This window comes from Cupressus sempervirens, chromosome 5 (genome assembly GCF_028749045.1).
Source record: "Cupressus sempervirens isolate cs-2001-9-10 chromosome 5, ASM2874904v1, whole genome shotgun sequence".
NCBI lineage: Eukaryota > Viridiplantae > Streptophyta > Pinopsida > Cupressales > Cupressaceae > Cupressus > Cupressus sempervirens.
In genome coordinates, this window is record NC_143122.1 from 286,790,788 (window position 1) to 286,862,876 (window position 72,089).

The 72,089-nt window shown below is 33.8% G+C and overlaps 3 pseudogenes; all 3 read right to left on the minus strand.

The window, feature by feature from the left end:
* Positions 1 to 3,193: 3,193 nt before the first annotated feature.
* Positions 3,194 to 22,247, minus strand: LOC149555691 (protein kinase G11A-like; annotated as a pseudogene).
* Positions 22,248 to 22,277: 30 nt separating this feature from the next.
* Positions 22,278 to 33,381, minus strand: LOC149555692 (pentatricopeptide repeat-containing protein At1g08070, chloroplastic-like; annotated as a pseudogene).
* A 38,678-nt stretch (positions 33,382 to 72,059) lies between these two features.
* LOC149555693 (pentatricopeptide repeat-containing protein At1g08070, chloroplastic-like) overlaps positions 72,060 to 72,089 on the minus strand; it is an 11,104-nt pseudogene continuing 11,074 nt past the window's right edge.

A 72,089-nucleotide genomic window follows, 5' to 3' on the forward strand; every position in this document is an offset into this window, starting at 1 on the left:
AAAAGCAATGGAAAAATATAATCAGAAAATACAACTTAACAATTTGTAAAAGTTTTAAAGTTTGATGCTTTACATGGTGCTTGAGTAGCTCTTGCTCTCTTTTCTAGCATAGAAGAGAACAAATTACCCCTCGATTCCACATAGACTTTTTGTTCGGTCACAAAAAGGTCTCTCTCCACTTCATTTGATATCATTCTCCCAATGCATTTAGAGAGACCTTCTATGACCTCTCCATTAGGATCTAAGTAGGAATCATCAGCCCTAAAACAAATAGAAAGTGATACCAAGTCTTACTACACAACCTTAAAAAGTAAAGTAAAATGAAGTCTTAGTAAAATCTCAAGAACAATTATAGTACCTAAATTTGGGGTCGAGGAAGTAGCCTATTGCATGAATGGGTTGGTAGAGCATATTGTTCCACCTCCTATTAATTATTTCCCAGATGGGGTCAAATTTGAGTTTGTCTACATGATAGTAGTTTCTAACAGCCTCTTTGGCCTTATCCATGACCTCCTAAAGACCTCCCATTAGGGATTTTTTCCTATCACATATGTGCTAGACTCTAACAGGGGCATAGACATCTACATTTGAAATTTGAAAAATACAAATTAGTTAATAACATAGGAAGTTATAAATTAAGAATGAAACTTGAAACAACTAAAAATATAATGTTGTGATTCTTGAAGATACCTCCATAATCTTCGTATCCTTTGTAAAAAAAACTATCATAGAAGACTATCCATGCCACAATCTCTCCTTAAGAATTCTTTGAGTAAGGTGAAACAACCCAATCAGCACACACAAATATTTATTTCAGAGCCAATGTGTGGTTGAGAATACTTTGCAATGTCAAGAACACCGTTACAAACCTTGTCATAGTGGGTCTCACCGAATCTTTTCCTTTAGTGGTCTTTCACATCAATTTGAGAATCGATGTGTAATTATAGATATATTTGGTGACTCGCCTAGCATCTTCCACAACTAGACTTGCCCAATCAAGTTTTCCTATGTTCTCCAAAAGAAGGTCATGGACATGTGTTGCACAGGGTGACAAAAAAAGTGTGGGATGCCTCTCTTGGAGGATTCTACCTAAAATATTAGTAAAAAATCAATAATTAGTTACAAACTTTCCATATTTACATTATATTTAAATTGAGTAATACCATAGCATTACATTCATGATTTGAATATTGAACATAAAAATTTAAATTTACTTGCTACCACATATGTTACTACATTATTTGATGATTTGAATAGCATTCTCTACTCCCACCTACATGACAACATTCTCCAACATTAAAGCCAATGTGTGTGCATTTTTCACTTTGTTGGAGGCATCAATAGATTCCCAAAACACCACACCATCTTTGCAAGCAACCAAGAAATTAATAATGGTTCTAGTTCTAGCATCTATCCACCCATCAGATAAAATGGTGTAGCCATATTTCTTCTGCTCTTTCTTTTGGTCTTCTATCAATAGTCTTGCCCTGTCAACCACATGGTCAACCAACCTACAAAATTTAGGTGTAATAAAGTGTTAATAAAAAATAGGAAATAACAATTAAGATTTAAAATATATCAATGAATTGAAGTTAATCATAATTATTTACAATTACTAAATAATAAAATACTAACCTTCCACTCAAATCCTTGTGAGAAGGTAGGTTGTACCCTTTGCCCGATATTGAAATTGCATTCACCAAATTCAACCAATAGGGACTATCAACCACATACATTGAGATATTATTGAAAAACTAAAAATCAGCTAGTACAATATCAGTTTTCTCATGCATCTCCTTGAACCATCCAGTGCCCTCTAATGATGGTTGTGATCTAGCTGTGTGCTTGGACAAAAACTAACTCCCTATCTTTGATGTGGATAGTGATGAAGAACTAGGAAATGTAGAAGAATTGGAACGTACAAAAGAGGCATTTTGTTTGCAAATATATGGACCACAAAGAGATCTTGGTATGTCCTCAAGTATATCTTCTTCTTCCTACATATCAAAAGGAGCTCCTTGAGATTTAGCTATGCCTTCCCTCAACTAATTTCTCCCTCTCCCTATTCAATTTTTTCTCTTTAGTAGAAGTAGGGCATTGATGAATCTTTCTTCTTCTTCAGTTACCTTGAGACAAGGATTTGAATCATGTTTCTTTATGCCTACAAGGTGGTATATGAAGTGGTTTATGCCTCCAGAAATATTTTTTTCACGTGGAATGCATATAACCTTCCCAACATCATTTGGAGCTTCATAGGCATAGTGTCATTATCTCTTGCATTTCAAGGCCGAGTACCTATTTATCTAGATGGGCATGGTGTTTGTGGCCACTCTTGTTGCTGATTTTTCATGCTTTTTTCATGCTTAACTATTGCCCTGGACATAAATTTATAGAAAAATGAATAAAAAAAGATAGAACGTAGAAGTTAGAAGTTAGAAACTTAGATATATGATTATAAACTAGTTACTAAACAAAGTAAATGGACAAATAGAATTTTTTATTTTTTAGAAAATCTTATATATTCTTCATAAAAAATTGTCAAACATATAGCTACATGGCTTTCAAATGATTCAAACATAGATTTAAAATGCTTTTAAATGATTTTAATTCATTTACAAGCAACAACAAAAACAATAGAACATTTTTTAAAACTATAAAAAAAATTCCAACTATGATAAAAAGAACATACTTGGAAAGAGATTTGTCTTCTAAAATTGCTTAGAATCCTCTACAAATCCACTCAAATCCACCTTGAATCACTTGTAATCACCTAAGAATACCTCTAATCCTTCTTCTCTTCACACCTCAAGCCTCTAGAATGTACAAATAAAATTGGCATTGTAAAAAAAGGGACTTTTTGCCCTATATCGCATAGGTTACTATCACCACAAGTTTTTAATTAAAACTTGCCAATTAATTGGTATTTCTTTTGGCCCAGCTGAGTATTTGAAAACCATGAGCTTTTTTAGGAAAAACTCACTGAGCTAAAAAAAACTTGACGAGTGTTTGAAACTTGTCGAGTATTCAGTGAGTTTTCCAATTATGGTCATTAGTATTTATGGTCTCAATACAACTAAAATGGTGGTTGTCAATAAAGCCTAACCTTTTGAATAGGGTTATCCAAAGTGTTCACTTTTCTACAATAAATCAATCACAATGGACATACCAAATTACAAGATCCATGTCCAACTTATTAGGAAAACTCAAATTCAAGGTAATATCTTGTAGAATTGACATCTAGATTTATAATTTTCTTCTAGGTATAATTAGTGCTAGGAATAGTTTTGTTTACAATGAACTTGAAGTTAATGGGTTTGCAGATCTTAGGTGGAGTTGTGATCCAAATAAGGGCCCAATTGGTGCCTTCAAAGAATGGATGTTGTTTCATTTCTGTAGCACTTCTATTATACAGTAACCTATGTTGTGGGTATTTGACAAGTAAGCCTTTGATCTAGTCCCTAGCTATAAAACTGACACTAGGCATGTTAGGAAATTTTAGTGGAATTCTGACTACATTATATGAAGTCATCTTATTTCTTGATCTCTTGAAAGGTGTCTTCCCATGTAGAAACTCATACAATAGTATACCAAATCTCCACAAGTCTACAACAATCCCATGATCCTCTACTTTAATAATCTCATAAACTAGATATTCATGAATACCAACAAATGACATTGACTAAGCACAAGTCAGCTCAACCATTAGTTCTAGTAGATGTTTTTCTGAAATTGTTATCTCATTCTTTTTCTTTCTATTTTTCTTGGACTTTCAGGGTAAGATACACGTGATAAAACATGAAGGTTGTATGGAAGTATGTGTCACACATTATGGTTCAATATAAGTTGTTTGGATATAGTAGGCAGGGAGCCTGCATGAAGGGTCGAAGTCTGTTGATGTTGACTTCACTAGAGTAGGACTCACATCACACCAGGGAGCCTGCATGAAGGGTCGAAGTCTGTTGATGTTGACTTCACTAGAGTAGGACTCACATCACACCTAAAGGATAGATCAAAGTCTATAAGCATAATACAGCCTTCCTATCTTACTAGAACATTTTCTATTTCAAATCTCTAAAAAGAACTCCTAACATATGCAAGTACTCAAGAGAAAGGAGTATTTTAGATGCATAGAACCTGCAAGGAATAAAGATAGTGAGGCTCTTCACATTTGAATAAGTTTTTTAAAAGAATATATCAAAAATTTATCATAGATGTTGCTACCAATACTTATTATGCCCTATAAATACAACATTAAAAAAAAGTTTATTTAGTGATGCATCCATAGCTCTTTACAACAAATTGCAAGAAAATACTTCAAAATTTATTTTTGAGACACTTATCATTGAGTACATTTTACAATTGGAATTACTAAGAGAGAGTATAACAAAATTAAAATCACTGAGTTAAATGTAAATTTTAGATATATGAATCGAAAAGAGAACTCCTTGGCTCATGGTTTTATGGCAATGTTATGCCCTACAAATATCATCAAATCTCTATTAAGATATGATGAGAAGGTCTTTGTCTCAGTCTTCATGACACTCAACAATTTTGAACCTTTCCTCACTAGCCCCTAAATATCCATGTCCATGTATGATTTTTTTAAAGGTAGTGAGGTTCTTTAGGTCACTATCAATAGAGACAATAATTTGATGTATGAGATTCTCCTTCCTCAAGGATTCTTCTTCTACAAGAGGATTCAATTTCTACCTTAAAATATTTTGAGATAATTATGCAATCTTTTAACTAGTATTGGTCAATGATGGCAAAAAGGTTTTCTATTGCACTACCATGTGATGCTAAAATGATAAAATTTCTATTGTAGTAATACAACTCATTATAATATTTGTGTGCTTGCTCTTTGAAACTTTATACAGGAATTGATTTGTCGATGTTGGCACAAGACAAAGGTGAAGAAACAAGTAACAAGCATGTTGAGGATACATTATGTGAACCACCTATTACTAGTTGGGATACATGAAATTGAGATTCATGGTAGTCTTGTTGGATCTAGGGCACATGAGGTTTTTGATTTTTGGCTTATAGAATTGATAATGAATGCTGGAACTTATGGCATGCCACCTAATTCAAATATCCAATAGTTGTGTTTACTATTTTTTCCATCATGTGAAATAGCCGAGGAGTTGTGTGTTTACTATTTTTGCCATCATGAGAAATACCTAAGGAAGTTTTATTTATTCATTGGATTATCAAATACTTTTTTTTTTCATTGTCCTTAATAATATTCTTGTTGCATGTTGTGAGGTTCATAACTCTCCTACATGTTTTAGATGGGAAAAACTGAGGAAACAACTCAACTACAGGCAATGAAGTTTCTTTTTGTTTGTCAACTAATTATTAGACAAGATAAACCTAAGAAACACTTTATATGTCTATCAACTAATTATTAGGTTGTATAAATTTTAAAGTGCAACCTGTATAACTTTTATATTATAGCAACAAGCATTATGTTTTGGGTTAGCAGAATTTGCGTCATCAAGTTCTATCGAGTGCCATATAGGTAACTTTAATTGATTATGAACACTTTCAAAGTAGCTAGATTTATTTTCCATTATTACTCATCTAAATAATGTTTGTTTAGTTTTCCAAATTTCATCATGTGCTTATAATGTTCAGCACTAAACCATCATTGTTTATAATTTTGTGTTTGTAACTTATATTTTATATTACAATGTATGTTAATATATAATTTTGTATTTCAAAAGCTTCTATTTACTTTTTGTGATGAATGTCGTGGAATTGTAAGTTAAATTTAACTTTTTAGCCTTATATGAATAATGTACTTCATGGATGGTGTTATTTTGAGTTTAATCTAAATGTATGTCTTATTTAAATACTATACTTCATGGATGGTGGTATTTTGAGATTAATTTGAATTATCTTATCTAAATGTTGTAATGTAGTTTTTGGGTGCAAGAAAATTGGCTTAATGATATGGATGAATAGACCCCCATTGCATGCATTGTGAATATGGAACACAAATAAAACAAAATAGATTTTGAATTATAGAGCAATCCTTCTTCTAAACAATTGCATAAGCTTTTTGTAATGGACTATAATTTAGCTAATAGGCTATATGTGGGAACTTTGTTCCTGTAAAATTACTTTTTTGGCTAGAAAATAGTCAACCTTTGAATAGAAAACTATCAACCTTTGACCGAAAAACTACCAGCCCTTGTTGTTAATTATTTTCTGACTAGTTTTATCTTACTCCAAATTTAACTCTCTCTTTTCTTCCTATTAATTTAATTTAATTAGCTATTATCTACTTAACTTTTTTTTTTTCTTACTTAATTATTTATCTCCATTTTTAACTCTTGTATTTAATTTATAAATTAATTTATCTATACTTTGAACTCTTATTTTTTTATTTATTTAGAAAATTAATTAGTTGTTATCTCCACTTTTAACTCATGTTTTTCTTTCTTTTTATTTAATTTTGATTTTTAAAATTGATTGAAGTTTTAGTTTTTAAATTATTTTAATTAGTTTATGTTTTTTTACTTCAAATATTAATCTTTAGTTTAGTCAATAGGATATTTTTGGGAGAAGTCCCTTTTTTTTACTATATTTTTAAATATTTCTCATATTAATTTTTTATATTATTTTTTGGAGATTTTCAAAAATAATTATTTAAGCCAATAGACTATAAATTAGTTTAGTTTTTAGTTTTTATAATTATTTTTTAAATTTTTATCTTTTTTTAAAAAAAAATTAGCTTAGTTTTTCACATTAAATATGATTTTGAGTTTAGCGATTAGGATATTTGTATGATTGAAGTTTTAGTTTTTAAATTGTCTTAATTTAATTTTTAAATTAGTATAGTTTTTCATTTAAATATTGATTTTTATTTTAGCAAATATGATATGATATTTGTGGGAGTTTTTATTTTTAAATATATTTTTAAAAATATTTCTCATATTAATTTTTCATAATAAAATATTATAGAGATTGTTTTTAAATTATTATTTTCATCTATTTAAGTTGGTAGATTACAAATTAGTTTATTTTTTATTTTTAAAATGATTTTATTCATATATTTAAGCTAATAGACTTTAAATTAATAAGTAGGGGATATTTTTCCACAAGTTAAATTGTGATATTGTTACAAAGGTTTAACTATGTAGCTTTTGAGTCAAACTCATTGACTCATGTTTAATGAGTAGTGATTTACAAGAATCCATATCTCATGATAATAAATAGAACACTTAGTGGTCATTGGATCTAGGTGATGCTCATAGAGGTAAGCACTGTGACTTCCCTGAGTTTATTTTTTATTTTTTATACTTATTTTAGTTTATATATTTTGCTCCACTTTATACATTTTTTTTTCATATTATTTTCTTATTAGGTTTTCATATTAGATTTTTATGGGAATAGCTTTTAGATGATAACTTATTTGTGTATGATGAATTTAATATATAAATATTATTTATTTGATTTATTTAAAAAATTTATTTTATTTTACTTAAAAGTAAACACCTATCGACTCATCATTGCAAGCACAAAAGCTTGCGACTACTAGTTATATTCCTATTTGAGACTGTTTCACTTACCCCATTGTACCCCAAGGTGTGATTGCTAATTAGGGGTCCTTGACAAACATATCTTTACATGCTTCCTCTTTTATTGTCTTGTCGTAGGAAAATGTACTATTGTATTCACTTTCTCCAAAACACAATTAATTTTAGCGAATTATATATAACTATTTTTAAAAATAAAATAAATAGTTTTATATTCATTCTAATTGATTACCCTTAAATAACATTGATCTATAAAATGGATTTTAAATGTGAATTATTTAAAATAAGTGAATAAATTACACTCTATTTTATTTTTAAATAAATTATGAAACAATACATATTGTAATAAAATAAAGTTTTCCATTCATTCAAATTTATTACCCATAAAATAACATTGATATATAAAATAGATTTTAAATGTAACTTGTTTAAAATAAGTCAATAAATTACACTCCATTTTATCTTTGATTAAATTATTCAATATTCCATATATGAAATATCAATATTGGAGCTTCACATCTTAATTCTTGTGTGTGTGTGTGTGTGTGTGTGTGTGTGTGTGTGTGTGTGTGTGTGTGTGTGTGTGCGTGCGTGCGTGCGTGCGTGCGTGCGTGTGCGCGTGCGTGTGCGCGTGCGCGTGCGTGTGCGTGTGCGTGTGCGTGTGCGTGTGCGTGTGCATGTGCGTGTGCGTGTGTGTGTGTGTGTGTTCATTGTATTTTATTGTTTTAAATATTACATTCTATTCAAGAAAATAATTTACCCATCTATAACATATAAATCAAATTTAAAATATTAAAATATTGACCATTGAAGTAGTCAAGCCCACCTTGAATCCACCAAAGGTGTTTAAGGAAATTGAGGATGGCTATATTTTTGAAGTCATTCCTACTTCTAGATATGTTCTCTTTGATCTCAATATGGATATGGAGTCATCAGTCCTTGATGAGTATCCTAAATTAGACACCATTTCCACCAATAGGCATGGAAGGCCACCAAGGTCGAAAAATAATTATGCTAATAAGAAACCTGGGGATGTTCCTAGTTTTCACAACATGACTGTTGAAGATGCGTTCCTTACCCCTTGTAATGTGTCTAAATGAATTGCTTATCCTGGAATGTTAGAGGGCTTGAGTCTTTGGATAGAAAATATGTTGTTAAGCGTGTTTTAAAATCTTTTAACTCTGTTGATTTGTTTATGATGCAAGAAGTCAAAGCTACTGGTTTCATGCTCGATATCAACCTTAATTTTATTTGGAAGGATGCCATTAAGTTTTACTCTAGCCATATCAGGAGTAAAGGTGGAATTTTTGTCCTTGTTAATCCCAAGTGGGGGAAGCTCATAACTAATAATGGTGTTTCCCCCCATCAAAGGGTTGTCTAGTTTACTTTGAATATTAATAATAAATTTATTAGGTTTTTCTCTATTTACACTCCTAATGATACTAAGGATAGAATCTCCCTCTGGAATTAGTTGTCTTCTCTCCCTGATATTCCTTAGTTTTTTGGAGGAGACTTCAATATGGTTGAGTCCCAGAAGGATAAAATTGGTGGCAACCCATTCAGATGGAAGGATTATGAGTATCTGTATTGGTCTAAGTTTATTAACTCAAAAAAATTGTTTGACCCCCTAGCTAACATTAAAGACTCTCATCCTAGAATCTATCACACTTGGTGCAATTTCCAGCAAGGTCGATCTAGGATCTATTCCAGATTAGATTGCTTTTATGGCAATAAAGACTATTTTTCTTTTCTTCTTGATAGTAATGGTAACATTGTTTTGGTTTATTTCACCACCCTATCTGATCATCATCCTATTTTCTCTCATATCAACGTTAATTCTAACCATGTTCATCATAAACCTACCTCTTCCAAATTCTTGTTGAATACTAAGTTGTTGCACGATGATGATGTTCTATGTGCCTTGCATCTTATCAGGAACGTCAACTTCTTTAACATGAAGGACTCTCTCATGATTGATAAGTGGAAGGAAAATCTCCTGGCTTGGAAAGCTTTCCTACAAACCATTGGCCAAAAGTGTGCCAAAGACTATAGATTCATTGAAAAGTTGCTCTGCTTTAACCTTCAAACTGCTGAGTTTAATGTTCAGGTTGACCCTTCTAATGTGGATCTTTTGAACCAAGCTATTTCTGCTAAGAATGCCCTTAGTAAGCATCAATAGATTGAAATTCATGGAGCTAGAATCCATTCTAGGATTAATTGGATCCAGCATGGTGATCAAGGGTCTAAATTTTTCTTTAATTTTCTTAAGTAGAAAAAGATTAAAGAATCTATTGACAAGCTTGTTATTAATAATCAGGAAGTCTCTAATTCTATTTGTATTTATTTGGCTTTCACTGATTACTATAGTAAGCTTTTCTCTTTTGAAGATTCCTTGCAAGCAGAGGAAATTAGATCCAAATGTAGACCCCTTATTCCTTCTAAATTAGATATTGAATATGTTTTGCTTCTTTCGACCCCTATATCTATTGAAGAGATAAAGGGGGATATTAAATCTCTCAAGGATGACAAGGCTCCTGGGCCGGATGGGCTTTCTGTTGAATTTTATAAGGCTAACCTTAGTTGGATCAGCAAGGACTTGTTTGATCTTTATAATGAGGCCATTAGTGTGGGTTCTCTTAGCCCTGAGATCAATAGAGGTATCATTAAACTCCTTCCCAAGGAAGGGGACAAAACTCTTATCAAAAATTGGAGGCCTATTTCACTCCTTAATGTTTCTTATAAAATTTTAGTGAAAACTTTAGCCCTTAGATTGGTTCACATTCTCCCTAAGTTTGTTAGTAGTTCCCAAACTGGTTTCATTAAAGGTGGATATATCTTGAAAAATCTTATTACTGCTTAGGAAGCTATGAATTGGGCTAAATGTTCTCATCAGAACTTTGCTTTGCTCCTCCTTGACTTTGAGAAAGCTTATGATAGAGTTGATTGGAAGTTCATTATCACAATGTTGCAGTCTTTTGGTTTTCCCCTGTTCTTTTGTATGGTTGTTCAAACTCTGCTCTCTAATGCTTGTGCCCAAATTGAGATTAATGGTTCTATTTCTGACCCCTTCCCTCTTAGTCGATCTATTAGGCAAGGTTTCCCCTTAGCTCCTACTCTTTTTCATGTGTGTGTGTGTGTGTGTGTGTGTGTGTGTCGATCTTGAATTACATATATGAAATCTCAATATTGGAGCTTCACATCTTAATTCTATTTCGTGTGTGTGTGTGTGTGTGTGTGTGTGTCTGTGTGTGTGTGTGTCTGTGTGTGTGTGTCTGTGTGTGTGTGTGTGTGTGTGTGTGTGTGTGTCTTCATTGTATTTTATTGTTTTAAATATTACATTCTATTCAAGAAAATAGTTTACCTGTCTATAACATATAAATCAAATTTAAAATATTAAAATATTGACTAATCTCAAAGGCTTTAAAGAACCTTTAAAAAATTAAATAACGCATTTATAAAATTCATATATATTCTATTAATTATAATTACGTATACTACAACTATTAACTATAACCACATATATTAACTATATATATTCTATTAATTACATATTTATTCTATTAATTATTAAGTATAACTACATATATTAACTATGACTACAATATTATCGATTTATTTTATTAACTATAATGACAAATACATGCCAATATATGACCCTTTTTTATATTTAAATATTTCAATTTTCAGTCCTTATGAAAGTTCTGAAGCCATAGTGGGATGTATTGATGTAGAGATAAAGGTCATGAACAACTGGATAATGTTTTCAAATATAAACCCACAAAATATAGTCAATAAAATAATTGTAATCACACCAAGTTAATAGAATTATCTTCTTAAAAGTATAAAGCCATAATATCTTCAAATCCAACAAGAAGAATAAAAATAATTTTGACGTCTACCAACCGGAAGGAAGCCATACTGACCACCTCGAATCTCCACATTAATTTCAAGAAGTCAATTAAGCCACATGGAAAGATACATGATTCCTACCCATCCACGTGATATATAGTAGACAGTTTGCTATTAGAAATATTAGCTATAAAATACTAGCAATTGTACCTTAGTGTGCAATAGGTACGTCGTATTGTGGTGTAATTTTTTTTTACATGACTATGACAAAGGAGACATTTTAATTGTTTTTCACATGTAATATAATATGTTTGGTAATGAACAAGCACATAGATAATTAGGTAGGAGATGGAAAGTAGCAAATATTAATGTGCAACAAAATTTGATGAGCTTGGATTTTCCAGTCCATACTGTGTCTGGGCCTTTATTTGTGTGTATATGGAATGTCATTTGCACCTGCGTAGAGTAAAGTATTTTTATCAGCTTTGAATTTGTAGACTCTAATTTTTAATGTATGTATCGGAAAAGGAATTCAAGCTTACATATAGTATTTGTTTCAAATTTTAGATTGTTGGAGGACTTTTATTCATGCAACAAATGGGTTTGTTAGCATTCGTGCATATCTTTCAAATGTGAATGTGGGTTGAATGTGAAGATCAGTAACCTCACGTACTCTTGATATTGCTGTGAATGTTAGCCCCTGCCGATTTGTTTTCCCAATGTCGATTATCGCTCTTTGTAGTGTCAGTCCTTACAACTTGTGGATTGTTAGGGCCCATGCCATTTTTAAAGGTATTTGTCTGTGAATGCCACGACTTATTGGTAGAACTGGAATATTGTGTGGGTTGTTATGGTCCCAGGGTGGCCCAATGTAGTTTGGAAAGTCAACAACTACAAATAAAGGGAGTTGAGGTGGCTTTTCACCAACATTATAGACAATTTTTTTTACTTGTCCAAGTGTGCCATTGACATGTCCAGTTTCTACCCACAAGTTTGCATAGAGCATGACCTTTTGGTTAGTGCATAAGAGGATTCTTGACTGAAGTTGTTCTTCATCAGGATTTGAACATGGTAAACCTTTAAGTTTCTCTGCATCGGAAAGGGCAACTCATTTTTCCAATGAGTGTAGCATGCATTTGTTATGTACTAGTACCTGTTGATTTGTGGAGAAAAGATGTATTGATGATGAAAAGAGGGTGTTCTCTTCTAAGCTGATTGTGGAGTCTGATCTTGACATTAGAAGCCTCCAATCTGCAATTTTTGGTGTTGCATTCCGTAAATTTGATAGGAGTTCACGAAACTGCAATTGTACAATACTGCCTCCACTATGTCGAAATATTCTATCTAATGTAACAATAGTTTGGAAGCTATGCCATAGTGTGCCACCATAGGAGCTAGAGGCATACATAGGTATGTCTTTGACTGGTGGTAGTTGTCCCAGGTCACCAAATAGAATGAGAGAGCATCCCCTGAAGGGACTGTGATTCTATGTAGGGAATGCTTGTCACAATCTCATGTCTAATTTTTCTAGCAGCTTTGGACCAATAAAGCTCATTTCGTCTATTAGAATATAGCGAATGAAGTACATGCACTCTTGGAAGCTACCAAGTGCCTGTCCCTATAGAGGTGCCATTTCATTGATTGGTCTTCGGATAGAAGCATGAATTGTCGATGCTTGAATGTTGAATGCTACTATGCCTATAGGTGCTAGTAATAGCATTGGTGACTACCCATGTGGCATTGAGTTTACCATTTTGTTTCTGACACTTTTTATGAGATGTGACTTTCCTGTGCCTATTGTTCCCTAAACAATAAGCTTTAGAGGTAATTTTTGAGTGTTGGAATGTAGATGTGCTACAATTATAGCATGTGCCTTCTTTTGTGCTACTGATAGTACATGTTGTTCTAGGGGAATAGGTATTTGAGGGGCATGAAATGTAAACTTTTCGTTGGAGAGTGCTAAATTCATGATCTTCCCAAATATTGTTCAAATCAAAATCACGGCTTCCTAGCATGTCTAGGTCATTTAAGTGGATAAGCAAGCCTGGGTATAGTCCTGCCAAGACTTACCATTCATTAGGGATACTATCTGGAATGATATTTTCATGATCTTCTGTGCTAGCAACATCATTTATTAGTTCTTGTACATTTCTGCATACATGCCAGGGTTTGTATTGTATTGCATAAGTTTCCCAATTGTGTTAAATTTGTTCAATTGATGCACCTATATCTGTCGAAATGTTGTGGAATGGTTTGTATAGAATTAATTCAGTCCAACAAAAGGATACATAATTTTTTTCTTCCTTTGTAGGGATGGCTATGTAGCATGGGCTAACACGGACTATTGCATTACTGGCACGTCATTTCCATTGCATTTGTTTTCGACTATTCTTGAAGGTCCATTTTTGAGTTACTTTGATAAGTGAAGTATTCTCTAAATGTATAGGTTGTGAGATGTAGGCCTCAATTTTGTTTGGGTATGTTGGCTCTCTGAGGGGTTCAATTAGTACACATTGGAGGTTTTGCTAATTGACACTTAAAGATACAAATGTCCTACTAGAAATGGAGAGCAGTAATTTTAGCAAGAGATGGCTTGTTTCTTGGGCACCAATATCTCGATCAATAAGGTTTTCTATAAGCATTTTTTGAAAAGCAATTGGGGCTAGCTTTATAGAGTTTAGTTTGGTTTAGATTCAGGTCAACATGGAGTGATACATTTCTGACTTTTTCTCAGCCTTTGCTACATGTTTTGCAATGTATTTGAGTACTGCATCTATTGAAAGGATGGGCTGGAAATCTATATTGGCCCTCCAAATGGATAGGATTTCTGGATTATGTAGGTTTAGATGGTCATCATTACGAGTCGGTGTGGGTTGGTTGACCATTTGTGGCCAAAGAAAGTGATGAATTTTCTTGTGTACTCCAAGGGGCTTTGTATCGACATGTAGGAGTAGAACCTTTCATCCGAAGACATGTTTGTAGGGTACATTTAGTGTGACGTTGCACACAGTTTACTAATTCTATGTAGTCCAGTATTGGGCTTGTGTTGTTGATCATTGTTGTATCCAACAAGCAAGGGTCATCAAGAAGCGAACTGTGTATTTTTTTGTTGCGCAAATGTAGACTTCGAGGGTTCCATGCAAATACATATCTATCAATGAAATCAAGTGCATTTTGTATGGATTGGCTCTCATCCCACTGTAAGTTGCTAATGTCTAGTGCCTGGCGTAACCAGATAAACCCATGGATATGCACAGATCCCCTGTGTTGCCATTCATACCTGATAGTATATAAAGTTGTTAGTAACTACAAGGCACTAAAAACTTTAACCAAATTGGAAGTGTAGTAGAGCTTTAACTGTACCAGTGATCTGTTGCATGGAGAAGCTTGTCTAAGACTTCCTCACAAAATGCCATAAATCTATGGTGCATGTATAGTGCTGCAAGATGTGGATTTTGAATAATGTTTTGTATCCTCCATGTAGTTGCTGCACTCGGGTGTGTTGGTGCAGTGGATGGCATGGACATGTGCAAGTCTGGCCATTTCGTGTCTGCTACACTAAGAGTGAAAAAGAGAGTATAGTTGATTTCAAACTATCACATACTATACAAATGTATACATAAATAGATCAAATTTAGTTTATTTATCATTAGAATATCTTTGGCATACCCATTGAACACCAAGATGTGATTGCTAGTATTTATCATTTTTTAATAGAATTGGCCAACTATATGCAATAGTCAAATCTAAAGTATAAATTATCATCTATGACTATTGAAACTTGATCATCGTTTAAACCTCTCTTCCGAGTACTATTTTTCTCTAGCATTTTATTGGGTGTTAACTTTGTCATACAAGTCTTGTCGTATAAAATGATCATAGATTTGAACTTTTGTTTGGAGAAATCCAATGTGCTCTTTTTATCAGTGAGAGGCCAAAGCCAAGATTAATTATTATTATCCTTGGCAAAAGTGTTACGATTTTAGAAATATCTTGAGGAAAACATATAGTATGACCACTGTATTTTAGTTGCCCACCTCTTGCATAAGTAACTTGAAGGATAGGGCTCATTCTTGCTATCAACATCTCCTCAACTTGACTGAGTATTTGTAAACAATGTGGTTGTTTGCCAGGGTTCATATTATTCCATTCTAAGAATCAATTGCCATTCCTTTCTGATGTGCATCTATAGCAAGTGGTTGATCCATTTGATTTCTTTATTCGTATTCCTGGGTATCTTTCCATGCAGACCAAGCATGTAGAAATTTTGGAAAGGTTATCCAATTTCTTATGAAAATTATCTCTAGCTTTGTAATAATTCTCAGAGAAATGCGGCAACTTTGTTTTTTCTAGTTGGTTTAGTTGAGTAGCATTTTATAACTCTATATTGCATTCTTGTACATGGTATGGCATGGGGCAAGTAGGTCTGGTAGAATTGTGTGCTCCATCTAGATTTTTGTAGCGACTTTCTCATCTTTTCTTGTTGATTGTGTCCTTTGTTGCTTGGTACCTTGCTCGTCTCTTTTGACTACTTTGAGCATGTTTCTCTTGAATTGTAGCATTGCATATGTCCATCTCTAATTGTATACCCAGAAAGAGAGACCAAGTATTCCTACAATTAGCGTTATTGGCATTAGGAAATTTGATAGTATAATGTACGAAAAATAAAATATAATGGCTACTGTGTTTCCATCCTATTTTCTATTTTAATAGGAAAACATGCACTCAGTTTGGAACAAAGATAAGTTTCAAATATTGAAGGTGTATCATTGAACAAGAGGGTATGGTAAGGGTATGATAACTTCTGTACTTGCAAGGGGATTTAAATAGTTATACCATGATATGAAATTTAAAAACTACTAGATCTTTTGTTCTCATCTATTTCAATATATTTTGCATGAGATGAAACATAAATATGAAACATTTTGTTGTCTTTTTCAAGGTTTAAATTGTGTAAGAACATCATCAATTACAATATGTAATGTACTATACTTTGAGCACAATAATAATGGTTGGATAGCGAAGTGTGTATATGGTATGCATAAGCTTTTTTGAGATATTGAAATAGTTAAATAGATATTTAGAAATGTATATAATATGTGGTGACAGCTGTCCAATAAACAACATATATAAAATATAAAGGAACTCGTAGGGTACACATGTATATTAATTGGGAAGTGAGAAGTAAATACATAGTTGTATGAAATGAGAGGGAATCTCAGTACATGTGTTTGTATACACTTGTGGAAAGCAACTAAATATAGAATTATAGTAGAAACAAAAAAATAAGAATGTTTTGCTATAATTAGAGATCTCTATTTGCAAACACTATGCATGCCTTAGTGTTGTTACAATAGTGCTCTTTCTTTCTTCTCCTCCAAAGTGATTCATGTTGATGCTAAGTTCGAAGAGAAAAAAAAATTTGACGATGTTCTCCAATATGTTCATTGCAGCATCAGGTTCAGCTAGAAGAAGTTGCAAGTCTTCTGCTGGTATCCCTACCAAATCATTTGCTGGTCCTTCAAATGCAATAGTATTTAGCAAATCACCTGTCTCATCTTGTAAGTCCATCTTGAGGATATAGGTATAATCAAAGGTAGATAACTCTATACAACATTTAGGGCACCGAAATTTGTTGGTTGAAGTATGAACAATTTTTTTCTTACACTTCTTCTTGTCCACTACTAGTGGACAAGAAAGGTAGTAAAAGTTATCCAAGTGCAATTTGGTAATAGTAGCTTCTACACAAATAGGTTGTGTGGTTGGACTCCCTAGTTTTTCAATAGAGCATATTTTTATTGGATTGTTAAAGGTGTGTTGGCGAATATGGCCTTTTGACAAGGGTATGGAAGGGCGGTCATTTCTTGCACTTGCATACCAAAGTTGTAATGCAGAGGCTTCAGGAAGGTTTGGATTGATTTTAATGGAAGTTGAGAAAGTAGTATCAAGTTTTTTTCCATTCCATGAAACCAAACATGCATATTTGATTAAAAATAGTTGGGGTTGACTGTAGGAACAAATCAAATATTTTCTCCCCTTCGGCCTCACAATGATGTCCCCATAGCATTACTTCTATGGTATGATCTAACATATCTTTGATTGTGGTTGTACATTTCTTGGTTGAAATATTATTTCTCTTTCGTATGGTTGATGCAGGCATGAAAGATACAAGTATGCCAATGACATCTACAAGACAGTTAATAGGAAATGTGTCTAGGGAATCTATGCTCCTAAAGTGGAAGCTATGGTTTGGTATTGTAGAGTCTAGACAAGTGGATGGAGATACTGTTGATGTGCGTCCGAGGTGTATTTCATATGGGTTTGGTGAGCTACTATATTTTGTATTACTTACTTTGATGCGACCACTTGAGATCTTGTATAGACAACTAGGTTGAATAACATTGTAGAACTCATCTACTACTTCATTAAAGCAAATAACGTGGATTCCAGAGCTTTATTTGTCAATGAATTCAAACCTAAAAACCTTTCCATCACTATTATCAGTTTTGTATTCATGGATTGAAGTTTTCTCTAAGACTCTACCCTCAATGGACCAATGTCTATGGTATGGAGTCAATGATTTAATAGGGAGTGGTAGTAATAGAGCCATGTTTTGCACAACATATTCTGCATTTTGGGAGGGAATTGATGCATCTTCTGGAGTTGGAGGCCGATGGTAGTTAGTTATTTCGTGGAGTAGAACTGGAGATCCAACTATGGCTGCATTTTTTGAGACTACCACAATGTTTTCAAGCAAGAGTCCCTGTGAAGAAAGGAGTTCATAATTTAGCATGGACATTAACATAACATAGCAAAAAAAATCAATGGTAGTGGGAAAAAAATTGGCATACATGAAGTTGTTGACTAGATTGCATGAATAATCTTGTAAACATATAATTGTGCCCATTGCTAAACCTTGTTTAGTGACTAAATATGTGTACTTCTCTGGAAGAAGAGCCAAATGAGTGTGTGTACCATCTGAGAGTTGAACTCGATATTTGGTAATTGTAGAATTAGGTTGATGAATAGAGAGATGTAACTTGTAAGTATGGATCAATAATAGATGAGCCTGCAAGAATCTTAGCTAGTCCACTGCTAGTTAAAGTCACCATCATGAGATTAAGTGGAAAAGGAATACAAGAGCCTGCAAATAAGTTGATATGATTTGATTAGACTATATAAGGATCAAAATTTTTGTTCTTAAAATACATGATTGAGGAGAAATAGATTTATCTTACTAAGGTAGATTTTTTTTATGAACATGGCATATTGTAGTACGTATTTTTTTATTTTTCCAACTCCTTTAATCACACGCAAGAAAGGGAAATAGGCTTGTATTATTTTGTTGTACAATTGCATATGTTAACATTATTTCCTTGTATCTAACTCATACTAATATTATCTAGCCTGCTACCAATTTCATTGCTAGAAGCAATTTTCTATATAAGTGTACTTTTTTAAAATTTCATGTACGAAACATGTACTTTCATGTCTCTTTTGAGGTTACATATGTTGAAAATTGAAACCTAGATAACTTCATTACAATTTCCTATATAATTGTATATATTTTTATTTTATGTATGAAACATGTACTTTCATGTCTATTCCGAGGTTACATATGTTGAAAATTGAAACCTGGATAACTACATTATAAAAGTTGATAAAGCCAATGATCTTCGGGTTACATAGTATGAAAGCAAGAGAAAAGATCACATTTTATTCAACTACCTCTCATATGCGTCATCTATTGAGACTGTATCACCATTTGCATAGTGTTGGTCATAGTAGATCTCCCTAATGAAAGTGCACAGCCCCTCCAACTCAGTACAACCATTCAAAAGTTGTATCACATCCATTTCTTCCACACGAGGCAAAGAGAGACAATTTGGTTTGAAGTTATTCAAAATGTCATAGTAGCTACTTGAAACAGTTGAAGATAAGCTATGTACGTTACTTGCTAAACATTTTGGTTGTTTTGCAGAGCTACTTGCTTCTCCTATGGAAGTAGTTACTGCAAGTCCATGCAAGGGGTTGTTGAATCCCCACTTGAAATTTCGATGATTTCTTTGCTATTTGCAATCATTGCCATTTCCTGAGAGGAGGTAGCATAAATTTTGTATGAGTACAAAGTGGACTATACATGGAATGTTCTTCTACTTTACATTGATTTTTCCTATCTTCAATTCATACATGAGGATTTTCTAATGACTAATTGTATTTGTGTTATTTATAAGCAAGGGATTCTAATCAATGTTTAAATGCTCTTATACTTGTGTAGACTTGTGTAAATATAGTTATAGAAAGAAGTACAGTGATAGAGACAAAAGTTATATATAACTCAAAATATTTATTAATTATATTAAACAAATAATGTCACCTATCTATAAAAAGAAATATTTTTAAAAACTACAGATGTACCAATATTTTAGTCTCTTTTCATTTTTTAAAGATAAAATTAATAAACTTGGTTCGTCAAGTGTGTGTATATTTAAAGCATCAAATAAAACACAAAATCAAAATAAAAGAAACCTCATATACTTTGGAAAAAAACATAGTAACGCAAAAGATAATTCTAAAAGACAAGCCATACATACTTATTAGGAAGAATGAATATTACCCATTATATAAATCCTATCCATTGGCTATTTACTTGTGAATATTTTTGGTTTCACTATGTATAATGAATAAATAACTAGAAAATTGTGAAATAGCAAAAAAAACAATAATATTTATATCATAAATTAAGTAAGAACATTAAACTAACAATAATATGATTATATGTAAACATGTATGAAAAATAAATATAAATTAAATAATAATTAAAAGTAACCCTAATATACATATTAATTATCCTAACTATCTTAATTTTATCCTAATTTTATTCTAATGACTAACTTGTTCCTCTTCCCTAATAGTTGGTAGGTCCATAAATTTAAGATAAATTGAATTCTGAAATTAGAATACGTCAAGACTAGAACCCTCACACATTATATACACTGGATGATACAATTCCTTGAGAGGAATCAAGGCAACGGATCCTCCAAAAGAGATTCAAAGTTCAAACTATGTACCAATCCACCAAAAGAGAATTAAACTATGTACCAATCCACCAAAAGAGAATTAAACTATGTTTTAGATTGACATGTTTGGAGAGACAAAGCGTGGTTTAAAAAAGAAATTTCACCAAAGGGGGGATTGAGGACAAATCGCACAAGATTAGAGCACCCAATCAGAGACAAGGATCCAGTAACGCAGAAGCATCAAAACATATACAAAAAAAAGGTAAGGTAAGGTGGTTTTATAGTCCACGACACTATGACATAGTTTTTGGGTTTACATATGGTGACAGTGATATGGGACTACCTCGTACTCTTTTTCGAGAGGCGCTTGGCGCTACAAACGAGGCGTACATACCCTACCCCCCAGTGGGATTTGAACTTGTGACCTCTCTTTCAAGAGTACAAGTTCTCCACCACTAGACCAACTAGTACATGAAATCAACAATTTCCTAAAACCAGATCATAATGATTAGACTGGGTTGATCAACAGCAGTGTCATTCACATATATTATACAAAAGATATTAGGAACGACAAATACTCTCATTTCTGTACCAAATACCGTTGCACGTACACTAACTAATCTAAGAAACAGCAGTTGATATATGTATTCTGTATATTCTTCCGATCATAATAGAGAAGCTTGCATTCATAATAATAGGCCATCAAAAAGAGCAATATTGTTGCTATTCACAAACATATTATAATTACATCAAGAAGCTTCATTATCAGTCAGGTTTTGGATAAGAGAGGGCATTATATAGTCTCATATACATTCAAGGTCAATATACTTATAGTACAAGCCTCTATATGACAGAATCCAACTCTAAATAATACTTAATCTTAAACGGAAATACTGATTGCTTCTAACCCACAATAATGCTTCAATTTTACAAATGAATATGGTTGGTTGAAAATACCGTATGCTTATCACCCAAACTCCAACTGCTGCTGTTGTTGTGAGCTTCCTTTCACTAAATTGCTGCTGTTGCTGTTAGCTTCCTTCCACTAAATTGCTACTGTTGCCTCCTTCCACTATTTAGGTGTAAAAATTGTGTTCGTTTGCAAAATTCACAGAGAGTTCCACTATTTATAGAAAAGCAAGGCAGCTATCTACAGAGGGTTCCAATAAATGCAATAACTACACAACAACTGATTAAGTAGAGGTGGCAATGAGGCGGCCATGAATTGAGATGATATTTACAGGCATCTACAGGCTAATGTCGCTGGAAGCATAAATGTGATATGATCGGACACTGACAGTTACGAAGGATTGCATTAAATTACTGACGGTTCTGGAAAATTCTAGATTGCACCAAATCTGATCACCATTGTGTGTAATGCTGGCTGGTCAAGACAGAATGACTACCATTGAAGTATTGTTAAGCATTGATTCATTTGATTTGACATATGACTGTTAAAAAAACAAAGAAATAATCTACTCCGTTCATATCTGATCAGATATTTTTGGGCGTTTGCTTTCTATGGAGTCGGATTATTCCCCTTCTTTTTGGACAGAGAGAAGAGGACGGATGGAAGGAATCCTCTCCACAATTACTCTGCTTTTTATAATGCTTTTAATAATCTGATTTGATGTTTACTGGGAAACTTGCGGCATCTAAGTTTTTTCTTATCTTTCTTATCCAATGTAAATACAGTGGCCACCGAGATGCTCGCAGATTGCAATGAGCAGAAGAATTTTACTGTCGTTGGGACTTTAATATCCTTCCACGTCTCCTTTCCTATCACCATCTTTACTACACGATCAACGGTTGAGAGCGTCTCAATGGCAGTCATTTGCTCTCCATCATTTTCAACCGTTGGATTTCAAACTGAGCCTCTCAACTTCATAGAGGAAACGCCTACGGCGTAATTATATCTGAGCAAGATAAGACACGCGTCGGGAATAGATAACAAGCCGTATCGAGACGTTGAATGGGTAGAAGTAGAACGTGCATCTTCCATGCCGCATAAACGAGCATATCTTAAGTGTTAAGCTTTCGTGCTTGGCGCATGAAATATATTCCAATATTTCTCTTACCTTGATCTTACTTTTAAGAAGTGATGACTCAGTAAATTATGTGGACATAACATCCAGATTCGATTGCCACCACGTTCCACTTGTCGCCATGAAGATTAGCACGTAGCGAATTGGTCTATAAAATTCTTTTTATACCTAGGGAACAGTCCGTGAACATTAGGGTCCAACATGATGTGACCAGCAACATAAGCGCCACCAACATGATGTGACCACCTCATGATAATCTAATCGTCATTTGTCTTTTGGCCAGTAGGAGTCCATAACTTTTGGAGGGCTGGAAATAGTAAGACTAGCACTTCATCTTTGAGAGAGTATGTTCATCGAAAGTAATCATTTAGTATTAAGCTCGGAGATAGCTTTATTAATTAAAATTAATTATTTACTACTAAATTTGGAGATGGCTTTATCAATGATCTAGAGAAATAAGGTCAGGTAGGTAATCTATGGATTACTCCTTTTCCTTTTATTAGAACCAAAAAGAGATTTGGTGGCCCTACTAAGTTAGCCCTTCTTGAGGGAGTAAGGTCAGATAGGTAATCTACAGATTGCTCCTTCTCTTTTTATTAGAACCACAAAGAGATCTGTTGGCCCACCAAATTAGCCCTCATCACATGTAAAGTTTGTATTTAGTTAAACATGCCACATGAACAAATTGCACCCAATACCGAAACATTGAAATAGAAGTCAAAGGTTGACAACACATTTGTCAAATCAATGCAAAATAAATTCCTTCCTGATAATTAAATAAATAAATTTACACATGATTTTTGACCTACATGTGGAAAGCAATTGTCAACCAAACTGTTGAGTACAACATGTACGTCATTGACTACACTTAAAATCAAGATACATCAAAAAGATCGATTTTCACATGGAATCTTAAAACGTTATGAGAATACATCTTCATAAGAACAAACACATCAAGAATATGAATAGGATGTTGACTTATGATTTGTTCCCACTTGACCCTCTATTTCTCTTCAAGAGAGTACGTAATGAATTGAACAACGCAAAAAGTTTCTTCATAAAGAAGCCCTAATCTAAAATTAGGAAACGAAAATTATCTTAAAGAAACAAATGTTAGCTAAACTAAGTGAACTTAAGATAGAAAGACATGCCTCTTAAATATAGAATGCACTAACAACCATCATATTTCTAAAAGTTATTTATTGATGAATTGTTACCTACATCAAAATGAGCATACTTTGAATTTTTTTTTAAGGCTATTATCTTGTTATCTTGAACCTTTAATAAGGATTACAAAACAACATCTCTTGTAGCATACATCATCTTTTATTCTTAAATTATTTACTTCAACATATCTCCCATTTTCCTTCATCAAATTAAGTCTAAAATTATGATAATTAAATAATTGATCTTGTAAGCTTGGAGATTGTCTTTGTCAAATTAGACTTAAAATATGATAATTATAAAGCTATTCTTTTGACCTTAGAAACCATCTTACAGAATTCTATATAAATATAATCATTTACACAACCTTAGAATCCAATTTGAATAAAGTTCTTATTTCAGAGTTACTTTTTCAAAAAAAAAATTCAAATATTTTCAATATTAAAATTGACTTCTCAAATGTGCTACAGATCACCCCTCCAAACAAAGCTACATCAATGTGAAAAATGGGAAATAGAAAATAACTGACAATAATGAACTATTTTCAAAAGAAGAAGATTTCCAATATGATTTTTTAAACAATCCCATAATAAACAAACTACTGACCACCTCCTATTTTATAAGCTTCAAAGAGAATTAATCCCAATTAGACTGAGGCTGAGGTTGAGGCTGTCTTTTCAAATAATCAATGTACTCAGAATCCAATAAATATCTTGAATAAGAATTATGGTAATCATAAATTAAATATCTCTATACAATCAATGGACAAAGGTCAGGTTATAGTTTCGCATTGGAATTCAGTCTTAACAGTGTTGATTGGATGTGCAACTTATAACGATATCTAACTCTCCCTCTAAGGAAAACATCTTCCATCTACTTCTTAACCTAAGAATTTTTTGTACAAGTCCCTCCTCTTTCTGACATGTAGTCTTCTGATATCAGGTTGATCCTAAGCATAACACACTAAGGCTTGATTCCTAGTGTAAAAGTGTTAAATAGTCAAAGTTTGACTTACTTTTCCAGGCTTAATTTCTTCCTTAGTGTGTGATGTTTAAGACTGGCCCTATTCAACCTCTACGAAAGCTAGAAGCAATGACAAAATCTTTTTAAGTTTTAATCGGGCAACCTGCTACATACTTATCGTGGACAAATATAAAGCACATGTATTCTCACAATTTACTTCCAAGTGGAAAAACTGACAGATATGTATGCAATAAGATTAATCCAGAGAAAGCACCAGAAAAGTTGATAAAGATGGTGAGCAAGAGATGTTGGTCTCTCTTCACTGTATCTCAGCATTGGTTTGAAACTTCGATTATAAATTATAATTAATAACCCTCTCTCACATTCCTACTGTCTGGGCACCTTTCCATTAACTTAACCCACTCCACTTCACCACTTCTCGTTCTCACGCCTTCATTTCTAGCATTTTTGTCTAGAAATGTACAAGCTTTCTGGAAAACAGTTCAATGTTATGGAACCTCCATGGGTTTTTAACGAATACCCCATCAGTATAGGGTACAGCTAGACAAATGACATATCATACGATGCCATGTCAAACAAAAACATGGTTTCTTTTTTCAAACATTCAGAAATAACACTTCTACAGAAACTCAAACTAATACTTGATTCCTTCTTACCATTGCAGGTTGAACGATTTGCTTGGGATGGCAACAGCAATAATCTCCACAAGAGCACTGTCCATCTGTTTAAAGATGAAAATGATTTGCATCTCTTACAACAATTTCTCTTGAAACAATCTTGGATATAACCTTGGTTGCATTGTGGCAATCACCACATACTCTGAGGTTTCTGACAACTTCTATAGTTGTTCCAGGGGATGTGTTTAACAACCCAAATGCAATTGCCAATTTGTCACTATGGTGGAAGAGTAGTGGTTCCTTCTCCTCCTCCTCCACATCATTCAACGCAGGTATTGTATCTGGAACGAACCCTGTTACCCTCATCTCCAAAGTTAATTTTTCCAGTTGTTCATAGATTGCTTATGTTTCTGGGGTATGTGCAATTTTATCGATTTCAATGGACATCAATCTCCTTAACTTTTGAGCATCACTCCACCTGCCTACTTCTGCATAAATTTTCGACATAAGAACATAAGTTGCTTTATTTTTAGGATCCAAATAAAAAAGGACTGTTGCCACAAATTCTCCTAGTCCCATAGTTTTGTGTGATTTACCAGGACCAAGAAAACTCATCCACACAACTGCATTAGGCTTCATTGGCATTTTGATGGTAAAGTTTAGGGTTCCCTCAAGATAGCCAGCACGTCCAAGAGGATCAACCATACATACGTAGTGATCTATAGTCATGACGATGCAAGAATAGTCGCTCATACTACTGAAGTATTTACATACGACATCCACAAGGCCTGCAAATAAAACATAAATTAAGATCATATCGTCAAGAGTAGTTGCAGAATGCTTCATTATTTCAAAGAGTTCGAGGACATTCATGCTATAGCCATGCATTGCATACCCTGCTACCATTGCATTCCATGAGGCCACGTGTGAATGATGCATTTTATCAAACAGTTTACGTACCTTATGTATGCTGACACATTTTGCATACTTGTCTATCGGGGTAGTCATGACCTCATCAATCAAAAACCCACTTTCAATTAATTTTTGATGAATCTCCACACCCTGTTCCAAAGCTCCAAGTTTGGCACAAGCTTTAAGGATGCTAGCAGAGGTTGATGAGTCTGGTTTTAAATCTGCCAGCTGCATTTGCTTAAAAAGCTCCAATCCTTTATCAAATGCATATCCAACAAGGATTGCAGTCCATGACACCACATCCGGTTGATGCAACTTATGAAATAATTCTAGTGCCTTCTCTAAATTGCCACATTTTGCATACATGTCTATGCATAATTGTCACAACCATAAGAGAGGAAAATTCCCTCTCAATTATTTTTTGATGGAAATCCATACCCTGTTTTAAAACTCCAAGTTTTACGCAAGTTGGAAGAATGGTGGAAAAGGTTGATAAGTCTGGCCTTAAACCTACCAATTGCATGTGCTCAGATGTCTCGAGGGCTTTATCATTTAACCCATTTTTTACATATTCAGAAATGATTGCAGTCCACAAGACTACATTAAGTTCAGTCATTTTCTCGAAAATCCTCAGAGACTCGTCAAGAGCACCATTTTGTGCATATCCTGGTATCATAGCATTCCATGAAACATCATTTCTTTGAGGCGTCTTGTCAAACAATCTATGTGCTTTCTCTCTTGTCAAACAATTTATGTGCTTTCTCTATGCTCCCACATTCAGCTTACATGTCTATCAAAGCAGTCACAGCTATAATACTTGATAAAAATCCTCTTTCAATTACTTTATGATGGATTTCCTGTGATGAACCTCCTTATAGCAATATCGTGAGAATGCTCGAAATAACCGAATACAAAGTGATAGCAGAACTCAGAATGAATCTACTGATCGCAGGCCACTTCGAGGGGGTAACCTCCTTTGAGCAAGCTCAATACAATAAATTCGTCCGTGCCCATCAAGGGCCTCAACCTATTCTTATATACTGAGTACGATCTAGAAAAGTAATACTACCTATGCATGTGGGATAATAAAATATACTCACGGGACGACTTACAAAGCATATGCGTCCAACAACACTACTCTAACAAAATAAACAGAAGGAACACACAGGTTCCTAACATCCCCTCTCCCTTAGAAAAAAGCTTTGTCCTCAAAGCTTAAGGTGTGGAAATTGTTGTTGAATCTGAAGAAGGGGTTCCCAGGTAGCATCCTCTGGTTGCATGCCATGCCACTGAATCAAGACCTCAGAGATGGAGCGAGAGCGAAGCTGGCGAGTGCGCTGGTCAATGATTGCCACCGGCTCCAGGATAATGGATCCTTCCGTATCCATTTCAGGGAGAGTAGTTTGTGCTCTGACAGTGGTACCCAGAACTTTCTTTAGACAAGAAACATGAAAGACTGGATGAATGCGGGAAGAAGGAGGAAGTTCCAGTTTATAAGCAACTGAACCAATCTTCTGCAGAACCTTATAAGGCCCATAAAATTTTGGGGCCAGCTTATGACGCCCTTTCAGCTTTAGGGAGGATTGTTTGTATGGCTGTAGACGAAGAAAAACCATATCCCCAACTTGAAATGAGCGCTCAGAACGGTGTTGATCTGCTTGCTGTTTCATCCGATTACGGGCCATGTGAAGATTATCCTGTAAGGTACGAAGAATCTGATCCCTGCTGCGGAGAACTATGTCAACTGCCTGGACTGGTGAGCTGTTGGGAGTGTAGGGAAGGAGCACTGGAGGTGCCTGACCATAGACTGCTTCATATGGAGTCATTTTAGAGGCAGTGTGGTAAGAGGTATTGTACCACCATTCAGCTAAAGGGAGCCACTTGGCCCACTGATGTTGCTGTTCGGAAGTGAAGCAACGAAGATAAGTTTCCAAGCATTTATTGACAATTTCAGTTTGACCATCAGTTTGTGGGTGATAGCCCGAACTCATCTTCAGTTTGGTGCCAGTTTTCTGAAACAGTTCAGTCCAAAAATGACTGGTAAAAGTTGCATCACGATCAGAGACAATGGAAGAAGGGAGTCCATCAAGACGAAATATCTGGTCCATGAAGATTTGTGCAACAGAGGAGGCAGTATAGGGGTGGCTGAGGGCACAAAAATGACTATATTTCGAGAGACGATCAACCACAACCAAGATCACTGTCTTGCCACCGAATTTAGGAAGCCCTTCAATGAAATCCATAGAAATATCAGTCCAAATCCGTGTAGGGATGGGCAATGGTTCGAGCAAGCCAGGAAGGAGGGTCGTTTCACCCTTGTGGCGTTGGCAAGTATCACATTCAGCCACCATCTGTTGAATCGTCTGCTTCATCCCTTTCCAAAAGAAGTTTCTCCTTGCTTGCTCATAAGTTTTGAGGAAGCCTGAGTGCCCTGCTGAAGGAGAAGCATGGAGTTCATAAAAAATAGCCTGATGTAGAGCTGGGTTCTGAGGAAGCACTAGCCGACCCTTGTATCGAAGAGAAGCACCATCCCAAGAGTAATGTGGTATAGTAGAAGGATTATTGGCTAGCTGGTGAATGATTTGAGATAAAGAAGAGTCACTGTCATAGCCCTGCTGAACAGACGCTAACCAATTGGGAATGGGCATAGAAATAGCGGAAAGGGAAGCTTGATTATCAAATGTGCGAGAAAGAGCATCTGCCACAATATTCTCCTTACCCTTCTTGTAGGTGATCTCATAATCATACCCCATGAGTTTGCTGACCCATTTCTGTTGTGTAGGAGAGGATACCCGTTGTTCCAGAAAGTATTTCAGACTTTGGTGATCGGTTCTGATGCAAAAATGACTCCCTAAGAGGTATGGCCGCCACTTCTGTACAGCATGCAAAATAGCCATCATTTCTTTTTCATAAGTAGAGAGGGCTAGATTCTTACCAGAGAGGGCTTTGCTAGTGAACGCAATAGGATGGTCATCTTGCAGGAGAACAGCACCCAATCCATTGCCGCAAGCATCACTCTCAATAGTGAAGGGTTTGGAAAAATCTGGCATCGCGAGAACAGGTGTACTGCACATAGCCTGTTTCAGTTGTTCAAATGCAGTCTCAGCAACAGGGGTCCAGGAGAAGGCATCCTTTTTTAACAGAGCTGTCAATGGTGCTGCAATTTTCCCATAATTTTTGACAAACTTGCGGTAGTAGCCAGTCAACCCCAAAAAACCCCGAAGGCTCTTGAGAGTTTTAGGATGCGGCCAAGTTTTCATGGCATCTATTTTTGTAGGATCCACCCGCACTCCATGGTGTGCAACAATATGCCCGAGATACTCCACTTCCTCCTGGCCAAACACACATTTAGATAGTTTTGCACAGAGTTGATGATCAGAGAGAAGTTGCAAGACAAGCTCCAGATGATGGAGATGCTCAGCCCAAGTTTTGCTATATATGAGGATATCATCAAAGAAGACCAGAATGAATTTCCGGAGGTATGGTCGAAATATGTTATTCATCACTGCCTGAAATGTTGAAGGAGCATTCGTGAGGCCAAAGGGCATGACTAAAAATTCATAGTGACCATCATGTGTGCGGAAGGCAGTTTTAGGTATATCCTCCTCATTAACCCGAATTTGATGATACCCAGAACGAAGATCTAACTTGGAGAAAAAATGAGCCCCATGAAGTTCATCAAGAAGTTCATCAACAACTGGAATGGGAAACTTGTCCTTTATAGTGAGATGATTAAGTGCTCGGAAATCAATGCAGAGTCGCCATGACCCATCTTTTTTGCGAACAAGCAGAACTGGAGAAGAAAAGGAACTGGTACTAGGGCGAATAATACCTTGCTTCAGTAAGTCACGGACAAGTATCTCGATTTCGGTCTTCTGATGAAATGGGTAGCGGTAGGGCCTGATGTTGGGCGGAACACTGCCAGGAAGGAGCTGAATACGGTGGTCCTCTGGACGAGAAGGAGGTAATCCCACAGGTTCAGCAAATACACCAGAATACTTGTCCAAAATGTGTTGGAGATCGGCAGGAGTGCTAGAGACTGCTGATGGCTGCATCTGAATGGAACGGAGCTGAGCGATGACACCATGTGAATTCTTCTTAAGAAGTTTTTCCATACGGTGTGAACTGATGATGCTGAGAGACCCTGGTTGTAAGCCTTTCAAAGTGTGTTGGTGCCCCTCGGCTGAAAACTGCATCCAAAGTTCAGCAAAATCCCAGAGAATGGGGCCAAGAGTGCGTAACCATTGGGCACCCAAAACCACATCACAGCCACCTAAGGGTAAGGCAAACATGTCAGAGCGCATGTTATAATCTCCAATAGAGAGACGCACATTGCGACATTTCCCTTTACAAGGTAAAGTGCCCCCATTGGCAATCATGACTTCAAAGCTAGAGCAGGGATGGATAAAGCAATCAGCCTGTTTGGCTATTCGTGGATCAATGAAGTTATGAGTGCTACCAGAATCAATGAGTATAGTAAGAGGGATCTTCTTGAACAAACCCTGGACCCGCATGGTTTGTGGAGTAGTGACTCCTGCCAAAGCATGGACAGATATCTCTGGTGGAGCTTCTGGTGAAGGAGGTTCAGGCTGGTGAGGCTCAACCTCATCATCCACTGTTTCCTGAGCATCTACATATTCTTCCAGTTCCGGTGGAGAATCCACATCCAAGAGATAGAGCTTTTGCTGAACACATCTATGGCCCCGAGACCATTTCGCATCACAATTATAACAAAGCCCTTTGTCTCGCCTGACTCGCATCTCTGTTTCAGACAAGTGCTTGATCGGAGTAGTTCTGGGAGCTGGTATGACTCGAGGGTTGTGAGAACCTGTATTTCTGAATGGAACAAAATTAGATCTGGAGCGTTGTAGAGCACTAATCTTGTCTTCCGCTAACTTAGCCAACCCAAGGGCTTCCATCATTGTAGTAGGTCGAAACATTTTGACTTCTGAGCGAAGTGCATCCTTCAGACCACTGACAAAACAACTACGGAAGAATTCATCAGACAAGCCCTCTGTGTAATTAGCTAATTTTTCAAACTCTGTCTGGTATTCTCTTACAGTGCCTGTTTGACGCAGTTTAGTGAGTGCTCCTGTGAAATCATCAAAGGAACTAGGGCCAAAGCGCTCCAAAATGAGGGTGCACAATTCTCTCCACGTTGGGCCTACATTAGCCTTGATGTACCAACGGAACCATTGAAGAGCTTCATGTTCCAAATGAAAAGATGCAAGGGGGACTTTGTGGTTATCCAAAGTATTATGCAAGCTGAAATACTGCTCTGCCCTATAGATCCATCCAGTCGGATCAGAACCATCGAAGCGTGGAAAATCAAGCTTTGGTCCACGGAAATTGCCAGAAGAGGACCCAGTATCTCCTGAATGGTTTCGGCTCATGGCTGACTGCTGAAAGTTAAGACCCAGAATTTTGTCATCCACATCTTGAAGTTTGGTTTTGAGGGATGCCATTTCTTCTTCCATGATTTTTGCTCCTATACACGTAACAACCATAAAGCAAGGTTTTTTTTTTTTTTTTTTTTATTTTTTTTTTTTTTTATTTATTTGGAATGGGTAGAAGATGAGAAACAAAAACTTTTTTAGTTATGGCAAACTTGGATTTGGGTAAAACTCAGATAGGAAATGGGTGTTCGACGGGTGGTGGGAGACTATCTAGGGACAAGGGAAACAGAAAAATGAGGGTTTCAAGGGTAGGGAGGCGAAATGAGGCGAACAGTCTAAGAGGGATAAGGGAGCAAAATGAGGAATTGAATCTTGTGGCTCAGTTTGGTGGCGATTGGATGAGAGGTGAAAAAGATAGGGCAAACCCTAAAATTAGATAAATGAGGGATTTAGGGCTTTGATATGTAAAATTTGGGGTTGGGTCGCCAAGGAAGGAAGTATGCGAAATGATATTGCAGACGTTCTGCGGAAGTATGAGCAGAAACAGAAAGCAAACAAGGAAGCTACAACTAAAAAACAGAAAAATTTTTACTCTTTTTTTTTTTTTTGTGAACAGTCGACTTAGAAAAATTCACTCACAGACAGAACAACTGAAAAGAGTTATTGCAATAACAAGAGATATTAGAAGTGAGAGGAACCTGAAGGCAACGACAGAAAAAAATTTGATGTAATTTCCACCCAGCGAGCCCAAGAGAGTGCTCTGATACCAGATGTGATGAACCTCCTTATAGCAATATCGTGAGAATGCTCGAAATAACCGAATACAAAGTGATAGCAGAAATCAGAATGAATCTACTGATCGCAAGCCACTTCGAGGGGGTAACCTCCTTTGAGCAAGCTCAATACAATAAATTCGTCCGTGCCCATCAAGGGCCTCAACCTATTCTTATATACTGAGTACGATCTAGAAAAGTAATACTACCTATGCATGTGGGATAATAAAATATACTCACGGGACGACTTACAAAGCATATGCGTCCAACAACACTACTCTAACAAAATAAACAGAAGGAACACACAGGTTCCTAACATTTCCATGCCCTGTTCCAAAGCTTCCATTTTGGCACATGATGGGAGTAAGCTGGCAAAGGTTGCTGAGTTTGGTTCTATATCTGCCAACTACATCTGCTTAAAATAATCGAATGCTAATTCAACAAAACAATTATGTGCATAACCAAAATGACCACATCTCTTTGAGGCATTGTGTCAAACAGTTCGGTTGCCTCATGTATCCTCCTATATTTTGTATACATATCCTCTTACATTTTGCATATCTATCAAGGTATTGGTAACACTAACATTAGATTGAAACCTACACCTAATGATTTTTCCACGAATCTACAAACAATGTTGTACAGATGCTACATTGGCACAAATACTGGCTATAATTGTTAATGTAATGTGAGCAGGCAGCACGCCAGTTGGTTGCATTTTGTTAAGCTTGAGAAAACCTGTACGTTTTATGAGTTGTAATTCTTGTACTCCATGAGAAGACATCTGGTTGAGTCATATGATCAAATACTTTGCGACCACAAACCAAACTTCTACACTTCTCATACATGTTGATAAGTGTATTTTGTAAAAACGTTTGTGAGGCAAATTCCAAACCCCTTCCATTGATGTGATAGTGGATTTTCTTTACCTTCTAGTAATGACTTCTCCGCAATACAGACATGCAATAATTGAAGATATGAAGAAAAACCTACAGGCGTGGTAAGCAAAATGAGTTGTCTCTTTCAAGCAAACCTCTCCACAGAGTGCTCTTAGATTGAAAGGGTACTGAATGGCATGAGAAATCAATGATACTTATTCTACTATAACTCATTTTCTATGTTACCTGCACTAGAGGAGGGAACCCAACAGCACTTGAGCACGTTCCAATGGTTGTGATAGGAGTTTTTAACTTAACACCCACACTTGATTTAATATCCAACATTTTTGACAAGATTGTACCAATAGTTGTGAATTTAAAGTTGTTCTTGCTAAGGATGACTACCCATAATTGAATGAAAAGTGTTTGTTTTCCCAAAAATAACCAATAGTGTGATGTCACATCAGTTACACAAGTATGGGGGTCTCCAATTCACTATGATTGGTCTCACTTTTTTTTGGGTTGTTTTGGACAGCTTAACAAAAAGCATGTTGATGTGACATCATATTTGATGACGTGGCTCTGAAACCTTAATTATAAGCAGGGGACTTGCCAAATAAGCTACTATCAAAAAATGAGAGTGATTTCAAATTTCCACATAGGATTTTGAGAAGCACGAAGTTAGGGTGCTCAACTACTGGGTCCTCTCCCTAAATTTGTTAATCTCAGTATCGTGGCCTTTAAACGATTTGTGTCTATGCTTTATCAATGCCAATCGAAATGAGGAGAGTGAGCATGCAGGCAAACACCAACCAAATCTTTGAAAAGAAAAATTAAATCGAATTAGGACATTCCCAGCTCCTGTGAAACAAATTGAACTTTCTCTAGCGTAAGACTGTCAGATTGTTTGAATAATTTGACCAAAGTCTCTTGCGGATAAGAAGCCTATCAGCGTGAATATAAGGCTTTGGGAGTTATATTTGTAGTAAATAATTTCTAGCACATAATAGTTTAAGTTTTTACATGAACTTGATAGTGACAGTAACAATGGATAGCTACAAGAGAAGAGGTTGGGAGCATTCTTATAACAATTAGACATGAAGTCCAACTGTCATATCTTTTTATTGCATATTCACATCTTTGTCTCTTCGTCTTTTCTTGAAGACTATGTATAAATATCAGGGAAAAGTCCTATGTAACCAAGTTGCAAGTTGCAATTGCTAAATAAATGATTATTTCTTCTCTCAATGTGGAGGTAGCCACAAGTTGTGGTGAACTACGATAAATCATGTCTCTTGCCTCTATTTGTGTGTTCTCAATTTGTCTTTTAAATTAAAAAGTGGTATCAAAGCATGTAAGATCCTGAAGAGAAGAGTAGTCTATCATAGCAGGGTAAGAGTCTAGAGTAGGTAGAGAATGAGAGTTCAAACCTTCATTATAATGAGAATAAACATGAAAAAGTGAAACAGGGCATGAAAATAAACAACAACACATTTCAAATATGATTAATCATTAAATTAAAGTGTTTTGTTAATTTTTTTAATTCTACAATTGGTATTAGAGTTGTATGGAAAGATCTGGAGCTATTAGAGTCGATGAAGATCTCGGGGTGTGAAGAGTGTTCTTGAGATTATTTGGGTTGGAATGTTTTACAGGAGATGAGAGCATGAAAATATATTTTGAGCATGTGTGATTTGGGCTACGGTGTTTCAAAGAAAATTAAAAAATAAAATTGATGTCTTGCAAATTTGGTTGAAGAAAGAAAGAAAATTGTATTGAAAAAATTACAAAAGAAGATAGATTGTTTAAAGAAGTTGCTCACAAATGAAAGGAGATATTGAAGCCATAATTTCAAGTAGTTCATTTGTGTAATATTTTTTATTTGTTTCAATGGGGAAGACAAGAAAAAAAGAATAAAAGTTTCATGTGTGAGAAAGATATTTTGAATGATGAATTGAGAAAATTGGAGAAGTGTAATTCACAATTGGTCGAGAATTTCAAAAGTTTTTTTTTTCTTTCTATTGAGAATAAAGTATCAACATTACAAAATAACTACAACTTTAAAGAGTTTCCATGGGGATTTTATAGTCCTAATAGTCAACCAACATATTGGAGTAGAATTCCTCTTCTATCTCTAGCTTATGATTATACAATATGAACAAGTTACTTACAAAATATTACAACCCAAAAAATGTTCTACACTATGCTAATCTTGAACAACATCCCTAGAAGTGACAATGGTCCATCCTTGTGTTTCTAGGTATATCATAGTGACCATGGTTGGAGGAAGCATGGCTATTAGGGTACCAGCAATAGCATGCCCCCGACATTCTTGTATGATCTTCTTAGTTTTTTCCATAGCTCTATCAAATGAGGAAGACACTATCATTTTCTTCTCCATCATGTATCCATATTTGATCTCCTCTTTGAGCATTGTAGCTACTCGACTTCACAACAACTCTTTAAACTTTCCTTTTTCTACCTTCAAGATAAGAGTAATATGTAGAGATATGTTAAAATATACAAGTCTCCTGAGAGACTCAGTAAGATTCCTAGAAATACTAGAGAATATGCTATCATTTATTTTCTTCCATTAAAGCCACATTATGTCTATTAAAAGAACAAACCATAATCTATTGCATATATTCTTAGTGCTCAATATGTTCCCTAATATAACATTTTGGATTTTAAAGTTGTCATTCATGATGAAGCCAAAAAGAGCCCAAATCTCTTTAGCAAAGAAGCAATCAAAGAAGATGTGGTAAAGATTCTTAGGATTTCTACAACAAGAGCATAGATTGAAATCCCCATCAGGTTTGTTAATGGGTAACTTGTGCAAGAGGAACTGCCAGAAGAAGCAAAGCTTTGGAGGTTTAGAGGGTTTGTGCCATAGATCAAGCAAAATGTTCTCACATTCATTAGGATTCCAAGAGTAGTTCCAACAGGAATTGAGATGGTTATAAATATCATGGTTATCAATCAAGAACTAGTAGATGCGTTTAGCCTTGGTTTGGGTTAAGGAGGTACCATTCTTCCAACAATAGGTTGAAATTATACTATCTATGACAACAATAGGTCTAGGGAGTATAAGGGGAAGGGTGGCCTTCACAATTAATCCATGTGTTCTTCTTTGTGAATCTGGTAACCTGTATTTATCACTCAGCCAATCCCAACTAACAAGATTCCTGTCTATTATGATATCATTAAGGGTGTTGATTCCAATAGCATCCCATTTCTTTGGTGAACATCCTTGGGAAGTGCTAGAGGCTTTTCCCCATGATATAAATTCCACCAAATAGGTTTTTCACCATATTATATTGTTGTCCATGTTGATTGGCCCATTATCAGACAAGTGTGACCTCATTAGCTCCCAACACTTCTAGATGGACCTAAAAACATTAGATCCCTTGACTTTCACTGAGAATTTTTTTCACAAGAGCTCACTAATGCTCATTTTTTTCCATTAGGATGCTTTATTAGGGAAACATCTAGCAATATTATGTCTGATTAGAATTTTCTATAGTTAATTTCCCTTAGTGGCCTTAGCAATCTATTTAACTGAAAGGGAGATACCTTGGAGCCTTAAGTCTTTAAGTCCAAGACACCCTAGCTTTTTATTCATTATACACCATTGTCATTTAACCACTCGTGTCTTCCTATTCCCTTTACTATCAGACCAATGGAAGTTTTTAATTATCTATTAACAATAGTTTATCTAATTTTGATTGAAAATCTAGGCTAATGCATAGTAGACAGTATAAGAGGAGAGGATTTTCTGGCACACTTGGATTCTCCCTACTAAGGAAAGCAATATGATATTCCATTTATTAAATTTCTTATCCAATTTTTTTCTAACCCAATTCTACATTTCCCCCAAGTTAGGTGAGACCAAGAAGGAGATTCCAAGATATTTAACAATATGATTTGGGTCTCCCTAGGAAAATCCAAACTGGCTGTACCAATTTGGGGGATCTTCTTGCCATCCTAACATAATGGATTTTTGAATGAGGCAATGCAAAAGAGGTCTAACTTAATCATAAGATTCTGAATGTTATTTTCATCTGTAACAATGTTTATAGTTGTGTCATTCACAAATTGAATATTTGAAACTTCATCTCCATTTGAAAAGACTATACCTTTAACACATGGGGAAAGGCTGCAATCTTTGAGGATATGTCCCAATGCATCTATTGTCATCACAAATAGGACAGGTGCCAAAGGGCAGCCTTGCCTAATTGATATGGTAAGAGAAAAGGATTTAGATCTTTTTCCATTAATTTCTACACAAGCATTCGCATCTCTGAATAAGGTTTGTACCATTATGCAATAGGATTCAGGGAGGCCCAGTAGGTTTTGGAGACTTGACCCAAGAAACTTGATTGATTTGATTTTTTTTTTTTAATGGATTAAATGCTTGGATTAATGTGCTAATTCTGTGCATTCTTTTTTTGATCTTTGGCATTCATTTTACTAGGTTTCCAAAATTATTTAGTTTATTTCTTCCTACTAGTTGGTTTTGAGTAGACAACACAAAAATGGCTAAAGCTTGAGATCCCATGGTTGAAAACCTATGGCCTTTGGGAATAAAGTAATTTCCCTTATATAGTATGTAAATAACAATTTTGGATGTTGTGGGAGTCAGTTTTTTATTTTTGCAAGTGAGCCCTAAGCAAGCCATTGGAAGCTTGGCAAGGCAAAGAGATGCTTGCAAGTGAGTTCTAGCATGAATAGTGGATTGGAACATTCCAATATTGAATGGGAAATGGTGGAGTAGGATGCTTGGTGTACAAAAACTAGAAGAGAAGGTTTGATGCAAAGTCTAGACCATTTAATAAGTTGGTTTGATGTCATTGCCCTTGAAACCCTCAAAATAGGGGTTTTCTAAAAATGTACTGTACAGACACCATGGAGACCTAAGACAAAGAAAATATTTGAGCCTACATAAATTGGAAACAATGTCTAAAAGGCATCAATAGGCCTTGTTAAGATATTTTACAAGTTATAGAAGATTCCTTGATTCTAGGAGGGATAATAGGGGCTCTTAGGACTACAAGGACAAACACAACAATATGGAGTTGTGGGTCTGTGAGACTTAACAAGATGATGTAGAATGACATAGAATGTTTCAATAACCTCAAGAGGGAAGTTTAAAATTTATTTTGACCTTCTAGTAGCATTCGATGGATTTTTAGCTTGCTAAGCCAAAAGGTGCATAGTTAGGGTTTTGGGAGTTAGAGGAGTGAAATTTAAATTGACTGGAGAGTTTCTTGGTGAAAGGGGATTAGGAGAGAATCCTCTAGGTTAGGGTTAGAGAAGAGACCCTAAGGAGGCTAAGAAGTAGCCTTGGTAGAGAAAAAAGGCTCTAAGTGAAGAAGCTACCCATCAACCATGGAAAGAGAGAAGCTAACAAAGATTGGAATAAGTGATGGAATTATGTTTCCCATAGGTTAGTATAGTTGAATGCATTCATCTATTTTTATCATGAATTTAAATTTTTTGACTTGTTTGATTGATGTAAATGGATATGTCTACATATATTAAGTAAGTAATTAATCTATGATATTTTTATAATGTGTATGCAGGTTCTGATGTTGCACATGGAACATATTTGAAGAAAAGTAGAGTACTTAAAAATGAGATTCATTTCACTAATTATCAACCTAACAACAAGGTTTATAAGTATAGTAACCATGTAATTGTCACTAGTCTAACTATTCATCTAGTCAAAGGAATTGGAATATGCAAGTGGAAGGCTCAATATTGATGATCATGAGAAAATATTACATGTTATCCAACAACAAGATGACCCACTTGATATGAGATAGAAATAATTTATATTATATAGGAAAGCATGTTTTCTTGAACTATGCACAAAATTTGGTTGAACTATTTGAAATTTGAAATTTGGTTAAACAATTTGAAATTTGGTTGAATAATTTGAAATTTGGTTGAGCTAATTGGGACATGTGTCTTGAAGGGATGAAATTAGGACATGTCTTAAAGGGATGATGTACATTGCAATCAAACATTTACTCTTTAATTTAACTTTTCAAGTTCAAATTGTGATTTGTAACTAATTATTAAACATTTACTCCTTTATTAGAACTGATTTGAAATTTGGTTGAACTAATTAGGACATGTGTCTTGAGACGAAGATATTCGGACGTTTTCCCTTAAGGGGATGAAATTAGGACTTGTCTTAAGGGAACGACATACATTGCAATAAAAATTTTACTCTTTCATTTAACTTTTCAAGTTCAAATTGTGATTTTTAACTAATTATTGAACTTTTACTCCTTTATCAGAACCAATTTGATGAACTTTCACTCTTATATTTTTACTCTTCCATTTAACTAAACTCAAGTTCAAATTGTGTTTTCTATCTTTAAATTATTAAAATTAGCATATGAAACTAACTAGATTATGTGTTTAAAGGGAAAAAAAAAATTAGAACCTTGGGCTTAAGGGGATGAACTATGTATTTTCTCTTTAGGATTTATGTAACTAATTAGGGTACTTATTCATATTAGGACATAAATTATGTATGTTATATCTAGATATCTAAAGTACTTGTCCAAATTGGGACATGAATGAAATTATCAAACATGTATTTTACTTAAATTAAATCAAACACATGTAAAAGAAATTTCTAGAATGTATATATGTAGATCATTCATCAAATGTATATGAACAAGAACATAAACACATGTGTCAAACATCGTTCTCAATTCTACAATATGTCAATCATCAAACAAATGACAAAAACTTATCTATCCAAGTCTTAGAAGATAATAGAAAATATAAATAGCATGCATATACATTTATATCTATCAAATAAAATATAAATAATGTGCATATAAAGTGTCTATCAGAATCTATGAAAGTAGATCAAATAATCTATTAAAAAAACAATGAATCGCCAAGTGCAAGAGTCTCACAAATGGTGTCTCCTTAGAACATGGTCTAAAGACTAACTATTAGGATGCTCTAAAGGATGTGTTGACCCCTATATATTGAAGAGAAATTGATATAACAATTTAATGATAAATTAAATCTCTTATTTATGACTTGTGCATTTTATATGTATGTATGTGTATCTTTGATCAAATATTTAAAACTCACTTGTCCACTGTTGACATCATCCAATATGTCACGATCTGGCATCAAAGATGGAGTAACAAGAGGCATTTCCCCCTACAATACAAATGTGAAAAAAAATTAAATTAAAAAATTGATAATTACATACATGTGGTATGTATAGACAAATTATAAAAAATGATTGAAATTTTAATGAACTAAATATGTATATGTATTATGTATACACATGTACATATGTACACATAAATATATTTATGTGTATACATATTTTTGTAGACACACACACACACACACACACACACATATATATACACATACACATGTATATACTAATATGTATTGTTGGTACACATATGGACCCAGATTTTAAATTTTTAGTTTTAGGTCTTGAACCACTTTGAGCTACTTTGAACTTGGTTCCAAGTGGTTCAAAGCAATTCAAAGTGCAGGCTCAAATACATTTGATAGGTCAAAGCACTTCGAAGCAATTCGAAGTGATTCAATTTGCATGAAATGGTTCAAGTCCAAAGTTCAAGTTTGGAAGTTCCAGCTTGTCAAGTTTTGGAATGTAGATTCAAAAGATCATCAGCTTGAAGTTCAGAATTGAGTTTAGATTCAGTTTCAAAATACAGTTTCTTGATATCAAACTCATGGTCAAAATGAAAATTTGAAGGGTAAATCCACCTTTGTAAAGTCCAAAGTTGTAATTCAAGTGCATAATGGTTTGGAAAACTAAAAGTTGAGTAAAGATGCATATCTTCCCATGGATTTCACTATCATTATGTTGGTTGCCAAGTAATAAGAGACAATGAATGTGACACATAATCTCGTGCATAGAATTGTAAGACATCATTTTGGTAGTGTTATTTTGTCTTACTCATACCATGAAAAAGAAACCATGAACTCAAGTGGGAAGTGAATGATATCAGCTCCCTTGGGAGAATACATAGCATGAAATTTGTTAGCGCTCACTCAAACATGGTCTTGGGTGGAGGCATATAAGTGCACATGCAAAAATACAACCTACAAGCATGGATTCTTTGATGATAGAAAAATAGTCATATTTTGGGGGTCATATCTAACAATCCAACGTTTGGATTGGGCTAAAGTTTAGATATGTATAGAAAAATCTATTTCTCTAAATCCTCTCCAAAGCATTTTTTCATATTAATTATGGATCAAAAGTTACAGGTTTTTGAACGTACCACTATCAGATCAACAATGACATTCATTGAATGCAGATCACGAAAAGTTGGTCTCAATGTTGGGTGTATAAATCCCAACCTAACAATTGGATCAATCCCATTTTCAGATATTTTTGAAGAAAACTAATTATCTAAACTTTCCAAATGGTTTGAAAATATTCTTAATGAAAAGAAAGTTACACATGTTTTAATGCAGTACTATCGAAATCATTCATGACACCTAGAAAACGATGCTAGAAAAATAAGTCCTATTTCAAGGGGCCATAACTCCCAACTCCACTGTTGGATCTTTTCAAAATTTAAATATGTTAGACATAACCAAGATATCTAAATTATCACTAGAGAAATTTTCAAAATTCAGTTTGGTTTGTGAGATATGGATAAATGTGTGCAGATCTATCAAAATTACCCAGGACAGTCACCAAATGCACCACAGTAAAATAGTAAAATGAATATTGCAATGCTAGTTTTATAAATCCTCCCCAAATAGAATTGCAATATTCATTCTAGATCAAAAGTTATGTTTAGATGAGTGCAGTGCTGTCAAAATTGCATATGACTGTCATGAAACAATGACAGCATTTTACAACCAGCAAGTGACACCTATTTAAATGTGTCACTTGTCCAAGTCTCACTGAATATGTCAAATTATTCTTATAAAACATTTACATCAATTTTTTATAAGGTTATCAAAATATAAATGAGAGAACATAAGAAGAGTAAAGGGGGTAGTCAAATAAGAGTTACGTGAATCAAAGAATCAATTATGCAAACTGAAAATACACATCAGCTGGCTATTTATGAAGGTATTTTCAAACCACTGGGGGTTCCACTTTTTCCTTTCCTGACTACAGATTTTGTGCTACTATAGGAAGGGAGAGGTTTTTTTTCAGATTCTTCAGTTCTTTCGAGGGAGAAAGAGGAGAGCTTTTGTTTTTTTTTTCTGAACTGTGTGTTGAAAAAGAGGGAATATTTTGATTTTGAATGTAATGCAAGGGAGGGAATTTATGTTTCCTTTTTAGATAGTTATTTTTATGCAACATGTAATGAGATCTTTGTTGTCTTTTACATATTTAGAGGTGGGAGACTCAGGAGACAATTGCATATCAAAACTTTGAGTTTGGACAGTTTTCTTTCCACTGATTGTTATCTTTGTGTAACTTTCAGTTTTCTCTAAATGCATTCAATGTCATGGTTTTTTGAATATATTTGATTTCAAGATGTCTTTAAAGCTCTGATTCTTCACTTTCTCAGCTTTTCATTCTCTTTGTAATGCAACATGCAAATAAACTTTGTGTTATTTGATGTTCTTTTCTTTTCAGTCATTTAGTTTTTGCATCTATTTTGTGTTTACAAGTAGATGTTTGTAAATCTTTTGTTCTTTTTGGTTAAAAACATTCATATATAATTCATTGTAAATTATGTATAGGGAGTTGTACCTGATAAAATTTAGAGGAAGGTTATCAATCCAATGATAACCTATCCAACTGTTAGTGCTAATTTCATATTCTCTTCTGGGCATTTAGAGTTATTTTGTATGTATTTTCTTTGAAGACAATCTATTCACTAACATATACATATACACCAGTGATAACTTTAAGAAACCCCTAATGAAAAAAATGCCTAAAATGCTGGTGAATCCAACATTTTGTGGGAAAGGAAATTTTAATATCAAGGGTGATTTTTTTGTTTCATATAAGGAAATAAAATATTAAATGTTGGCGATTTTCGTCTTGCCCTAGCAAAAATCATTTTAAATGTGGTGAATTAATTTTTTTTGGCCAACAAATAAATAAATGATGACTATTTTTTTCCTTGCCAAAAATGAATTAATAATGTCAGAGGTGAATTACTTGTTTTGTAGGAAAATGAATAATAATGGTCTTGGCTAATCTTCAGTGGTAAACTGAAAAAAATGGTTAATCTAAAAGTGAAATTTGCACATGTATTGGCTAGTGACTGTACTGGCTGCTGAGTAGTCACTTTAAGTATCAACTTGTGTATTGTCTTAGGTGTGTTGTTAATAATTTCATAACATCATTACGTTAGTGTCACTATTACCAAGTCGATTACTATCGCTTTCATATTGTTAATAGTAAATACAATAGTTTTATTGACTATTGATTAGTTGAAGATCAACGATAGAAGATGCATCTTGGGGCCACTTGCTTGAGAAGACCCAGAGTTGCATGCAATTCTCTCGAATGGAGACATATGGAAAGGTTTGCATGCAAATCATTACTCAATGTCAAGGACTATCAACTATCCAACATAATGCTAGTACATTTTGATGTTTCACACACTTGAAAATTAATAGGAATACAAATAATTAAGATATGAAAGATCATGAATGCCAAAGAATTAAATGCAACTAACATTAAATAGCCTCTTCAATTCCTCTTTCATTATCATTTCTCATATTTTTAAATTTGAATTCAATTTGCAGTTGCAATTTGCAGAGTTTCTTGAATCTTAGTCATGGATACACCAATTTGCCTCAAATGTACTAAAATGGCTCTACAAAAGCCCTTTCTATTTACGATTCCTGACAATGTCCTTCCCATGGTTTGCAAGGTAGATGTCTGAAGTCCTTTTATCTACCATGCTATATTCATGGTACTCGGCTATGAATTTTTGAGAAACAATAAGAGGTACATTGTGTCCACAAATATTACCTCCTACTTCTTCGCATCTCTTCTCGACCTTGGAGGTAGTCAAATAGACATGCTGATGCTTTTGCGCAATGTTTTTAAGAAAATATTTTTAGAAGATGATGTCAAAATTCCTGTATTGGCTGAGCAAATACTGGGGCCAAGCATTGGCATCCCTTTTGCAAATGTAGCAGACAAGTGGTGGGAGGAAGGCATAGGGTGCATTATACATAAGAATCCTTTCTTGCTCGGCATGAATGAATGGCAATTGATTCACCATCGAAAGTGGGTGTGGCTTGGAAGGGATTTCCTGTGGAAATGGTTGTTGTTGGATGACATCAGCAAGACTGACTTCACATTGCTGGATGAGTTCAGCGACATCATCTTCTCCAACAGATTCCTTGTGAACAGACTTGAAGACCTTTCTGATTAGAGGCTTCAAAACCTTGGCCCCTTAGCCCGCTCATGCTTGTAGCCTCCCTGATTCCCTGGTTCCCTATTCCCTCAGCCCTGTTTTTGAATATTGTTTCCTTACCCATTTCCCTTAGGGCAAAAAAATATTTTAAAAATATCTATATTTTTCTTTGGATTGGGCCTTGCCCTTTTTTGTAAATTACAAAATAGTAAAACTAGACTAATTTAATTAGCTATTTTTAGTACTATGTACATTGTACAATCTAAAATATTATCAATGAAAACAATAGTTTTTGGCTTCTCAAATCATTGTTCTTGTTAGTTTATGACTTTGTAAGTTTGCTTTTGGCATCTTGATTCTCAATGCACTGTTGAAATGTTACTATTAGTCTGTGACTTTGTTAAAAATGGTTAACTATTAATAATTAACTATTTTTGTTTAATCTGATTCGTTAAAACAAATGGAGCTTCAAGAAAAACTAAAGATTAATAGATTATAACCTTAACAAAGTTAAATATAATTTTGATAATTTATGTGTCAAATTTTTATTTCATACCTATCTTGTCACCTATTCCTAACTTTTTTTTCATTATGAAATCTTTTAAATGATGAAGAATAATTTATAAAAAATTATCACAATTTTTCAATATATGTTAAATTTTAATAATTTATAGATATTTTAACTATATTATATTTTAATTTTGAAACTAAATAATAAATATGAATAAAAATATAGCATTTGCAATTATATTTTTAATTGTAATTATTTTATTTACATTAAACTATTTTTATTATTATTATTTCATGATATCTTGCACCAAGTTTATTTTATAAAATTTAATATATCTTCATTAAATTTTTCATATCATCTTTACAATAAAAAGCTTATGATAGAAAAGAAAATCAATTCTATAATAGAAAATAAAATCTTTTATTTATATATATTAAAACTATTATAATAATTTATTTATTTTTTGATCGGTAATAGGTTTGATTTTATTAATATTATAATAATAATTACATCATGATTATAAGGTCTTTAGTTCTTTCTAAGGGGTCATCCTTTACAAAATGATATATCACATATAACTATACATTCTAAAAATAAAAAGACTCTACTAAGCTAATTTTCTTGAAAGCCATCACTCTTTTCTAAAAAAGACCTCTCCTAGCCTCCTAGGTCATCGTCTGAATAATCCTTAAAGCTCCCAAAAAATACAATCATTGATTCGTTCTACTACGACATCCTTGCTGATCATTTTTCTTTAAGAAAATTTTGTGGAATAGTGGCCACCTTCTTCTATTCCTTGTGGGCCAAGATTGCACATTTGAGTGCATGCCATGCATGGCGACACTCATTTGTATAAGCTTCTTGATCTATCTACCCACGTGACTAGTTTGTAAAGGGAAAAATCTCTTTTTTAACACCTTCTTCCTCATTTTCATATCCTTCACTAAAATTAAACACCCATCCTAGATGCACTTATTCTAGTAATGCATCCAAATTTGAAATTAGAGCTTCCTCAAAAAGCTCCCTCATTACCCATGCCACAATTTGCTCATGCTCTCCAACATGCAAACCCCATGCCATTATCATTGTTGCTATATCTACTTGAACCTTCCAATGGTAGTTAGCTTCATGGAAAAATGATCCTAATGTATCCTACATAGCTTGACTCACTACCTCTGAAGGACATTTCACGATTTTCTTCAACTGATGATCTGCCACACTCTCAAATAGCACTTTCTGTTGCTTCAAAGTTTTAAAAGTGAAGGTTGGCTCCATTAGACCTGCATTAGAATGCCGTTGATATGTAAGCTTACGGATTGAAATAATGTTTCATTTAAATCCTTCCTTATTTTAAAGATTCTGTCTGAGATCTTGACTATTGCATAAAAGAAGGATCGACGGCTGAAGATGAATTTTGGGCTGATTTGGAGAATGCTTTCCCATGTGCCTAGATTCATCTAGAATCATGACACGTGTTCGATCATTGCCAATCGAAAGACTTGGTTAATATTAATAATAATTATGTTTATAAATAATTATCACAATTATCCATATATGTTAATAATTTATAAATAATTAAACTATATTACATTTTTAGTTTGAAACTAAATAATAAATATGAATAAAAATATAACATTTGTAATTTTTTTTTAAAGTTTATTTATTTTATTTAAATTAAACTATTGTCATTATAATTTATTAATAAAATTTTTAATGTAAGTGCATTGCTTTATATTTTATATTATAATAATGTATTTTTTAATAAATTATAATATTTTTTTGACATTCAATTAAAAATAATATTACTTATATTATATAATCATTTAAGATTTTTTTATTATTATTATTTATAAGTATTTATTATATAATAGAACATATAATATAATTATTTATAATATAATATAATTATAACTATATGATATATATGTAATAGAACATATATATCAATGATTATATAATATATTTATGAATAAAATTTAAATTTAAATTATCATTACAAAAAAAAATTATATTACATTTTTATTAATTAAAATATTTTATATATTATAATAAATTTATTAAATTTTAATTAGATTTATATAAAAACTAAAGGCAAGTACTAGTGGCACTTGTTTCATATCTTACACCAATTTTATTTTATAAAATTTAATATATCTTCATTGAATATCAATAATTAAATTAACCTGAAATCAGGACACGTGTACTATAAGATTCTACTCAAAAATTAAAATTCTGACTGTTGAGTAAAAGAAAGATCGTAGACCTGAGATGAATTTCAGGCCGATTTGAGGAATGCTTTCCCATTTGCCTAGATTCATCTGAAATTGTGACATGTGTCCTTGACAAGTGTCACGATTGACAGATGCATGTCACAATTTTGGATGACTCTTGACAACAGCAATATCACTCCACAAATTCAATTGAAAATCATATCGAATCATCGATTATTAATTAATTTATTTAAAATGAACAAATTTATTCAAATGTATATCAATGTAATATTTTTTTTCTTTTTTAAATTTTTTATTATTTTTATGTACATTACTAAATTATTGAGTCTTGTCTCTTTATGCCATTTACATGTACATTGTACATACTATTAATAAAGTACCTAAAACCATTAATTACTTAATACTTTCTTTTTAACTATTAACCCTACCCTGTATGTTCATTTTTTTTAGAGTTCGATATGATAAGGTTTTCAAATTTTAAATTTTCTTAGACTAGCAAAATTCTATTTTGTGTTCTGAAGACTAAAAGTGTGAAACTTGAGTATCAGATGACAACACCAATTAATAATTATCCAATCTCAATTCTGTGTATTTAATTTTTTGTAAACTTTTTTCATTGCAATTTGCAATAATAAAAATCTTGATTTTAACTGTCTTAGGTGTACACTTTACAATTATTATAAATAGGGCTTGAAGAAGAATTTTGTGTAATAATCAGTAGCAGGCATGGACAAAACAAAGTCAAAAACCTCTCGTACGAGTGCAAGCAGAAAGGAAAATAAACACATTATAGAACTCATGCAAGTGCTACAAACCTCAAGTTTTACCAATGAATGTTATGATACTTTTGATCCTGTTGTCCATGGAGATTTAAGAATCATGGGAATTAGACATTCATTATTTAATAAGTGGAAAGATCCACAGAAAGGGAGAATTTATTACAAATATAACAATAGTATTCATGCAAATATAAATAAACTAGTTGCTCTGGTTACTGGATTAGCAAAGCTTGTTGTACCCAAAGTATTCCCTTGCCCTGAAATTGTAATGCTATGCACTTAGAATTATGATAAAAATAGAAAGGCAATTGTAAACCAAAACACTCAGGAGGAAATTATATCCATAATTGAGATTGAATTTTTCACTCTATTAGACCTAGGGTAAGTGTTTAAACCAGAAAGCTTTAACGAGTGCATTGACTTGGATAAACTAGCACAGGCTTATGACAAACTAGAAAGATTTTTTCAAGATTCGTTTATTAGGGGTTTAATAAACTTAGAGTCCTCTACTAGTGTTAGACTGGATATAGACCATAAGCCTCCTTATCAGTATGATATTTTTGTGCCATGGGTTTAGAATACTATTTCTTTGTTATCATTTTGTCTAGGATTGGACAGTGACAAGGAAGTGGGGGCCAGTGTTCTTGAAATGATTTATAATATCCATTGTCAAGGTCAATCAGTTGAGAAGGTAGATGTAAGATATAATTTTGTTTAGCACATTGTTGAATCTATGCAATAACAATTACCGATGATTAAAAAAAGTACAAATACAAGCAAGATGAAGACATTTAGGTTCACAAGTTACTTGTGCTACCTTCTTTTAGCAAAGCATCGCCCAATATTTGAGATAGAGAACAACAAGCTTGATATTGAGGTCTATAATTTTGATGAGAAACCCTATAATAAATTAGAGACTCCAAGTCTAGTATACGAGTGGTTACATAAGATGAGGATGATTGCTACAAATAAAAACTACAACCATTTTGTAGACTTCTTTTTGGAACCTATTTACCAAAAAATCATAGGCACTTCGATGCCTAGATTGCCTATGTCTTGTAAAGATTTCATTCAACTAGGAAGTCAGATTCAATTGGCTGAATGGTTCTTCATGCAAGAGTACATTGTCTTAAGGTTTTACGGTTTAGTGGTTGAAGCTTGCAAACTTCCAATGCATGTTACCAAAAGGGTTTTTGCACTGGAATATGTACAGTAGATGGAGAGTGTAGATGAACTTTTTAGTGAACAACAAAAGAAAATAATATTTTCTTCCTTGCCTTTCACAATTGGAGGCCTCACATTTGAGAGAAAGGCTTTCAAAGTGGCAAATGAATTGGTAACTTTTTTTGGCTTTGATTTTGTTAGTCACTAGAATTATGATCCACTGGACATAATAAAAATGAGACTTATTGCCAATGAGAAATCTGCGAGAAAATATCAACATCAGGAGATGACATTGATAAAAAATTTTAAAAATAAGAATTCGTGGGATGAGGTTAAGAAAGAGATGGAGAAACATGCAACAGAGAATAATATTTCAATGCAAGAATTGTCATCCCAAATTATGAAATTGCACAAATCAGAGACTCTGACATACTTAAATTTCTACAAGAAAGCATCTAAACCTTCTAAGAGGTCTATGCTAAAAGAAATTAAAGAGGCATGTGCAACTGAAATGTGGTGTCAAAGCAAGATGATTAATTTTTGGAAAATGAGGCCAAATTTGGGTGAACCAATGACATCAACTGGTTTTGATGAAATTGAGGAGAATGAACTTTTCAAAAATTATTGGAATAAAGAGCATCCAACTATACTATATGATTTTGGTAGTGACAGTGATAATGAAAGGCAAAAAGACCTTGAGTCTGATGTCGACATTCAAGGTATTCAAGATTCTAGGTCAACCAGGGGCAAAAATATTGTTAAATTTCAAATGGATGATTCTGTTAAACAAATGTATAGTAAAGGGGAAACTATGATATAAAAAATGGGTTATGCAGGTATAGGACCGATTGGTGCAAGTGGTGAAGGGATTTGGAATCTAGTTCCAGTACCAGACCCACCCAAAAGAGGATGTAATCCAATCATTGGACTCTCTAAGAATGAAGATGATTCATCTAGAAAGGTCAAAAAGCATTATGCCTCTGCTTCTAAAGGTCATCCCAAAACATTATTTGTTAAATCTTCAAATCTAATTGTAGTTGATCCCACTAGCATTGACACTGGCACTGGCACTAGCATGGATGAACCTTGTGCAAAAAGTAAAGAGTTATGAAAATTTACACTGCCAGCAATGTTAGTGGTTACTTTACCAATGTATGCACTGGTAGCTTCTGTACAAAATTCAGAAAACAGTCTTAAAATGTCAAGATTTGGAATGGGCCATCTTCAATCTGTTGGCAATCCTCAAAATACAATTGTAGGTGGAGTAAGTTTAACTAGAGTTGGAGAAGCATAAAATGATACAATTGATATTTCACCTTTCAAGCACTCAATTCTATCAGCAAACCTAGATTTTAGTTTGAATGAGTTTGCATCAAAGTTTGAATAGACAAGCAAAAGAAATAGGCAAATTATGAAGACTTTGAAAAGTGATGTAGTCGCTGAATGTCAGGGATCTACTAACATATTATTTCCAACATATGATCCAAACAATGAAATGATGAACTTCATAGTTGTTATGCCCCTAGGTAGAGATAATAATCCACCAAAAAATGTAATAAATCTTAATGATATACAAGTTACCAATCTTCAAATGGATTTGTCAAAAGTGAAAAATATTGACAAAATCAATAAATCAAAAGAGAGTAACAAAATGGTCTACTCTACACTTCTGAAAGCAAAGAGGGAAAATAAAAGACTTACAAAGCAAATAGAAAAGTTATAGGTAGACCTTGATAATGTGAAGGAGAAGGAGAAAGCAATAGACAATAGTTTCAAAGAATTGCAAAAAAAAATAAAGAAATCTTCTCCTACAGAGGCAATTGTCCAGCAAGAAAAGATGAATGAATAAGTGCAAAAATTGACTAAAGAATTGGATGAGTGCCAAAAAAGACTTCAGCATGAACAAGCCTCTACTGCACAGTTTTTCAAGTCTATAGAGAGTAGTGCACAGGTCAACAATAAATTGAAAACTAACTTGGACTATGCTATCAAGGAAAATAATATTTTGAAGACTGGATTGGAGAATGAAAAGAAACATTCATAGTTTAGAGCAAGCATGGTTTTTAATTTGCAAAAGGAATTGGGGAATGAGAAGGAAAAAGAGGAGTCTAGTGCAAACACAATCCACAATTTGAATAAGCAATTGGAGAATATGAAACAAAAAAGGAGTCAACTACAAAAACTATCAGTGATTTGAAGAAGGAATTAGAGAATGCAAAGAAAAACAGAGTCTAGTGCTACTGCAAGCACTAACACAATCCACCACATCAAGAAGGAATTGGAGAATGCAAATAAAAAAAGGAGTTAGCTACAAATAAAATCCTCAATTTGAGAAAGGAATTGGAGAACGTGAAGAAAGAGGAGTCTACTCAAAACTCCATGATTTGAAGAAGGAATTGGACAATGCGAAGAAAAAAGAGGAGTCCATTGCAAAGACAATCCATGATTTGAAAAGGGAACTTGAGGATGAGAAGAAAAAAGAGGTAACTATTGCAAATACAATCCAAGATTTGAAAAAGAAATTGGAGGATGAGAGGAAGAGAGAAACTAATTGGCAAAGGCAACTAGAGGAAATATAAAAAAAGAGTGAAAAAGAGATGTTTGAAGTGAAGAAAAAGATAGAGAATGTAATGGCAGAAAATAAAATGACCCCTTTTGAAGACCATCATGTGAATGATACTGTAATAATCACAGTTGAGCTTATCAAACATAAAAATTGGGACAAAATAATGAATAATAGTGATAGTTTGTTTGAATGGCTTGATTTAAATAGCAATCTCAGACTTGTCTTTGAAAATATAAAAAGTGATATTATGTGTGAAAGACAAATCTTCACCAATTCCTTAAAAAAAAATTCTGACCAAATTTTGAATAAAGAGATCCAGTGAAATAGGTGAAGCTCTCAACTATGCTTCTGAAGAATTGATGAAGATGAATAACATCATACTAAACTTGCTGACTACTGGATTACCAAATCCAACTAACTCAAACAAAAAATTCATTGGAAAAGAGAATTACATGAAAAGGTTGCAGGACAGCATGAATTTTGATTTAGGCAACTTGCCTGAGGAAACCATTCCAGAAAGAATTGAAAGTTGCATCAAACCACTATCAATAATGAATGAAGTTATAGATAAATTCCTCTATTCATGTAAAAATATCTGTCAAAAGTATTTATTGTTGATGAGGTTATGACCATTTAGCTTCAACCTCAAAAAATGGAGGTTCCAAATGATACAGAATGGAGTGCCCTAGAGAAATTCTTTGAAGCTAGGTCATCTTCTAAAACTGAAGCTGTTACTAAGAAGTAAAAACTTAGTAAGTGATAGTACTATAATCATTTTATTACTTGTTTCTCTTTAATTTCAAATTTTGGATTTAATTTCAACTTTGTTTAATGTTAATTGTTACAGGAATCAAGAGCCAGCATATCAAGATAGTTGGGCAGCCAGGCACTAGCATATTATTACTACATAGAGCAGATGGAAAAAAATTTCCTACTACTTGAAAAATTTGTACAATTGACAATGTGATTGTACACACATAATATATTATGTAGTAATAATCTAATTATAGATACAATTACAAACCAACCTACAGCTATTATTGCTCCCTTGTATCTACAAAAGGAAATTTAGGGTCATTTCAATTTGGCATTGAGTTATTTGCAAAGGATTGTAATTGTTTGTAATTGAAAATTGTTAAATGTATTATGTTACAGGCTGATTTATAATTATAAATTATGATACAATTTTTTTTAAATAGAGCTTATTATGTTAAATGCATTATGTTACAATTTCTTAAAGAAACTAGAATCAATGAAAATATCAACATGTAGATTTGTAACATCAACATGTTCAAAAATAATAATTTAAGCATCTATAAAGGGATAGTGAATGAAGGCTATAAATTAACTTCTACAAACATGTTACATAGTTAATTAGTAGGTAGAGTCTTAGATCAGAGCTACTAGCCTACTACTTGACTCACACAGAAGTTAGAACTTGAGGTTGAGACATTGCTATAGTTTCTATTTCACCTGGACCGACTCAGCATCACTATCACTAGAATCCTCCTCATTTATTGCATACAACATTTCATTGTCTATGTCAGACTCACTACTCACTATGCATGCCAAAGTCAACATCATCTTCATTGCTTTCAATATCAGGATATGAACCACTGCCACGGCCACTATCACTGCCACTGCCACTTGGGTTTGAAATGTTGGCAATCCCTCTTCTTTGACATTGGTTTCTCCAAATGCTGACAGCCCTACCATAAGGGAAATTTTTGACCTCATAACTAGAATTATAGAGCCTCAGACAATTATCCAAATTTTTGTCTAATTTTTTTCTAACCTTTGACTTTAGGAAGCCCAAAGTACTGAAAACTCTCTCATCCTCCACTGAACCCAATATCATTATCAAACATAAATTAGTAAGCTTGAAATATTATGATATTGCCTCTCTTAACTGATTTCTCTCACCAAGATTTTTCCAAACTTTTGTTACTTCTTCCTCTTCATTTTGGTTCTCCATAAGAGCATATTGTTTCCTCATTATGTTTGCAAAAGAATATGATTGATCTCTCAATCAGGATTCATCTAAAATTTCATCTATAGTGACTCCATTGATTACTTTAAGTTTGCAAAAATGTTGAATGAAAGTCGTCATCCTTCTTCAAAAATTACTCAGATAGTTTAGAGACCAATATTGTGGAAAAACAATTTGTAGGGCCCATTTGTCGTTGCACCAAAAGCCATGATTATTAGTGAACATGGAACACCACATAATTAACCACCTGTGGGCAGGGGAGCGAGTCGTATCACCCAACAATCTCCCCCTCGACGCGCATACCAGGTGCTTACGTGGGTCAGGAAGGCACCGGGGAGATTTGAACCCATGACCAAGCCAAAACTAGGCTCTGATACCAATTGTAGGGCCCATTTTCCATTGCACCAAAAGCCATGACTGTTAGTGAACATGGAACACCACATAATTAACCAGCTGTGGGTAGGGGAGCGCGTCGCATCACCCCACAACCCGCTCGACTCTTGCCTTTTGTCTTTGTCTTTGTCACTCTTTTTCTCTCTCTATACAACAACTACCCTTGTGGCTGCTTATATAGTAGCAAGTCCCACAAAACCACCAAGTGGTATTACATAAACCATGTGCTAAAACCATGTGCTACTTAACCCACTGACCCCACATTTAATATTGGGCATTTAATTCTTTTCCAAAATATTAAATAATTACATAAAATATTTTTACAATGTTACAATACAACTAATCAAGAATATTCCATGGGAATCTTTACATGTTGCACGTCCATCTAGGCACAACATTACATAACAAAATAAAATATAACCATATTATGCAATGTGTGCAACACCCATTATCTCCACAACCTCCCACTTGTTGTATACATTGCATAGGGTCAATCCGTAGCCACACAAATGAACAAGGGAACAATCCCTCCCAGCACATCCACCATCATGGATCAAAATACACCGAGTGCTCCATCCTGGCACCGCAACAAAATCAAAGTATCCAGCATCTCAAACATGAATGATCTCACCTCCTATTATGCCACTCCCACTAGACATACATAGAAGCCATCCAAAGAGAAAACCACCCAACTTGTTGCATTAGAAGATCATAAAATCCTGTACCAACTAAAATTCCAAGCACAAAAACTTGATCCAAAGGTAATCACATGTATTTGTAGTTGTCAAAATATCCATAGCTGAAATAACACCCACAGCAAAGTGCCAAACCCATCCAACTATCCATACCTCAAAGGTATAAAAAGTGAATCTTATATCACCGACATATCCAATCTATAACTTGCAATCACAAGCCTCAAGAGCAATACCTGCCACATATATACCAAGAAGCTCCCACTGCAAAAGATAATGTCAAATCTATAACCAATCCACTCAACACATCTCAAAGAAGTGAATCCATGTAGTATCAAGGACATCCACAATACATAAACCAATATCTTGCAAGAACAACTCTCATAACAAGTCTCCAATGCTCTCCCAAGTTCACCACAACCAATAAAGGAAAGAGATAAAGAAATAACCATGTCATCTCTCACATGACATACATGAGCACAAACCAGTGATCACAATCTCCAACCAATCTCAAATCCAATGTAAGAAAAAACTGAACATCCAGGAAGATAACCAAGACCAAAGAAACCATGCAAATCATAACCTGTATCATGTCCTTCTACACACACCTCTAGATGTAAACTGTGCAAGTATGATCTCCTCCATAAAACCCCAACAAGAAGCCTCAACAACACCCAAACCATACCATATAACTAATCATGGATGTAAGCCTCTCACAAGAAGATCAAACTCGTAAACCCATTCCTAAATCAAGGAATAACCATTCCTAGTCCAAGGAATATGCCCAATATAAAACCATCTCCCAAACTCAACCAGCATAACAACATGTGCACATGGAGATAACCAATGCTAAACCATCTCTGAAATGAACCCTCTAGAACTAACTCATGTACCATAGCTCAAGATCCATACTATAATTTTTTTACAAGTGACATCTTAGTCTAAAGAAACATATGTATAAGTATGGAATAATGGACTATAATTTAGCTAATAGGCTATATGTGGGAACTTTGTTCCTGTAAAATTACTTTTTTGGCTAGAAAATAGTCAACCTTTGAATAGAAAACTATCAACCTTTGACCGAAAAACTACCAGCCCTTGTTGTTAATTATTTTCTGACTAGTTTTATCTTACTCCAAATTTAACTCTCTCTTTTCTTCCTATTAATTTAATTTAATTAGCTATTATCTACTTAACTTTTTTTTTTTCTTACTTAATTATTTATCTCCATTTTTAACTCTTGTATTTAATTTATAAATTAATTTATCTATACTTTGAACTCTTATTTTTTTATTTATTTAGAAAATTAATTAGTTGTTATCTCCACTTTTAACTCATGTTTTTCTTTCTTTTTATTTAATTTTGATTTTTAAAATTGATTGAAGTTTTAGTTTTTAAATTATTTTAATTAGTTTATGTTTTTTTACTTCAAATATTAATCTTTAGTTTAGTCAATAGGATATTTTTGGGAGAAGTCCCTTTTTTTTACTATATTTTTAAATATTTCTCATATTAATTTTTTATATTATTTTTTGGAGATTTTCAAAAATAATTATTTAAGCCAATAGACTATAAATTAGTTTAGTTTTTAGTTTTTATAATTATTTTTTAAATTTTTATCTTTTTTTAAAAAAAAATTAGCTTAGTTTTTCACATTAAATATGATTTTGAGTTTAGCGATTAGGATATTTGTATGATTGAAGTTTTAGTTTTTAAATTGTCTTAATTTAATTTTTAAATTAGTATAGTTTTTCATTTAAATATTGATTTTTATTTTAGCAAATATGATATGATATTTGTGGGAGTTTTTATTTTTAAATATATTTTTAAAAATATTTCTCATATTAATTTTTCATAATAAAATATTATAGAGATTGTTTTTAAATTATTATTTTCATCTATTTAAGTTGGTAGATTACAAATTAGTTTATTTTTTATTTTTAAAATGATTTTATTCATATATTTAAGCTAATAGACTTTAAATTAATAAGTAGGGGATATTTTTCCACAAGTTAAATTGTGATATTGTTACAAAGGTTTAACTATGTAGCTTTTGAGTCAAACTCATTGACTCATGTTTAATGAGTAGTGATTTACAAGAATCCATATCTCATGATAATAAATAGAACACTTAGTGGTCATTGGATCTAGGTGATGCTCATAGAGGTAAGCACTGTGACTTCCCTGAGTTTATTTTTTATTTTTTATACTTATTTTAGTTTATATATTTTGCTCCACTTTATACATTTTTTTTTCATATTATTTTCTTATTAGGTTTTCATATTAGATTTTTATGGGAATAGCTTTTAGATGATAACTTATTTGTGTATGATGAATTTAATATATAAATATTATTTATTTGATTTATTTAAAAAATTTATTTTATTTTACTTAAAAGTAAACACCTATCGACTCATCATTGCAAGCACAAAAGCTTGCGACTACTAGTTATATTCCTATTTGAGACTGTTTCACTTACCCCATTGTACCCCAAGGTGTGATTGCTAATTAGGGGTCCTTGACAAACATATCTTTACATGCTTCCTCTTTTATTGTCTTGTCGTAGGAAAATGTACTATTGTATTCACTTTCTCCAAAACACAATTAATTTTAGCGAATTATATATAACTATTTTTAAAAATAAAATAAATAGTTTTATATTCATTCTAATTGATTACCCTTAAATAACATTGATCTATAAAATGGATTTTAAATGTGAATTATTTAAAATAAGTGAATAAATTACACTCTATTTTATTTTTAAATAAATTATGAAACAATACATATTGTAATAAAATAAAGTTTTCCATTCATTCAAATTTATTACCCATAAAATAACATTGATATATAAAATAGATTTTAAATGTAACTTGTTTAAAATAAGTCAATAAATTACACTCCATTTTATCTTTGATTAAATTATTCAATATTCCATATATGAAATATCAATATTGGAGCTTCACATCTTAATTCTTGTGTGTGTGTGTGTGTGTGTGTGTGTGTGTGTGTGTGTGTGTGTGTGTGTGTGTGTGTGCGTGCGTGCGTGCGTGCGTGCGTGCGTGTGCGCGTGCGTGTGCGCGTGCGCGTGCGTGTGCGTGTGCGTGTGCGTGTGCGTGTGCGTGTGCATGTGCGTGTGCGTGTGTGTGTGTGTGTGTTCATTGTATTTTATTGTTTTAAATATTACATTCTATTCAAGAAAATAATTTACCCATCTATAACATATAAATCAAATTTAAAATATTAAAATATTGACCATTGAAGTAGTCAAGCCCACCTTGAATCCACCAAAGGTGTTTAAGGAAATTGAGGATGGCTATATTTTTGAAGTCATTCCTACTTCTAGATATGTTCTCTTTGATCTCAATATGGATATGGAGTCATCAGTCCTTGATGAGTATCCTAAATTAGACACCATTTCCACCAATAGGCATGGAAGGCCACCAAGGTCGAAAAATAATTATGCTAATAAGAAACCTGGGGATGTTCCTAGTTTTCACAACATGACTGTTGAAGATGCGTTCCTTACCCCTTGTAATGTGTCTAAATGAATTGCTTATCCTGGAATGTTAGAGGGCTTGAGTCTTTGGATAGAAAATATGTTGTTAAGCGTGTTTTAAAATCTTTTAACTCTGTTGATTTGTTTATGATGCAAGAAGTCAAAGCTACTGGTTTCATGCTCGATATCAACCTTAATTTTATTTGGAAGGATGCCATTAAGTTTTACTCTAGCCATATCAGGAGTAAAGGTGGAATTTTTGTCCTTGTTAATCCCAAGTGGGGGAAGCTCATAACTAATAATGGTGTTTCCCCCCATCAAAGGGTTGTCTAGTTTACTTTGAATATTAATAATAAATTTATTAGGTTTTTCTCTATTTACACTCCTAATGATACTAAGGATAGAATCTCCCTCTGGAATTAGTTGTCTTCTCTCCCTGATATTCCTTAGTTTTTTGGAGGAGACTTCAATATGGTTGAGTCCCAGAAGGATAAAATTGGTGGCAACCCATTCAGATGGAAGGATTATGAGTATCTGTATTGGTCTAAGTTTATTAACTCAAAAAAATTGTTTGACCCCCTAGCTAACATTAAAGACTCTCATCCTAGAATCTATCACACTTGGTGCAATTTCCAGCAAGGTCGATCTAGGATCTATTCCAGATTAGATTGCTTTTATGGCAATAAAGACTATTTTTCTTTTCTTCTTGATAGTAATGGTAACATTGTTTTGGTTTATTTCACCACCCTATCTGATCATCATCCTATTTTCTCTCATATCAACGTTAATTCTAACCATGTTCATCATAAACCTACCTCTTCCAAATTCTTGTTGAATACTAAGTTGTTGCACGATGATGATGTTCTATGTGCCTTGCATCTTATCAGGAACGTCAACTTCTTTAACATGAAGGACTCTCTCATGATTGATAAGTGGAAGGAAAATCTCCTGGCTTGGAAAGCTTTCCTACAAACCATTGGCCAAAAGTGTGCCAAAGACTATAGATTCATTGAAAAGTTGCTCTGCTTTAACCTTCAAACTGCTGAGTTTAATGTTCAGGTTGACCCTTCTAATGTGGATCTTTTGAACCAAGCTATTTCTGCTAAGAATGCCCTTAGTAAGCATCAATAGATTGAAATTCATGGAGCTAGAATCCATTCTAGGATTAATTGGATCCAGCATGGTGATCAAGGGTCTAAATTTTTCTTTAATTTTCTTAAGTAGAAAAAGATTAAAGAATCTATTGACAAGCTTGTTATTAATAATCAGGAAGTCTCTAATTCTATTTGTATTTATTTGGCTTTCACTGATTACTATAGTAAGCTTTTCTCTTTTGAAGATTCCTTGCAAGCAGAGGAAATTAGATCCAAATGTAGACCCCTTATTCCTTCTAAATTAGATATTGAATATGTTTTGCTTCTTTCGACCCCTATATCTATTGAAGAGATAAAGGGGGATATTAAATCTCTCAAGGATGACAAGGCTCCTGGGCCGGATGGGCTTTCTGTTGAATTTTATAAGGCTAACCTTAGTTGGATCAGCAAGGACTTGTTTGATCTTTATAATGAGGCCATTAGTGTGGGTTCTCTTAGCCCTGAGATCAATAGAGGTATCATTAAACTCCTTCCCAAGGAAGGGGACAAAACTCTTATCAAAAATTGGAGGCCTATTTCACTCCTTAATGTTTCTTATAAAATTTTAGTGAAAACTTTAGCCCTTAGATTGGTTCACATTCTCCCTAAGTTTGTTAGTAGTTCCCAAACTGGTTTCATTAAAGGTGGATATATCTTGAAAAATCTTATTACTGCTTAGGAAGCTATGAATTGGGCTAAATGTTCTCATCAGAACTTTGCTTTGCTCCTCCTTGACTTTGAGAAAGCTTATGATAGAGTTGATTGGAAGTTCATTATCACAATGTTGCAGTCTTTTGGTTTTCCCCTGTTCTTTTGTATGGTTGTTCAAACTCTGCTCTCTAATGCTTGTGCCCAAATTGAGATTAATGGTTCTATTTCTGACCCCTTCCCTCTTAGTCGATCTATTAGGCAAGGTTTCCCCTTAGCTCCTACTCTTTTTCATGTGTGTGTGTGTGTGTGTGTGTGTGTGTGTCGATCTTGAATTACATATATGAAATCTCAATATTGGAGCTTCACATCTTAATTCTATTTCGTGTGTGTGTGTGTGTGTGTGTGTGTGTCTGTGTGTGTGTGTGTCTGTGTGTGTGTGTCTGTGTGTGTGTGTGTGTGTGTGTGTGTGTGTGTCTTCATTGTATTTTATTGTTTTAAATATTACATTCTATTCAAGAAAATAGTTTACCTGTCTATAACATATAAATCAAATTTAAAATATTAAAATATTGACTAATCTCAAAGGCTTTAAAGAACCTTTAAAAAATTAAATAACGCATTTATAAAATTCATATATATTCTATTAATTATAATTACGTATACTACAACTATTAACTATAACCACATATATTAACTATATATATTCTATTAATTACATATTTATTCTATTAATTATTAAGTATAACTACATATATTAACTATGACTACAATATTATCGATTTATTTTATTAACTATAATGACAAATACATGCCAATATATGACCCTTTTTTATATTTAAATATTTCAATTTTCAGTCCTTATGAAAGTTCTGAAGCCATAGTGGGATGTATTGATGTAGAGATAAAGGTCATGAACAACTGGATAATGTTTTCAAATATAAACCCACAAAATATAGTCAATAAAATAATTGTAATCACACCAAGTTAATAGAATTATCTTCTTAAAAGTATAAAGCCATAATATCTTCAAATCCAACAAGAAGAATAAAAATAATTTTGACGTCTACCAACCGGAAGGAAGCCATACTGACCACCTCGAATCTCCACATTAATTTCAAGAAGTCAATTAAGCCACATGGAAAGATACATGATTCCTACCCATCCACGTGATATATAGTAGACAGTTTGCTATTAGAAATATTAGCTATAAAATACTAGCAATTGTACCTTAGTGTGCAATAGGTACGTCGTATTGTGGTGTAATTTTTTTTTACATGACTATGACAAAGGAGACATTTTAATTGTTTTTCACATGTAATATAATATGTTTGGTAATGAACAAGCACATAGATAATTAGGTAGGAGATGGAAAGTAGCAAATATTAATGTGCAACAAAATTTGATGAGCTTGGATTTTCCAGTCCATACTGTGTCTGGGCCTTTATTTGTGTGTATATGGAATGTCATTTGCACCTGCGTAGAGTAAAGTATTTTTATCAGCTTTGAATTTGTAGACTCTAATTTTTAATGTATGTATCGGAAAAGGAATTCAAGCTTACATATAGTATTTGTTTCAAATTTTAGATTGTTGGAGGACTTTTATTCATGCAACAAATGGGTTTGTTAGCATTCGTGCATATCTTTCAAATGTGAATGTGGGTTGAATGTGAAGATCAGTAACCTCACGTACTCTTGATATTGCTGTGAATGTTAGCCCCTGCCGATTTGTTTTCCCAATGTCGATTATCGCTCTTTGTAGTGTCAGTCCTTACAACTTGTGGATTGTTAGGGCCCATGCCATTTTTAAAGGTATTTGTCTGTGAATGCCACGACTTATTGGTAGAACTGGAATATTGTGTGGGTTGTTATGGTCCCAGGGTGGCCCAATGTAGTTTGGAAAGTCAACAACTACAAATAAAGGGAGTTGAGGTGGCTTTTCACCAACATTATAGACAATTTTTTTTACTTGTCCAAGTGTGCCATTGACATGTCCAGTTTCTACCCACAAGTTTGCATAGAGCATGACCTTTTGGTTAGTGCATAAGAGGATTCTTGACTGAAGTTGTTCTTCATCAGGATTTGAACATGGTAAACCTTTAAGTTTCTCTGCATCGGAAAGGGCAACTCATTTTTCCAATGAGTGTAGCATGCATTTGTTATGTACTAGTACCTGTTGATTTGTGGAGAAAAGATGTATTGATGATGAAAAGAGGGTGTTCTCTTCTAAGCTGATTGTGGAGTCTGATCTTGACATTAGAAGCCTCCAATCTGCAATTTTTGGTGTTGCATTCCGTAAATTTGATAGGAGTTCACGAAACTGCAATTGTACAATACTGCCTCCACTATGTCGAAATATTCTATCTAATGTAACAATAGTTTGGAAGCTATGCCATAGTGTGCCACCATAGGAGCTAGAGGCATACATAGGTATGTCTTTGACTGGTGGTAGTTGTCCCAGGTCACCAAATAGAATGAGAGAGCATCCCCTGAAGGGACTGTGATTCTATGTAGGGAATGCTTGTCACAATCTCATGTCTAATTTTTCTAGCAGCTTTGGACCAATAAAGCTCATTTCGTCTATTAGAATATAGCGAATGAAGTACATGCACTCTTGGAAGCTACCAAGTGCCTGTCCCTATAGAGGTGCCATTTCATTGATTGGTCTTCGGATAGAAGCATGAATTGTCGATGCTTGAATGTTGAATGCTACTATGCCTATAGGTGCTAGTAATAGCATTGGTGACTACCCATGTGGCATTGAGTTTACCATTTTGTTTCTGACACTTTTTATGAGATGTGACTTTCCTGTGCCTATTGTTCCCTAAACAATAAGCTTTAGAGGTAATTTTTGAGTGTTGGAATGTAGATGTGCTACAATTATAGCATGTGCCTTCTTTTGTGCTACTGATAGTACATGTTGTTCTAGGGGAATAGGTATTTGAGGGGCATGAAATGTAAACTTTTCGTTGGAGAGTGCTAAATTCATGATCTTCCCAAATATTGTTCAAATCAAAATCACGGCTTCCTAGCATGTCTAGGTCATTTAAGTGGATAAGCAAGCCTGGGTATAGTCCTGCCAAGACTTACCATTCATTAGGGATACTATCTGGAATGATATTTTCATGATCTTCTGTGCTAGCAACATCATTTATTAGTTCTTGTACATTTCTGCATACATGCCAGGGTTTGTATTGTATTGCATAAGTTTCCCAATTGTGTTAAATTTGTTCAATTGATGCACCTATATCTGTCGAAATGTTGTGGAATGGTTTGTATAGAATTAATTCAGTCCAACAAAAGGATACATAATTTTTTTCTTCCTTTGTAGGGATGGCTATGTAGCATGGGCTAACACGGACTATTGCATTACTGGCACGTCATTTCCATTGCATTTGTTTTCGACTATTCTTGAAGGTCCATTTTTGAGTTACTTTGATAAGTGAAGTATTCTCTAAATGTATAGGTTGTGAGATGTAGGCCTCAATTTTGTTTGGGTATGTTGGCTCTCTGAGGGGTTCAATTAGTACACATTGGAGGTTTTGCTAATTGACACTTAAAGATACAAATGTCCTACTAGAAATGGAGAGCAGTAATTTTAGCAAGAGATGGCTTGTTTCTTGGGCACCAATATCTCGATCAATAAGGTTTTCTATAAGCATTTTTTGAAAAGCAATTGGGGCTAGCTTTATAGAGTTTAGTTTGGTTTAGATTCAGGTCAACATGGAGTGATACATTTCTGACTTTTTCTCAGCCTTTGCTACATGTTTTGCAATGTATTTGAGTACTGCATCTATTGAAAGGATGGGCTGGAAATCTATATTGGCCCTCCAAATGGATAGGATTTCTGGATTATGTAGGTTTAGATGGTCATCATTACGAGTCGGTGTGGGTTGGTTGACCATTTGTGGCCAAAGAAAGTGATGAATTTTCTTGTGTACTCCAAGGGGCTTTGTATCGACATGTAGGAGTAGAACCTTTCATCCGAAGACATGTTTGTAGGGTACATTTAGTGTGACGTTGCACACAGTTTACTAATTCTATGTAGTCCAGTATTGGGCTTGTGTTGTTGATCATTGTTGTATCCAACAAGCAAGGGTCATCAAGAAGCGAACTGTGTATTTTTTTGTTGCGCAAATGTAGACTTCGAGGGTTCCATGCAAATACATATCTATCAATGAAATCAAGTGCATTTTGTATGGATTGGCTCTCATCCCACTGTAAGTTGCTAATGTCTAGTGCCTGGCGTAACCAGATAAACCCATGGATATGCACAGATCCCCTGTGTTGCCATTCATACCTGATAGTATATAAAGTTGTTAGTAACTACAAGGCACTAAAAACTTTAACCAAATTGGAAGTGTAGTAGAGCTTTAACTGTACCAGTGATCTGTTGCATGGAGAAGCTTGTCTAAGACTTCCTCACAAAATGCCATAAATCTATGGTGCATGTATAGTGCTGCAAGATGTGGATTTTGAATAATGTTTTGTATCCTCCATGTAGTTGCTGCACTCGGGTGTGTTGGTGCAGTGGATGGCATGGACATGTGCAAGTCTGGCCATTTCGTGTCTGCTACACTAAGAGTGAAAAAGAGAGTATAGTTGATTTCAAACTATCACATACTATACAAATGTATACATAAATAGATCAAATTTAGTTTATTTATCATTAGAATATCTTTGGCATACCCATTGAACACCAAGATGTGATTGCTAGTATTTATCATTTTTTAATAGAATTGGCCAACTATATGCAATAGTCAAATCTAAAGTATAAATTATCATCTATGACTATTGAAACTTGATCATCGTTTAAACCTCTCTTCCGAGTACTATTTTTCTCTAGCATTTTATTGGGTGTTAACTTTGTCATACAAGTCTTGTCGTATAAAATGATCATAGATTTGAACTTTTGTTTGGAGAAATCCAATGTGCTCTTTTTATCAGTGAGAGGCCAAAGCCAAGATTAATTATTATTATCCTTGGCAAAAGTGTTACGATTTTAGAAATATCTTGAGGAAAACATATAGTATGACCACTGTATTTTAGTTGCCCACCTCTTGCATAAGTAACTTGAAGGATAGGGCTCATTCTTGCTATCAACATCTCCTCAACTTGACTGAGTATTTGTAAACAATGTGGTTGTTTGCCAGGGTTCATATTATTCCATTCTAAGAATCAATTGCCATTCCTTTCTGATGTGCATCTATAGCAAGTGGTTGATCCATTTGATTTCTTTATTCGTATTCCTGGGTATCTTTCCATGCAGACCAAGCATGTAGAAATTTTGGAAAGGTTATCCAATTTCTTATGAAAATTATCTCTAGCTTTGTAATAATTCTCAGAGAAATGCGGCAACTTTGTTTTTTCTAGTTGGTTTAGTTGAGTAGCATTTTATAACTCTATATTGCATTCTTGTACATGGTATGGCATGGGGCAAGTAGGTCTGGTAGAATTGTGTGCTCCATCTAGATTTTTGTAGCGACTTTCTCATCTTTTCTTGTTGATTGTGTCCTTTGTTGCTTGGTACCTTGCTCGTCTCTTTTGACTACTTTGAGCATGTTTCTCTTGAATTGTAGCATTGCATATGTCCATCTCTAATTGTATACCCAGAAAGAGAGACCAAGTATTCCTACAATTAGCGTTATTGGCATTAGGAAATTTGATAGTATAATGTACGAAAAATAAAATATAATGGCTACTGTGTTTCCATCCTATTTTCTATTTTAATAGGAAAACATGCACTCAGTTTGGAACAAAGATAAGTTTCAAATATTGAAGGTGTATCATTGAACAAGAGGGTATGGTAAGGGTATGATAACTTCTGTACTTGCAAGGGGATTTAAATAGTTATACCATGATATGAAATTTAAAAACTACTAGATCTTTTGTTCTCATCTATTTCAATATATTTTGCATGAGATGAAACATAAATATGAAACATTTTGTTGTCTTTTTCAAGGTTTAAATTGTGTAAGAACATCATCAATTACAATATGTAATGTACTATACTTTGAGCACAATAATAATGGTTGGATAGCGAAGTGTGTATATGGTATGCATAAGCTTTTTTGAGATATTGAAATAGTTAAATAGATATTTAGAAATGTATATAATATGTGGTGACAGCTGTCCAATAAACAACATATATAAAATATAAAGGAACTCGTAGGGTACACATGTATATTAATTGGGAAGTGAGAAGTAAATACATAGTTGTATGAAATGAGAGGGAATCTCAGTACATGTGTTTGTATACACTTGTGGAAAGCAACTAAATATAGAATTATAGTAGAAACAAAAAAATAAGAATGTTTTGCTATAATTAGAGATCTCTATTTGCAAACACTATGCATGCCTTAGTGTTGTTACAATAGTGCTCTTTCTTTCTTCTCCTCCAAAGTGATTCATGTTGATGCTAAGTTCGAAGAGAAAAAAAAATTTGACGATGTTCTCCAATATGTTCATTGCAGCATCAGGTTCAGCTAGAAGAAGTTGCAAGTCTTCTGCTGGTATCCCTACCAAATCATTTGCTGGTCCTTCAAATGCAATAGTATTTAGCAAATCACCTGTCTCATCTTGTAAGTCCATCTTGAGGATATAGGTATAATCAAAGGTAGATAACTCTATACAACATTTAGGGCACCGAAATTTGTTGGTTGAAGTATGAACAATTTTTTTCTTACACTTCTTCTTGTCCACTACTAGTGGACAAGAAAGGTAGTAAAAGTTATCCAAGTGCAATTTGGTAATAGTAGCTTCTACACAAATAGGTTGTGTGGTTGGACTCCCTAGTTTTTCAATAGAGCATATTTTTATTGGATTGTTAAAGGTGTGTTGGCGAATATGGCCTTTTGACAAGGGTATGGAAGGGCGGTCATTTCTTGCACTTGCATACCAAAGTTGTAATGCAGAGGCTTCAGGAAGGTTTGGATTGATTTTAATGGAAGTTGAGAAAGTAGTATCAAGTTTTTTTCCATTCCATGAAACCAAACATGCATATTTGATTAAAAATAGTTGGGGTTGACTGTAGGAACAAAATCAAATATTTTCTCCCCTTCGGCCTCACAATGATGTCCCCATAGCATTACTTCTATGGTATGATCTAACATATCTTTGATTGTGGTTGTACATTTCTTGGTTGAAATATTATTTCTCTTTCGTATGGTTGATGCAGGCATGAAAGATACAAGTATGCCAATGACATCTACAAGACAGTTAATAGGAAATGTGTCTAGGGAATCTATGCTCCTAAAGTGGAAGCTATGGTTTGGTATTGTAGAGTCTAGACAAGTGGATGGAGATACTGTTGATGTGCGTCCGAGGTGTATTTCATATGGGTTTGGTGAGCTACTATATTTTGTATTACTTACTTTGATGCGACCACTTGAGATCTTGTATAGACAACTAGGTTGAATAACATTGTAGAACTCATCTACTACTTCATTAAAGCAAATAACGTGGATTCCAGAGCTTTATTTGTCAATGAATTCAAACCTAAAAACCTTTCCATCACTATTATCAGTTTTGTATTCATGGATTGAAGTTTTCTCTAAGACTCTACCCTCAATGGACCAATGTCTATGGTATGGAGTCAATGATTTAATAGGGAGTGGTAGTAATAGAGCCATGTTTTGCACAACATATTCTGCATTTTGGGAGGGAACTGATGCATCTTCTGGAGTTGGAGGCCGATGGTAGTTAGTTATTTCGTGGAGTAGAACTGGAGATCCAACTATGGCTGCATTTTTTGAGACTACCACAATGTTTTCAAGCAAGAGTCCCTGTGAAGAAAGGAGTTCATAATTTAGCATGGACATTAACATAACATAGCAAAAAAAATCAATGGTAGTGGGAAAAAAATTGGCATACATGAAGTTGTTGACTAGATTGCATGAATAATCTTGTAAACATATAATTGTGCCCATTGCTAAACCTTGTTTAGTGACTAAATATGTGTACTTCTCTGGAAGAAGAGCCAAATGAGTGTGTGTACCATCTGAGAGTTGAACTCGATATTTGGTAATTGTAGAATTAGGTTGATGAATAGAGAGATGTAACTTGTAAGTATGGATCAATAATAGATGAGCCTGCAAGAATCTTAGCTAGTCCACTGCTAGTTAAAGTCACCATCATGAGATTAAGTGGAAAAGGAATACAAGAGCCTGCAAATAAGTTGATATGATTTGATTAGACTATATAAGGATCAAAATTTTTGTTCTTAAAATACATGATTGAGGAGAAATAGATTTATCTTACTAAGGTAGATTTTTTTTATGAACATGGCATATTGTAGTACGTATTTTTTTATTTTTCCAACTCCTTTAATCACACGCAAGAAAGGGAAATAGGCTTGTATTATTTTGTTGTACAATTGCATATGTTAACATTATTTCCTTGTATCTAACTCATACTAATATTATCTAGCCTGCTACCAATTTCATTGCTAGAAGCAATTTTCTATATAAGTGTACTTTTTTAAAATTTCATGTACGAAACATGTACTTTCATGTCTCTTTTGAGGTTACATATGTTGAAAATTGAAACCTAGATAACTTCATTACAATTTCCTATATAATTGTATATATTTTTATTTTATGTATGAAACATGTACTTTCATGTCTATTCCGAGGTTACATATGTTGAAAATTGAAACCTGGATAACTACATTATAAAAGTTGATAAAGCCAATGATCTTCGGGTTACATAGTATGAAAGCAAGAGAAAAGATCACATTTTATTCAACTACCTCTCATATGCGTCATCTATTGAGACTGTATCACCATTTGCATAGTGTTGGTCATAGTAGATCTCCCTAATGAAAGTGCACAGCCCCTCCAACTCAGTACAACCATTCAAAAGTTGTATCACATCCATTTCTTCCACACGAGGCAAAGAGAGACAATTTGGTTTGAAGTTATTCAAAATGTCATAGTAGCTACTTGAAACAGTTGAAGATAAGCTATGTACGTTACTTGCTAAACATTTTGGTTGTTTTGCAGAGCTACTTGCTTCTCCTATGGAAGTAGTTACTGCAAGTCCATGCAAGGGGTTGTTGAATCCCCACTTGAAATTTCGATGATTTCTTTGCTATTTGCAATCATTGCCATTTCCTGAGAGGAGGTAGCATAAATTTTGTATGAGTACAAAGTGGACTATACATGGAATGTTCTTCTACTTTACATTGATTTTTCCTATCTTCAATTCATACATGAGGATTTTCTAATGACTAATTGTATTTGTGTTATTTATAAGCAAGGGATTCTAATCAATGTTTAAATGCTCTTATACTTGTGTAGACTTGTGTAAATATAGTTATAGAAAGAAGTACAGTGATAGAGACAAAAGTTATATATAACTCAAAATATTTATTAATTATATTAAACAAATAATGTCACCTATCTATAAAAAGAAATATTTTTAAAAACTACAGATGTACCAATATTTTAGTCTCTTTTCATTTTTTAAAGATAAAATTAATAAACTTGGTTCGTCAAGTGTGTGTATATTTAAAGCATCAAATAAAACACAAAATCAAAATAAAAGAAACCTCATATACTTTGGAAAAAAACATAGTAACGCAAAAGATAATTCTAAAAGACAAGCCATACATACTTATTAGGAAGAATGAATATTACCCATTATATAAATCCTATCCATTGGCTATTTACTTGTGAATATTTTTGGTTTCACTATGTATAATGAATAAATAACTAGAAAATTGTGAAATAGCAAAAAAAACAATAATATTTATATCATAAATTAAGTAAGAACATTAAACTAACAATAATATGATTATATGTAAACATGTATGAAAAATAAATATAAATTAAATAATAATTAAAAGTAACCCTAATATACATATTAATTATCCTAACTATCTTAATTTTATCCTAATTTTATTCTAATGACTAACTTGTTCCTCTTCCCTAATAGTTGGTAGGTCCATAAATTTAAGATAAATTGAATTCTGAAATTAGAATACGTCAAGACTAGAACCCTCACACATTATATACACTGGATGATACAATTCCTTGAGAGGAATCAAGGCAACGGATCCTCCAAAAGAGATTCAAAGTTCAAACTATGTACCAATCCACCAAAAGAGAATTAAACTATGTACCAATCCACCAAAAGAGAATTAAACTATGTTTTAGATTGACATGTTTGGAGAGACAAAGCGTGGTTTAAAAAAGAAATTTCACCAAAGGGGGGATTGAGGACAAATCGCACAAGATTAGAGCACCCAATCAGAGACAAGGATCCAGTAACGCAGAAGCATCAAAACATATACAAAAAAAAGGTAAGGTAAGGTGGTTTTATAGTCCACGACACTATGACATAGTTTTTGGGTTTACATATGGTGACAGTGATATGGGACTACCTCGTACTCTTTTTCGAGAGGCGCTTGGCGCTACAAACGAGGCGTACATACCCTACCCCCCAGTGGGATTTGAACTTGTGACCTCTCTTTCAAGAGTACAAGTTCTCCACCACTAGACCAACTAGTACATGAAATCAACAATTTCCTAAAACCAGATCATAATGATTAGACTGGGTTGATCAACAGCAGTGTCATTCACATATATTATACAAAAGATATTAGGAACGACAAATACTCTCATTTCTGTACCAAATACCGTTGCACGTACACTAACTAATCTAAGAAACAGCAGTTGATATATGTATTCTGTATATTCTTCCGATCATAATAGAGAAGCTTGCATTCATAATAATAGGCCATCAAAAAGAGCAATATTGTTGCTATTCACAAACATATTATAATTACATCAAGAAGCTTCATTATCAGTCAGGTTTTGGATAAGAGAGGGCATTATATAGTCTCATATACATTCAAGGTCAATATACTTATAGTACAAGCCTCTATATGACAGAATCCAACTCTAAATAATACTTAATCTTAAACGGAAATACTGATTGCTTCTAACCCACAATAATGCTTCAATTTTACAAATGAATATGGTTGGTTGAAAATACCGTATGCTTATCACCCAAACTCCAACTGCTGCTGTTGTTGTGAGCTTCCTTTCACTAAATTGCTGCTGTTGCTGTTAGCTTCCTTCCACTAAATTGCTACTGTTGCCTCCTTCCACTATTTAGGTGTAAAAATTGTGTTCGTTTGCAAAATTCACAGAGAGTTCCACTATTTATAGAAAAGCAAGGCAGCTATCTACAGAGGGTTCCAATAAATGCAATAACTACACAACAACTGATTAAGTAGAGGTGGCAATGAGGCGGCCATGAATTGAGATGATATTTACAGGCATCTACAGGCTAATGTCGCTGGAAGCATAAATGTGATATGATCGGACACTGACAGTTACGAAGGATTGCATTAAATTACTGACGGTTCTGGAAAATTCTAGATTGCACCAAATCTGATCACCATTGTGTGTAATGCTGGCTGGTCAAGACAGAATGACTACCATTGAAGTATTGTTAAGCATTGATTCATTTGATTTGACATATGACTGTTAAAAAAACAAAGAAATAATCTACTCCGTTCATATCTGATCAGATATTTTTGGGCGTTTGCTTTCTATGGAGTCGGATTATTCCCCTTCTTTTTGGACAGAGAGAAGAGGACGGATGGAAGGAATCCTCTCCACAATTACTCTGCTTTTTATAATGCTTTTAATAATCTGATTTGATGTTTACTGGGAAACTTGCGGCATCTAAGTTTTTTCTTATCTTTCTTATCCAATGTAAATACAGTGGCCACCGAGATGCTCGCAGATTGCAATGAGCAGAAGAATTTTACTGTCGTTGGGACTTTAATATCCTTCCACGTCTCCTTTCCTATCACCATCTTTACTACACGATCAACGGTTGAGAGCGTCTCAATGGCAGTCATTTGCTCTCCATCATTTTCAACCGTTGGATTTCAAACTGAGCCTCTCAACTTCATAGAGGA